Here is a 72,089-nt window from a genome sequence, read left to right on the forward strand (position 1 = left end):
AGTGCTGGGATTAAAGGCGTGCGCCACCACGCCCGGCTTCGTTTTTAAATTCTTATGGTAGCTCCTCCTTCTCCCTTCTTTCTCTTTTCTTTTTTCCTCCTTCTCTTTCTCCTCTTTCTCTTCCTCTTCTTCTTTGACATAAGGTGTCACTATGCAGAGGTGGATGCCCTAGAGCTAGGTTGGCTTACCCTTTATACCTGCCCCTTCTGAGGGCTGGGATTAAAGACATGCATCGACACCATGCCTGGCTTGTTATATATATATATAAATATATATAAATATATTTATATATATATTATATATATACATGACTTGTTTTAGTAACACTAAGAAGCATTTGACTTCAGTGGTAAGTAACGTAAATAGGAAGAAGTTTCTGTAACTCACCCAGTTCATGGTTCCCACGAAACCACGGTGAATTGGACAGTCACAGTCTCAGTGCAGGTTGCTGGGAGCTTCTCTACGCTCTCCTGCTCACCGGTTGTCGGCACCCTGAGGATGCCTATGCTTCTTACTGAGAGCTGTCTAACCAGCTGTGAAGTGGTTGTTTAGCCAAGGAGCTTGTCCATAGAACAGTTCTTAGGCAAACGTGGTAGTGGAGTTTGTCGGGACTCTTGGATTTTCAATTCAGAATGAAATAGATGTGCAACACTATCCTATGGACTGGTTATCCAACACAATTTTTTTAAAAAACTAAATTAAACCCACAAGCTGTCTTTCTAACTGTATATATTTTTGTATTCTTCAAAATAAACATTTCAAAATAATTTTTGTGGATAAAAAGACTTCAAAGTAAATTAGCATTTGTTTTTAAAAGATTAAGTACCTCCATCTTACCAGGCTCTTCATGACTGAAGATCTGTGCCTTAGGTTTGGCACTGTCTTCTATGAGCTCTTCTGGGATGGGGTGGGGTAGGGGTGTGGACTCTGTCTAAACCCTCAAGTTCTTAAACTGTGGGTTGTGTGCCCCTAGTGGGTCATGTAGCTGACTGTGGGGGTTGGGGAAGCTTAACAACAGCAAAAGGTTTCTGAACGTGCAACAATCAAATATAAATCAAGGTCAAATGAGTAGCGAATGCAAAGGATTTGTGTAGGGGCTCACCTGGGCTGCACAGTGGGGTCTCACTGTAGCCCTGGTTCTGAACAAGTCATGTGCACTTTGTTCTTTATGTGCTATCTGGCCACATCAGGCTACTGATGCTGCCTGAAACACCTTGGCTCAGATATGAACTGCAGCGCTCCCTTATTGTACAGCTTTCTAGTCTTTGAAGAGATTATTTTTAATTATGTATACTTGTTAGGATCTGTGCATGAGTGCAAGTGCCCTCCAGAGGCCGGAGGACAGCATTGGCTGTCCCTGGAGTTGGAGTTTCAGGTAGATGTGAGCAGCCTGCTATGGGTGCTGGGAACAAAATTCAAGTCTTCTGCAAGAGCAGTAAGTGCTTTTAACCGCGGAGGCAGCTTTTCTGCTCCTAGACTTCTACTCTTCAAAGACATAATGGTTTAATTAAGGAAAAAAGATAATATCTTCCTGTTATTGTTTCTTAGCACATGTTAAACTTATACATCTTGGGATTGCATTGTGTTAGAATTTTTTATTTTAAAATTGCAGTTTGAGTTACTGACTTGCACTTCACTAAAAAAAAAAAATCACACAAAAAATTTGGCTGGTGATTGGGATAGAATTTCCAACTATTTTTGAAATGTTTCCAAATCTATTTTTTTTTTTTGCCACTTTGCACTAGGTATTTATATAAAATGATTCTCAGCATTGGTAATTATACAATCAAAATAGCAATCAACTACAAAAAAGTTGACAATGTTGTGTTTAGCAATATCAAATATTCAGCCAAGAATAAATAATTTTTACGTAGAGATGAACAAGGAAATCTATCTCATTTGCATGCAAGCTTGCTTTTGTCTTAAATGGGTAAGATTTTTGGTCTGCTTCTTTTCAAAATTCATTTTTTAGGTTAGGATACAAAGTAAGCATTCAAAGAAAGAAAACAAACTTTTTTTTTTTAACGACCAATGTTTGTTTTATACCACTATTATATCCTATATACCTCGGGTGGCATGAAAATTTCTCAGGTGTCGGGGCGGCAAGTTGAAAAAGTCTAATTAGCTGTATTCTAGACTGCTCATTTCGACATTTACTTCCCAAGCAATCTAGAGTGCCTTTTCGTGGCAGAAGCATGAATATGCGCTTTGTTTCGCACGGAGCTTCCTAGAGATTTAAATTCAAGCAGCACCATAGGACACAATAAAGGTTTTTACAGCACATCCATTTGTTTTGTTTGCTCTTCCCGTCCCTGGATACCCTGGCAATGGGCTGAATATCTGTCAGCAACTTGCTTGGCATTTTTTTCTTTTGGTACAGGCTCTCCTAAGTGATGCAGATAAAATTCGTCCTTAGCGCGAGAATGTGGCAAACAGATTTGGGTATGAGTTTGAAGTGAACCACACTGTAGATACAGCACGTGAACTCCACGCTGTAGGAACAGACATTTCGTTTCTACCCTTGTAGAGAAACTGCCTGGCACAGATTTCCCCTGGAACTCTTTTGCTTGTGAGCGAGGTGTGTGTTTCCTTTGGCTGGGCAGGAGGCAGCCTTGGAACGACAGGCAGAATGGAGCGCACGTTCGCTGAGGGCGGAAGGAATCCCCAGCAGATCAGAGGGACACGCCCTGCCGCTCTCCCAAAGGGCGGTCTCTCCTGGGATGCCTGGCTTTCAGGCAGCCTGCAAAAACCCTTCTCTTTTCCAGGGCAGACAAGACGCCCTCTGCGAGCCAAAAGCCGCGTCAGCGGCCCCACCCACTCGCCTCCAACGGACCTAGGTCGCCTTCCCGGTTCCCAGCAGCCACCGCGGAGGCGCCGCCCGCACAGGGCATGCTGGGAGTCGAGGTACCCGGTGCTTCATGACTCTCTTCCGTTCGGAATTCCATTTGGAACGCCGTGAGGTAGCGTCGTAGTCGGCGCTCCAGCCCCGCACTCGCAGATCTAGGGCCCCAAGAACTACACCCCCTTCCCGGGGCGCCGTGCACCGCGTCTCCCCGCAAAGAGCCCCGCTCCGCCCCCCCGACCCTGCTCTACGGAGATTGACAGCGGCGCGGCGCCGGGAGCTGCGGCCAAGTCGGAGGTGCGCAGGCGCACTAGCTCAGTGTTGACCCCTCCCACCCCCAAGTTAGGCCCGGAGGGCGGGGCCAGCACGAGGGCTCCAGGCCGCGGGGGCGCGCACGTAGGCACGTAGGGCTCGTCACGTGGGGCGCCGAGGATCGCAGTGCGCGTGGCCGCGGCGGCTGGTGTGGGGTTGAGTCAGTTGTGACACCCGGAGCTGCTGAGCGGACAGGCAGCCCTCGGGACCCCCGCGGCCCGGCAGCAGGCGCGGAACTTCGGGAATCGTGAGCCTGGCCCCGTCCTAGAGCTCCGCGGAGCCGGCGCCGCCACCGTCCCCTCGCCCCCGCCAGCGAACCGCCGCCGCGGGCGCGCCCCCGCTCTGCGCTGCGCTGTCTCCTATGGCGTCCGCCTCCGGGGCCATGGCGAAGCACGAGCAGATCCTGGTCCTCGACCCTCCTTCAGACCTCAAATTCAAAGGTAGGCTGGCTGGGACGCTCCGGAGCGGAGCTGAGGCTGGGGCTGGGGCTGGCGGGCGGTGGCTGGGTGGCCGGGCCGTGCTCCCCTCCCCCACGCCCGGGCCGAGTGTCGGAGCCGCGGCCCCGCTGCGTCCCTCGGCCCCGCGCCTCGCTGTCCGCCGCTGCCGGGCCGGGCAGGGCTGGGCTGCGCTGCGGAGGGGAGGGGAGGGAGCCGCTGGGCTCCGCGGAGGGCTCCGCCGGGCGCCGCCGCCATCTTGCGGCCCCGCGGGGGCGCCGTGGGAGTCCGCCCGCGCCTTGCCCGCCGGCCCGCATGGCGTCCTTGCCCCAGGGGCGGCCGCGGCGCGGTGCGGGAGGGCGGCTGGGAGCCGGAGCTCCCTAGTCTGCGGGCGCCAGTGGGCGCCGTTCGGCGGCTTTGGGCAGGCGCGGCCCGCCGCGGGCGAGGAGGCGTTCACGGTCGCGGCCTCGCCCGGAGTCTTCCCCGGTCAGGTGCGGGACTCTGGCTGAGCCGGGAGACCAGGCAGCAGTGTCTCTGGCTGGGACTGACCCCGCGTGTTGGCACGGCCCCCCAGGCGCGCGGCAGAAAGCTGTGCGTCAGCTGGGACACGCATGGTCGGAGGTTAATGGTAGTGGGTCCCTTGTGTCAGCTCGGATTGTCCCTAGGTACGGAGGACCCAGTCCTTGTGCTCCTAGTCCTTGAGTGCACACTGTCTTTACTGAAGAATTCTCAGCGTTTGTGACCCGCTTACGCTTGCGGTTTCCCTGCGTATCCCGAGAAAGCTGCTAAGGTGCCACACAGCTCTGGAACTGTTGACTTTGGAGCATTGACTGTGATAGACAGTGGCTTGGTGATCCTTGTTCAGATCCAAGGCAGTTTGCCTTCTCAGTGTGTAGGAAACGAAACGTTACACAGAACAATTTACTATATTTTAAGGAGTACCAAAAGAATGGAGCTAAAAAGAAAACGTGATCCTTATTATCTTTAAATGTAAAGTGCCCTCCCCCCTCCCAAAGTTAATACCTTGCGTTTTAATTTCAGGAACTGATGAAAACAATTTTCCTTAGGCGCATATCGATTCCAGTACTAAGAGAAAAAGTAAACCCATTAATATTAGTGTAAGAGTTAGTCCAAATGAAAATAGCTGAATTGCCCTTGTGGGAACAATTTAAAATAGTTCCAGACACTTAAAGATTTTATATCTTAAATAGTTTTAGGGCTTATAAACATTGGGTATTCTGCTAGTCACATGCCCTGCAGGTGTTTCAGTACATTCACAAGTTTCTCTTTACTAGACAAGAACTTGATTGTGATTTTTAAGGCAGCTCTGATATCTTTGGAATTGGGTCGTGAACCACACTTATAATCCCGGCATTCTGGAAGTCCAGAAACCATCCAAAGTTTGAAATCAACCCGGGCTACAAGGGAGACACTAGACAGTGTCTCAGAACTTCGGGTAGTTTGTATTTTCCTGCAGCAAATTTCTGTATTGCCTGATTGGTTTTTTGGGGTGGGGGTGGGCGGGGTTTGCTGAGTTCTTATAGTACTGTAGTAGCCATAGGTAATAGAAGCGATTTAATGAACATTTTTACGATATTTTGTGTGGTTTGCCTTTTCTCTTTTGACTGTAAGAGCAAGTTATCTGTACCACATAGACATGTGTGAAAAGTCTGAGACGGGTTTTAAAAACGATTGAAAATACTACATTGTGCAGTATCCATATAGACCACTTATTTTTGATGTTAAATAATAACTGTGTTTATACAACAGACTATGTGTTACCCAAAAAAATGATCCCAGTACTACTGAAAAGGGCAGGTAAGTGGTACTTAGAGGGAGTAGCATGTCTGTGGAAGCTTTTAAGGGAAAAAGGCTCCTTTCAAGTTGCCTAGGGAACGTTATGCAAAGGGAGTGGTTGGGTAAGTCCTGAGGGGAGAAGCTACAATGAGGTGAATAGACTTAAATGCCCAGTTGTTCAGAGACTTCAGGAAAGATGGGTGAGATGGAAAGATAGGGAGAGGATTGGAGGAGTTTGACATTTGGAGTTTGGTGCTTTCCTCCTTAACGTTACTTTGTTAGTCAAAGATAATTTGGTACAATGGTAGCCTCTGTATTTAAATGCCCACTTCTACACTAAGTAGGGGGATTTAGAATCCACAGTGTGCATGATCTTTTGGTTGACCATATCACAAATTATTTACCTGATCTTTACATGTGTTTAAGTGTAGGTTGTTTACACATTTCCTTTTGCAGAATTACTTGATGATCTGCTAGGTTTATTTGAATTATTTGGATTCACCATTGGTTTCTTCAGGAGTGACTCAGCCATTCTGAGATTGACAATTTTCTTTTAATATGAATAGTGACTTGATAAGTATCATTACTTTGCAGTTTTATTTCAGTCTTTTAGTCATAATTCTTAGTTTATAGATGCATATATGTATGTATATAATCTTTATAATTGTAGAATGAATTCTAAAGCAGACCTTTTAGTGCTTTAGTGCATAAAAAGATTTATTATTAAATTTTTTTGGTTGCTTAAATCAGCAATACTTCGACCAATAATTTAGATTTGAAATTGGATATTTCACAGAAAAAAAACTTTTTGTCCTTAAAGTCTAGTATGTTATAAAGTTAGTTTATTGTTTTGTGTAGCATTTTACTTTTTGTAGATGTTGACAGTATTGGAAGGAAGTTTAAAGAAGAAAGTTATGCAAAAAAAAGGAATTCCAAGTGTGTGTTTCCTCATGAAGGTCCTGGAAAAGAGGAAAATGGACTGAACTCCTTGTGTTGAGGTAGCTCTTGTGAGTACTGAGGAACACAGGGAGCTAGCTGTGCTGCCACTGTCAGCCAGAAGCCACACCCCTTCTGTCTGAGCATGGTCTCTTCTTCCATCCCAGGCTGCCTTTGGATTCCAGTACACCTATGAGGATCTTGAATTCTTTTTAAATACAATTTTTTAAAAAAGATTTATTTTTTGTGTAAGTCTTCTCTTGTATATACATGTGTACACTACTTGGGTCCTGAGTGCTTGTGGAGGCCAGAAGAGGGTGGCAGGCCCTTTGGAATTGGAGTGACAAGTGGCCATTAGTTACTATGTGGGTTCCTGGAATTGAACCTGCATCCTCAAGAAGTATTATCAACCACTGAGCCATCTCTTCAACCACTTTTTAAATTTTTTTTTAAATATTTTTTGACAATTGTGTGTGTGTGTTGCGTGCACACAGACACATTAACATGATCATCTTTTGTGTTCTCCATCTGACCCACTGCCTCATGTTTCCCTCCTACTTTTGTGTCTTCACTAAAAAGTTAATATTTTATTTATTTATATATGTGCGTCTTCATGTGGATGTGAGTGCAGATGCCCTTGGAGGCTGGAGGTGTAGGATTCCCTGAAGCTGGAGTTACAGATGGTTGTGGTGAGCCACCTGATGCGGATGCTGGGAGCTGAACACAGATCCTCTGAAAAGAGCAGCAGGTTAAACTGCTCAGCCATCTCCTCACGCTCCCCGTACTTTAAAAAAGTCCTCTCCTGAATCCAGTTAGTGCTAGCCTCGTGTGTGTTGGTATAGGAGCATGAGCAGCTCACTGGTACCACCTCCCTTACCCTAAAGAAGACTGACTTTCCTTTCTCAGTAACGGTCAGCTGAGATGATCATGTGCAGGGCTGTGTAGATTCCACAGCTGCTGTGAATTTAGAAGTGCAGTGGCCATGTCACGTCCCCAGAAGACAGCATGACATCTCTCTCATAGCACTCTTTTCTGTCCTCCTGCTCTTAGATTCTCTTCACCTCCTCTTTGACATTCTCTAAGCCTTGGGAGTGTGGCCCATTTAGGACTGAGCGCTCACTGTCACCAATCTTAGCACTTCTGAGTCCTGAATTAATTACTACTCATTACAAAAAGATGCTTCTCTGCTAAAGGTTGAGAGCAGCACTTATGGGTATAAATGTGAATGTTTAGAAGGCAGGTCAACAACATGAACCTGGAGTGAGACTACAGTGGTGGGTTCTACCCAGGGCCTAAGATTGCCCCAGCAGCAGTCTTTTAATCAGGTTTAAGAGGTATCAGTCCTTCTTGTGGATGAGATTCCAAATACAATTAAAAATTGATTAGTTACCCCCCCCCCCATTAGTCATGCCACTATTAGACCAATGGGCATAGCTTGCCTGGTAGGTTGGCATTGTCGCACACAGGGCCCAAGGTTGGGTAATTCTGTTATCTTCTCCCTAAGTGGCCTGCATAGCATCTTCAGGCACCGTGAAAGATTGTAGGGAGGAAGTTTCTCAATCAGTTCCAGATTGGTTTCTCTGTGTTCTGCGGTATCTAAGACCTTGAATTTTAGTTCTGCCTTCCTCTTCCTTCCAAGTGCTGGATTATAGATAAATACCCCACTTCCTGAACATCTTTGAATAGCAGCATATCATTAAGATAAGCACAAGCACTGAATGCTACAGTTTTTTTGGGGGGGGGGGAGTGGGCAAAATAGGAAATTTTACATCGTTTCAGAAGATGCTCTTATTCTACATAAACTACATCCTAATTCTGGGAAGATCATTTCACAAATGCCTTTAAATATAATCCTTAGCCAGTTCTTAAAAGTTAAGGTATTTGTTTGCCCATGGGGTAAGGTTTTATTTGTCGTTTTTGGTATGTGTATATTGCTATAGTAGACTGCTTTCTTTAATACCTGTGTCTGTATACACCTGGCTGTTGCTAGGTAACTGTTGGGTGGAGCCTACAGATATCCTGGTCTTTTGTTTTATTTTGCATTCCTCTTGGAAAACTAGTTCATGTTTGTAGTATTGTTACTTAGTAAATCCTGTGCATGGTGTTGCGTCTCACCTCAATGTTTTACATTCCTGGATGAAAGACACACAACACAGCCTTTATATTTTAGTATGCCTTAAGCAGCACAGTAGTTGGGCAACTGCTTAACCTCCGTGCTATTAGAACCTACCTCCCACTGATAATTCTGAGTTACTACTTACTAATTTCTATGTTCCATCTTGGTTGCTTCTGGGCCGTGCTCTACTGGCCCCTTTACATGGTAGCGCCGCCTCCCTGTCCTGCATTCCTCATGCATGGTGCCCTGCCCTCCTCTCCCCCGTGGTCCCATGCTTGGGAAACCTAAAACTCTGCCTCTTTCTCTTTTCACCAGCTATTGGCTGCTGGCATCTTTATTTACCAACCAGAATTACAGGTGCAGACAGTTTTGAGGGAAACGATAGCATCAGAATACAAGCAGCTAAAGTGTTTGCTGTTCTCCAGTTCCAAGTCACTGTAGTCACACTTCTGTCCTCACTACTTGATTGTCTCCTGCATTGATCATTTCCAGTGTATATGTAACTTTATCATTTACTACTACAGAAAGTAGTATTACTCTCTTGAAAAAACTTTAGACTTCAATATCACTCTCTTATGTCACCCCTCCCCCAAGTCCCTTAAATGTTACTGTTTCTGAGACCCTGACTCGGTTTCAACACCATTGTTCCTTATTCAGACTTACTAGGTTTTTTCCTTCCTCAAATCCATATTCCTGCTTCTGCACAGTGTTTGCAGATACCCAATTCTGTAAATCAAACACTCTCTGCTTTGGTTTTGGAGGTAGGTTTCACCATGTAACTCCGGCTGACAGAACTGTAAACCAGGCTGACCTCTCAAACTCGAAAAGATCCGCCTGCCTCGTCCTCCAGAGTGCAGGGGTTAAAGGCGTGCACGTGCTGCCACTGGCTAATCGAAAATATGTTATTATTATTATTATTGTTATTGTGTGTGTGGAGGGGGGAGGAGAGAGAGAGAGGAGTGCGTGTGTCTGCATGCTGTGTCAAGGTTGTTCAGGATTGTTTGTGAAGGTCAGAGGACACCCTGGATTCTAACTCAGGCTTGTGTTACAAGTGTCTTACCCACTGAGCCATTCACTGGCTCAAAGACTACACAGGTCTTACTGTACTATTTGGATTTGAATGTTCCTATCAAGTGACAGCTCAGAACCCACATAGTCCTAGCTCTCCCACTCCTTAACCTGAACATTCATATTTTATAATTAGCACGCATACTCATAATCTCTTTTTGCCTCTGTTGGTCTGACTTTTTAAATGCATCTTCTGCTGGTAAACTTGTTGTTTTTTAGATTACTTCAGTCATGAATTTGTCAGGAGTAAGTGTTGGAGCTACACTCGTGCACAGTTGTCTCTGGGGGGCAGTTCTAAAGGTTAGAATCTCAATTTCCAGATGGGTAAAATGTAGGGGGAGCAGTCCAGGAGTAAATTGAAGTTACCTAGTGCAGTGGTTCTTAACCTGTGGGTTGGGACTCTTAGCAGATCTTTCTCCAAAATATTATAAGTCATAACTGTAGCAAAACTACAGTTATGAAGTAGCCACAAAGATAATTTTATGGCTGGGGATCACCACATCATGATGAACTATATTAAACAGTGGTAGCCTTTAGGAAAGGTGAGAACCACTGACCTAGAAGATGAAAGGAGTACGTTAGTACACGATCCTGTGGTAGAAGGAAGGGAGCGCATGATGTTAACTGAAAGGTTTCCAGGCAGCAGTAGTAGAAGTGACCAGGGTATGTATAGTTCTGGCTTGGTAGGTCAAGTTAGAAGTTTTTCCTTTTTTCTTCTTCCTCCTCTTCCTCCTTCCCCTCCTCCTCCTCCTCTTCACTGAGGGATTAAATGGTGTGTGTATATGGTATTTCTTTTTTAATTGGGTGGAGGGACAGGTATAAAGGTATGCCAGGCTATTTTGTGTTTCATTAAGAAATACTTAATTGTAGCTATGCAGATTGGTATTAGAAGTGAGATAATTAGATGCTGCAGTGCTGCAACGATTGTGGCAAGAGGTGGGCATTGGTGTTGGAGATAATAGAAGGTCAAAGTAGACGTGTGCTGAGAGCAGGTGCGGCTTCCTAGATGGTGTTCGTGAAGTGGAGGGATGGTGGCCTTCACTGAGCTAAGAAACACAGATGTCTGGATGAGACTGATAACATTTTCTTTTGGGTATATGGAAGAAAGGTAGGAGGAAGACCATACTTCAGTGTGGCAGTATGCTTGAGGCTTGTAGATAACTAATGAGAATGTGCTATAAGTGTGTATGTGTGGATTGGTTGAACCTTTAGGAATTTCACCTGTAATAGCAATTCTTTTTAAAACAGAACTTGGATCTCTTTGCAATTGGGTTTTTCACCTGCCTGTTGCGCATACTTGTATTTTGAATTTTCATACTTCTAAAAAACAAGTGCTAAGGTATTTTGTAAAGAACTAATTAAGTAGATTGGTTTTTTGTTTTTGTACCTTTTGTATAGTCAGTGAGACAAAGAGTATGGGTGGGGCTTGACTTTGGGAGTTTTGTGACTAAGTATTAAGTCATTTAACTTGCTTTGGTGGCATTGGTGGGACAAGGTGGAAAGAGAATTCAGAGTTGGAGCTAGCTTGGGCTACATGAATGGAAGGGCTAGGGTGGGGTCAGGGGGATGAGACTAGGAAGATGGCTCAGGTGCTTGCCTGCCAGCGTGAGAACCTGAGTCTGGATTCCCAGCAACTGGGTTAAAAGGAAGGTGTGGGGCTCATGCTTGTAATCATAGCACTGCAAGCACTGCAGAGACAGATGAGGATCCCTGAGGGCTTTGCTGGCCAGTCATCCCATCCTGGTTGGTAAGGCCAATGAGAGACTGTCTCAAAGGACACCTAAGTTTATTCTTTGGCTTTCACATGCTTGCACATGTGTATCTGCAGGTGCACATACACAACTAAAAATATAAAAAATCACCTTAGAAGTTATTTTAATCAAATAGAAAAATATGCTGTAGTATTCCTTTCATTTATAAATTTTGATTTCTATGGTTTGTGATCAACTGTGGTCCCAAAATAGAAGGGGAGAAATTTCCAGACATAAACAGTCATAAGTTTAAATTTGTGTCTTTCTGAGCTAGATAGAGGCTTGCCAAGGACCTGACTGTTGGGCCAGTTATTTCCACACTGCAAAGCTGCCCACGAACCAGTTATTTGGACATTTTCTTACCAGATTGTTGGTATCACAATATTGTTTCCTTTAAGTGCAAAGTTCTCAGCTTAGTAGGGAAACAGAAACTAACTCTATGGTGTGATGTTGCAAAGATCTACAATAAGAAAGGGTCTCTCTGCATGACTGAGAAAGGGAAGGGATTGTCTTTGGATTTGCTATTGAACTTCAAATGATAAAAATGGATGGCCATGGTATGTGATACAGGCTTGGTTAGAATGGAAAAGGCATTAAATTATAGGACTTGATTCTGGTTTTGATTTTAAGTTTTGGGACATGGGAAAACTTAAGTTCTTCAGAATTTGGTATTTTTCCAAATTGTTAGCATTGGTAATTGTTAAAATTATGCTTTAGTGTATCATATTCTCCCCCCCCCCAACAGAATTTGTTATACATAGTTAAGATATTGGTTAGCTATTATTGTTGCTGTGACAGACAGGCAACCAAGGAAGAAAGGTTTCTTTCATTCCCTTTACCATTTCAGGGAGATAGAGTCCATTGTGGTGTGGAAGTTGGTGGCAGGAGTTTTAGGTCACACGGAATTCTCAGGAAGCAGGCTAGTGGTGAGCTCTGGTGTTTAACTGTCTTCCTCCTACCTAGTACTTCAGCCAGTGAAATGCTGTGACTCAGTTCATTGGATTTCCTATCTCAGTTAACCTGACCTGCCTTTTAGTGTGCACAGACTTAATTCTGCTAATTCTAGATCCTGTCATGTTGACAATAGTTAGTATCCATCACAGGTGTGTGTTATGGGATGTATGTAGTAATGAATGGCTGCATGATTGAAGCAAACTAGCTTGTTTCTTACCCCTCCTCTCTTGCCTTCCTCACCTTTCCCCAGTTGAAGTTTTGTCATGTAGCAAGAATCCAGACCCAGCACAGTTGAATGTTATGTGTATTATTAGGTCTCTAGACATGTTTCAATCCTGCATGTGTGCTCGTTTGTATTTTTTTTGACCTCTTTCTGTCCATCATCCCTCCCTTTTCAAGTTTTCTGTTGAAACTTTTTTGGGGGGTGGGGGTGGTGACCTAGAATTCAGAGATGTGCCTGCTTCTGCCTTCTAAGGGCAGAATTAAGGTGTGTACCACTGTGCCTGGGCTAAATAAAAATGCTTTGTCTGTGCAGAAATAGTTTGTGAAGGGACCCTGCTGCTGCTCAGGAATCTATATTTATTGGTCACTTCCTCATGTTTTCCTTGTTGGCTTTGTGTCTGTCTTTTGAGGGACACTCATGTGAAGGGTTATCTGCTTTTCTGCGGTGGATCTGGCTTTCCTAGGATTATAAAGAATTGTTTTGGAAGACAGCTAAACCTAAGGAAATATTATTTGCAAATACCTGCTTACTTCCTGGGTTTTCTGTAATGAATGTGACTCCTCAGGTCATTCAAAATTTTAACTTAGGAAAGTTTCCTACTGTTACTACATTGTATGCTTTTAAAAATGTGATTTAATAATTTAAACATTAATATCTTGATTTACTTATTTGTGTATTTTTGTTTGCCCTTTTGGAGTGGGGGGTATGCTGTAATCAAACCTGGACTTTATGCATAGGAGGCAAACATTCTGCTACTGAGATGGATCTTAAGTACTTGCCTAGTTACAAATAATATTCTATAACCTGTTTCATTTGTTACTTGAGTTTCAATTTCTAACAACAGAAAGGAAACATTTTCTTTGCATGTCATATTCTTATTTAAAATAAAACTCAACAGTAAGTCTTTAGCATCTAATCAGTCTTGAAATTTTCCCCGTTGTGCTTCTGGTTTTAGTTGTTTGTTTCAGTATGTGTGTTGTATTAGGTTGTTGTGTGCTGTGTATTGTCTTGATCTAAAGTAATGTTCCCCACCACTTTTCTCTGCTCCTTTAAGTCATGCCATTGATTTTTTGTGAAAAGACCATATCAGTTGTCCCAAAGTCTCATATCTAGATATCTTGATGTATTTTATGTAAGTTTTATCTTGATTAAAGGGGGTTGATTAGTCTTGGATTTCAGTACTTGGGGCAAAAAGTATTTCATAGATTACATTGTGTCACATCTGCTGTCCTGCTTGTGGTGATAAACTGATTGGTCATGACAGTCTTAATCTTTCATTGAAAAGGTATATAAATGTGATCCAGTTTTTATAATATATACAGTTGATATACTGAATATCCTTGAATAAACACAAGTTTATGCTAGTGTTCCCATTGCAGTGTTACTTCCAGTAAATTCATTGATCTTGGGAGAATGTCTTTGGTTTAGATAACACGTGTCATGCAGATTTACAATTTAAATTGTAGTTAAAGTCTAATCTGACCTGGCAAGAAGACTCGGTGGGTAAAGACACTTGTGCCTGACAATCTTGAGTTTAATCCCATGACCCACATAGAGGAAGAAAAGAACATACTTTTTCAGGTTGACCTGACCTTCACATTTGTACTGTGGCACCAATACACACGTGTCACATACACAGAAACAAAGTTTAAAAAAAAAGCAAAAACTTTAAAAACGTAAAACCTAATTTGTAACAAACTTTGCAAATGTTAAATCAAAACTGCACATAAATGTGACATGTTGTCATCAGTTGCAGGCTTCTTGTGAGAATTTTATTAGATGTATTTGATACTTATTTCTCTGAGAATTGACCCATTAAACAAGTAGGTTTAAGGTTCCTCCTCTTCAGATAGTGTGGATTGGTTCTTTAATGTGGTTGGATGTTTTGAGACAGGGTTTCACTGTGTAGCCTTGGCTGTCCTGGCTCTGTAGAGCAGGCTGACTTGGAGCTCTTACAGATCTACCTGCTTGTGCTTTCCAAGCACTGGGACTAAAGGTGTGTGCCACCACCAGTCCACCCCATCATCTGGCTGCTATTGGATCTTTTAATTTCTGGAAAAGTCTACACACACACACATACACGCACACATGCCCCCCCCCTTTTATTTGGTAGTAAGTTTGAGGCTATTCTGGGCTACATATGAAATTCTATGAAAAACAAATCAAAATTAAAACCAGTCTAACAACAACAAAAATCTAGAACAAAACAAAATAACAATCACAGAAAGAGTGTAATAGAATGTCTTAAAAAGCAATCCTAAATGTTTGAGGAGGAATAATTGCTGTCTACCATCTTTATTTACCATTGAGAAAGACACTGTTGGGATAATAAGTTGATTCTCTCACTTGCTTTTGGAGATGGGAGGGACCTAAGAGATCTTTTTGCATATAATGGTTAGATTAATTTGGGGGAATCACTGTGTATGGCTTTAAACTTTAAGCTGTTCAATTTTCTACATTATGTTGTTTTAACAAAGCTATAATATACTAATAACAGAAATCCCTCCTGCCTGTCTTTTCATTGAGAGCAATGAAAGGAATAATTGTTTTAATTAAACGTGCTTTCTTTTGTGAAGATGACAAACTTCTTATTGGACTTATATGCCCATAATAAGACTGCAGGTTTGGGAAAGTCGGGTAAAAGAAGTAAAAGACACGAATCTAGCTCATTGGTAGCGTTTAACAATGATTTTGACCTATTGAGTGGGCAGATATGGCATCCTCCCTCCTCAAGTGACTACACACTCACTGCCTCTCTATTAAGTGCATTTTGTTGAGTTTTTCAAATATACAAATATATTTGTAAAATGTTTACTTATATAATACATTATGGATGGATAAGTGCAGTAAGCAGCTTAAATAATTAAAGCTTTGAAATATTAGAGAGGCTTAAGTAAAATTATGAAGTCTTGGCTTAGCACTAATCTCAAACCAGTACTTTAGTGAAATTTTATAAAGGGCTATTTTTTAGTGTTTTAACTAAACCTTTTTGAATAGAAATAGAACTCATTTGGGACTGGAGAGGTGACTTAGCAAATAAGAGCAGTGGCTGCTTTGTTAGGGGTCCTGAGTTCAATTATCAGCATCCACATGGTGGCTCACAACCATCTATAACTAGTCCTGAGGGATCAAATGCCCTTTTCTGGTGTGCGGATGTACATGCAGACAAAACACCCATATACATAAAATATATAAATCCTAAAAAGACTCATTTTGTTTTTCCTGAAAATGGGGCTGTTGATTTGTACAACAGTATTTGTACAAGAATGCTTACCAGTAACTGATGTTAGACATTGTTGTAACTGCTGTAAGTACAGCAGTGCATGAAGTAGAATTAGTCCTCATGATAGCTCAGCACAGTATAGGACAGGTAAATAATTTAAGGTGGTTTCCTTGCTTTAAGAAATTTGTAGGGACTAGAGATGGCTCAGCAATTTAAAAGTGCTTGTTGCTCTCTCAGAGGACCTGTGTTCTATTTTTCCAGCAACACATGGCAGCTTTTAACAATCTGTAACTTCATTTCTAGGGGCTCTGACACCCTCTTCTTGCCTTCCCAAGAACCAGGCAAACACAGATGTACATGCAGTCAAAACACCCATACACATAAAATTAAAAAAAAAATATGTAGTGAACATGTTTAGCGCTTTCTTGGATGTAAAATACTTACATATTATTTATTTTAGGAAGTGTTTAACGTTGGACTTAGGGACCAAAGGAAGTAAATACATTATATAATGCTAATTTGATTGCTCTAACGCTCCAGGAATCTACATGTACTTATGGAAATAAGTACAGTTGAGGCTCTGGAGTCAGACCTGGTTTTACTTTTACTGTTTTTGGAGACAAGGTCTTTTTACACTGGCTGTCCTGAAACCACTGAGTTCAGTCTGACCCTGAACTCCAGATTCTGCCCTCAAAAGAACCACCATGCCAGCTTAGGAAACTATTTAGCTAGTTTAAGTTAATTTGGCAAAACCTGTGGAAAGATAGTAAATAGTAATGACTTTTATTTATGTATTTTAAGTAGGGAATATCCAGCCCTCCTCAGGATTTTCACCTTTATATTCAGATAAAAGTACAGTGAAGGTATAGTGTGGTCAGAGAGTAAAATTGTAAGACTAGAATGATTTATGAAGAAAAAGAGTTACATTTGAAATAAAACATGTCTACTTTTGCCTTTTATTATTTCTTGTTTAAAAAGGACTGTTAGCTATATTTCTGGTATATGGTAATTCAACAGATAATGTATTGAGTAGCAAAAGGTCTCAAAGCTTGTTAACTTCTTCAAATGAATTAAATGTTTAGGAGTTTATGGTGTAAGAGAATGAATGGGACAAGGCATATATACATGTAGTAGGAAAAATGGGAAATACATATGGATTATGTTTCATATGAATTGTATAGACAACCAGTTAATAAATTCCTTTAAAGATGAATTCTTTGGTATTGAAGCCACTATATAATAGTACTATGTAAGTACACAGAGTCTGTGCACCATAGTGAAGAACCAAGAAAGACTGTCAGCAATTGTGAAAAGATTGAAATTTTCACTTGCTACAATTTCATGGATGTTAGAACACTTAAAAACATTTGAATTGAAGTAAAAACCTTGTTATTCATGACAGACACTACAGGAACTTCAGTAATTGTGATGTTGTTCCAAGATGGATGAGAAAGGGCTTCAAATTGGAGCTAGCCACAGAGTGGCTTTGCATAGAGCAGAGAAACCCTGAGCTTAGAGAACGTTAATCTTTGATGGTGTGCTGCATGGAAATTCACCTGACCTTTGATTAAGAGTATGGGCAGTAACTGTACCTGATCTGGTCCTCAGGAAGGAGGCCTTATCTTGTAAGACTATTTTCTGCTTAACACATCCCTGAACGGAGAGGAATACAGGTAGAAATGGTAGACTCTTAAAGCCTTGGGCCCATAGTTAGATAGGAAACATCTGAAAGAGCACAGCATTGATTAAAAAGGCATTGGAGTGTGTAGGTGAGTGTTTTTTATGAAGAGTGTCATAATAAAGGACAAAAAGCAAGCTGCTTTCTACCCCTGCTTGATTCTCTTTGTAGCTGAGCTTAGCTTGACAATTGAAGAAATTTTATTGTCAGTAATTTATTTGTGAATGAATGAAGTTTTAAAACTTAGAATGGCTCTATTTTTAGAACCATAGTTGGGATTTCTTAAGTTCTTTTTTCTTTTAGACTTGTTTTGTGTTTATGAATGCTTTGCTAGTAAATATAAGCCCAGAGCTTGGGAGGCAGTGACAGGCAGATCTTTGAGTTCAAGACCAGCCTGGTGTACAGAGTGAGTTCCAGGACAGCCAAGGCTACACAGATGAATCTTGCCCCGCCCTGCTTCTGTTTCTTCCTTGGGGTAACCAGGCCCATTGTACACCAGGTTCTATTGGAGGAAACTTAGCCAGGTGTAGGTAGGTGCAATGCAAGATCTTGGTGATAGTGTGAGTAAAGAACACACCTGGGGACAGCCTGATTTATTTATTGCTGAGAACTGATTTATTTATTGCTTGGGGGAGAAAGGGTATTTATTCCCCTGAGGAGGTAGCCAAGGGTCCAGGGCAGGGGTGGATGGAAGATACTTTATCTGATATCTGCATATCAGGGGCTTGTAGGGGTGGTGGTGCTGCTGCTGCTTATAATGTCAAACAAGGGGCGAGGCCTGATGACTCTCAGGGTAATATATTTCTGCTAGGGTTGATGGTGAGGGGAGCTATCTTTATGGCTATCTTTAGGTTGGGAGTGGGGAGGAAGCCGACTCCTGCCGACCTCATATCTGAGGAATTCCAAGTAGAAGTTTCTCAACCACCCCTGTCCCCTCCCTGTAAGCCTGGACCCTGTCCTGACAAAACAGACATAGACTAGTGAACAGTGTGGCCAGACAGTACATTGTGGTTGGAATTAGTGGCAGAATAAAACCTCATAGAATGTTCAGGAAGAAAAGAGCTTGTTCAATCCTCTAAAAGTATGTCTTTCCTCGGCCAGAGACCTCTCATTTCCTTTCATTGAGGCCACATCTTAGATTTTATTGCTTCCCAGTAGAGTCAGTCACTCTGGGCAGTGGGGGACATTCAAGACCCAAGTTATAGCAGCTTGAGTTTAGTAGGATAGGAATAGTAGGATAGGAATATTATTCTGTGGGACTGCCCTAGTATTGCAGAATATTTACTATTCTGTATCCCTCACTCTTCCTGAGGGACCGTTCAGCTATAATGCCAAGGGAAAATATTTCATGTGTTTATGTAAAAGGTTATGTTTGCAGCTTATGTTTTGCACCTTTGTTTATATAACCTCTTTTTTCCTGAGATGTGAAAAATGTGTGTGTGTGTGTGCGGGGGGGGGGGGGGGGGGGTAGTAGGGTGATAACAGCTCCCATCACAGTCTTATTAGCTTTTATGAATTCAGTGTTAAGATTTGTGGATAATGCCTATGCATGCTTTTAGCTTTCATCAGATTCCCAAAGAATTCTGTGTCTTAAAAATGTGGACCAGATGTTTCTTTGAACCAAGCAGCAGTCTTTGTTAGCCATAAAATTTGGCTATATTATTCACTGTTACTAATACTCTTCAATCTGCCATTTTAACAAGAAACAGTGGGCTTGGACTCATGCTAGCTTAGAGGAATCCAGTGGAATAAACAATCTCCAATTTACTTTTTAGGTGTTTTATAGGATTTATGACATTCTTTTTCTCAAGGTTAGTGTCTGAGCATTTTGTTTTGGAGAGATTCTTTTTCCTTTTGATATATTATTTTATCTTTATATTTTTAAAAAAAGATTTATTATATGTAAGTACACTGTAGCTTCTCCAGATACCCCAGAAGAGGGCGTCAGATCTCATGATGGGTGGTTGTGAGCCACCATGTGGTTGCTGGGATTTGAACTCAGGACCTTCAGAAGAGCAGTCAGTGCTCTTAACCTCCGAGCCATCTCTCCAGCCCTATCTTTGCATTTTTATATTTGGAATATATAATCCTTGTTGGGTAATACGTTAAGTACTCTATAAAACATATATAGTTCTTAGGAGTTTGATTAAAATGTCATACAGTTATTTTTAAAATTGTGTAGGCTGATCGGAAGGGTCAGCTATAAAGACCTGCCACACACACTAAAGCTCTCAATTAGTCATGATTTATGGGCACTGACACCATTAAGGAAGGAGAGGAGTCCTTGTTTCACCTGTTTTCAATGTATTTATTTGTACCCTTATGCTGTGTGGATAGGAGGTAAAGTGGACAGGTTTTGGGGAGGGGAATCTTCCCTTTTATCTTGGTTAGTTGTATTATAGAGATGCTAAGTCATCTATTGATCAGAAACAAACAATTGGGTAGCAGCAAAGAGTATAAGATCACCTGCAGAACAAAGGAGTGGCATAAAATGAAACAGGCACTTCAAGTAAAAGCTTATTTCTCAAGGCTTGAACTAAGTTTTAAATTTCCCCACTTTTGTGAAATCGTTTTTTTTTTTTTCCCTCATGTTAGGCATTAGGCACATTTAGTCTGTCTTTAAAAAGTCTTTGTCTCAGACAGTTTACCAACACTCAAAGTTTATTGTACATAGTTGGTTGGTGAATTTTCTAAATCTAGATTGCAAAGTATGACTGTTGCAAAGTTTTAAAAAACATAGTCTTTGTTTATGACTCAAACAGGTTGGAAGGTGACCGGTTCAGGGAGCTTGCAGCCAAGCTTGAAAATAGTTGAATCCCTTGAACCCACATGGCAGGAGAGCATTGATCCTGATGATGCTGTGCGTGTAGACATACAGTCTTAAGTAACAAATAAGGGAATGAAAAAGGTTAGATAAAAATAGGCTTTTATAATGTCTTTTCCTTCAGGCTTCTTGACTTTTCCCCTCCCTTTTGGGTGCTGGTGGTTGAATGTGGGACTGTAGCCATGCTCCAGTAGTCTTCTTAGTGTTCTAGTTAAGATCATCAATATCACTCCTTTGACAAATAAAAAGCAAAAGCATAAAATAGATTTTTAAAAGGCCATTAAACAAGAAAACCATTACAAGACCATTAAAACAATTAAAATGCCTTCAAAATCAACAAGAAAGAAATTCTTGCAGTGAAACTTAGACTGTATAATCTGTTTTGGCTTTTCAGATAAAACCAAATAGGTTTATCTTCACATCTCACAGCCCATTTTAAAAACAAACAAAATAGATTAGAGCATATGACATATTACTCATAAGTACTTAATACACATACGTGAATGAATTGAGACAAGTGAGTACTGTCAGGTTTTAGTTTTGTAGTTGGCCTGTGAACGTAAAGATTAGCACTGGTGAAGACCACTGGGGAACTCGTGTCAGTCATGTGATGTGGTATGAACATGCTATATGAGTACAATTTGGCTGACAAGATGGCTCATTGGATGGAGATCCTTGTTGCTAAGCCTGAGGACTGGAGTTGGATTTTTGGACCCCACATAATGACAGGAGGGCACCAGTTCTAAAAAGTTGTCTTCTGATCTCCACATACGTACTGTGACATGTACATGTTCATATGTGCAACACAAACATGATAAATAAATGTAACCAAAATTAAAGAACTAAAATCATAGTTATTTTATGGATGAAATCATCAAAAGTTGAAAAAAAAAAAGACAATTTTTGTTTTCTTTAGGAAAGTGGGATTGAGATTATATTAACTTAATCTTGAATTAATGCTTTTGTTGTGACTCCAGTTAATTTCTCTCTGTCTGCCCCTTACCTTTCAGGCCCCTTCACAGATGTAGTCACTACAAATCTTAAATTGCAAAATCCATCGGATAGAAAAGTGTGTTTCAAAGTGAAGACTACAGCACCTCGCCGGTACTGTGTGCGGCCCAACAGTGGGATTATTGACCCGGGGTCAATTGTGACTGTTTCAGGTAGTACTCCATGTCCTGACCTTTGTAGGTTTGAATATTGACATTTCATGACTGTTGTATTTGATGTTTAGTGTTTTTATCTGTTTATTATTTGGCTTCAGTGTTTGTGTAAAGATGTTCCTTGGGTATCTTACTGTACAGACATTTTATTGAACCTTTCCTCCTCGAGACTTATATGGGAGTGTCTGATTGCCTAGGGTCAATTTGAAATGCTATGTATTCTGTATTTCCACAGCTTTCCGCTGTAGCTTGTGTTCTTATTTATCTTTGAAATGGCACTGTTTTGTGATTAAATCATGTTCTGTGTATCTACAGAAGTGTTTGAGTCTTAAACTTAAAAAAAATATGCCTGATTTGGGCCTACTTTTAAAATCAGATGAGTTTTTATCCTTTCAGTGTAAATGCCAACAGTGTCTTGTCCCTTGTTTATTGCTTACAGTAGTTCCTTCCACACACATCATGTATTCCTGCTGTGAGATCTACTGGTGCCATCCAAATGTTCTTTTCTTAGACAGCCTTTCCAAGGAGACAGTACTGCGTAACACGTGCCATAGGTGGCAGGTCTGACAGCATGTGTGGCTCCACGTGACTTTAACTTGTAGGAGAACCTTTCTGTACCCACACAGACTTACTCCTTTTTTTTTTTTTTTCTTTTTTTCAAACAATAGCTCTCAACTCCTGAACTTGTTAATTACAAAAGGCTCAGGAAAAATGGATTATGTCATTACAGATCATGGAGTTAGAAATGTGTGTATTAAAATTCTTGCTGACCTCTGATAACTTAGGTGACTCCTAAATTTTAAGATAACTACAGCTTTTATTTTCAAGCTTATAGAATATTAAAATAGTAAGTTATTTAAGGCTCAGTGAGACTATTTAGAAGTAGAACCTGACTAAATGTATCCCATATACATTCTTAGTAATTACTGATTTGTTTATGACCTCATCTTGGATTTATGTAACATAAATTTAGCACACTAGTTAACTGGAGCCTTAAAACTTGATACAGGCAACTTGGTCTGGAGACGTAAAAGTGAATGCTATTGGGATCTGGGAATAAAGTCTAAAGACCAAGGAGTTATGATTTCCTTTGTTTTCTTAAAATTAGATTTAAACAAATGAACACATTCTGAGTAATTGTTTAGAATCCAGTTTAAAAATAAGTTACATTAAAAGTGTCTTAAGTTATCTAAATTAAAATCAACACAATGAATTTAATAATAATTGAAAGTTAAGAGGCTGCTTGTGCATCTTGAGGATAATACATTTAAGTTTTTGAACCCATCTTGGTATGCATTAAGTTTGTGTGTTGGTGTGGTGGTATTAAATAGGACGTAAACTGTAGATGATAATGTGCTTTCTCTGTTTATTTAGTAATGCTGCAACCCTTTGATTATGATCCGAATGAAAAGAGTAAACATAAGTTCATGGTACAGACAATTTTTGCTCCACCAAACATTTCAGATATGGAAGCTGTGGTAAGTGTAGAAGTTGTACAGAAGTTATTTTTGGAGTTGTAGTTTAAACTTTGTTTAGCTCTCAACAATCCTTATTTCCTTGCCAAAAATTAAATATCAGAACAAAATTAAAATTTAAACAATTAAAAGGTTTTGTTTTTTGATATTTTTTTTTCCAAGGCATGATTCGGCTTGTTCTGGAACTTTGTAGACCAGGCTGGCTTTTGAACCTACAGAGATCCTCTTGCCCCTGCCTCTTCCATTGCTGGGGTTTAAGGTGTGCACCACTCACCATGCCTGAAATACTGTTCAGAGGCAGGCGGATTTCTGAGTTCGAGGCCAGCCTGGTCTACAAAGTGAGTGCCAGGACAGCCAGGGCTACACAGAGAAACCCTGTCTCGAAAAAAAACCAAAAAAAAAAAGAAAGAAACCAACCATTTAGAAATGCTAAAGTGGAGAAGAGAGTTGTGTGTATTGCTGATGCTGTTGTCACATTTTTCATCACTTTGTTTTATTGTGGTGTCAGAAGATAGCTTGGTGGGGCTGGCCTTCCATTCTATTGCATAGTATGGTTTCTAGGATGGAAGTCAGGCCACCAGTGTGGCTGCCGTGCTTTTCCCTGCCGAGCCTTTTCATGGGCCCGGTGTCCATGAAAGCTTTAATTAATGGTGATGGTAGGTCTGCAGTGACACTAGTACATGATTGTGGGCAGTCTGCAGTCAAAGCTTCAGTTGTCCCTGAAGGTTTCAGGTGAAGTCTTCTTGCCACAGTGCTCTCATCTCTTTTCATCTTTGAATTTTTGTTTTTTGGATTTTTTTGTTTGTTTGTTTGTTAAATTTCGGGGAATGCTTTCAAATTTTGACAACTGAAATCATGTCTCTTTTGTCTTTTCTTATTTTATTTTTATTTTTTATTTTTTTGAGACAGGGTTTCTTTCTCTGTGTAGGCGTGGCTGTCCTGGAACTTACTCTGTAGACCAGGCTGGCCTCAAACTCAGAAATCCACCTGCCTCTGCCTCCCAAGTGCTGGGATTAAAGACGTGCGCCACCACGCCCGGCTTCTTTTCTTTTTTTTTAAAAATAAGACATGCATACATAAATACAACTATAAAAATTAGAACTTCTTTTTGGGTAACTGTATCAACATTCTTGGAATAAAATATATTAATTTGTTTTATTTCTATTTTCTTTTTAGTGGAAAGAAGCAAAACCTGATGAATTAATGGATTCTAAATTGAGATGTGTGTTTGAAATGCCGAATGAAAATGATAAGCTGGTAAGTAAAAAGTATCAGATAATTATCAGCTTTTGATTTTGGACTTGGTATGGCTGGTCGTTTTATGAGATTTAAGTTTTAAAAAGCTTGATAATGCTATTTCCATTTTATGATATTTTGTTTGCCTACGAAGAAATAAATATAACACATTAGGTCCAAGTTTCAGTGCAGGAAGAATTTCTGGGAATGCTCTCATTTTGACAACTGAAATCATGTCTGTCTTTGTTTGTTTGTTTCTCTTTTTTTAAAAATAAGACATGCACATATAAATACAACTATAAAAATTAGAACTTCTTTTTGGGTAACTATCAACATTCTTGGAATAAAATATCACAGGGATAAGTTTTTTCCCCCCAATTTAACCTTTGTCAAATATTTTGCATATTTTTGATTTTTGATCAAAATCAACTTTATTTTTTAGTAAGTAGTTGCTTATTGATTAGCATTAAGGAACTACATGGGGGGGGGTAAAGGCTGAAGGATAGATATGTTTATAATAGCGGACTAGTGGCCTGAGGTCTATATGGTGGGTATAGTCACCTTATCTCAGTTGTCTTTCTGGTTTGTAAATTAAAAAAAAAATATATAAGGAATTTTATTTTGTGCATGTGGTTGCTTTGCCTTCATGTATGTCTGTGTGTATCTGGTACCCTTGGGGACCTGAGAGGGCATAGGTGTCTCTGGAACAGGAGTTACAGTTGCTTTTGAATTGCCATGAGTAGGTGCTGGGAATGGAACACCAGGTCTTGTGGAAGAGTAGCCATCTCTCCAAACCCAAGGATTTTTAATTTTTTTCTATGGTTTGTAGGAGGGACTATAAAACATTTTATGTGAGTTGAAATATATAAAGTAATGTGGGTAAATATAACTGATACAATTTGGTTATATAGTCTGATATAACTCTTGCTTTGGATCTGTTAACTTGTTTGCTCTATTCAGAAGTACTGTATATTTCTTAATAAGAAAGCTGAAATAAAAATGCTTTTGAATGTTAATTAGGTGTTGACACATCCTTTTAAAGTGAATCTGAGTCATAATTGCCAAGAGTAAAAAGTGTAGTGTTCATACTTTTATATATTAGTTTCCCTTTTGTGTTGGCTCCAAAGATGTTAATGGCCTTCATTGCTTCTTGTATTTAACAACAAAAAATAATACGTTTATCTGGGTTGACATTGCTGTGAAATCATCGTGGGATGTTATCTCAATAAGAATAGTTGTTGCTATTATTGCTACTACTACTTTTGGTTTTTGAGACAGGGTTTCTCTGTGTAACCCTGGGTGTCTTGGAACTTAGTCTGTAGACCAGGCTGGCCTCAAATTCAGAACTGCATTGCTTCTGTCTCCTGCCAGGCTTAGTTACTACATTATTAATCTTAGATTGGTTTACTAGTAGGCCTTTCAGGTTGGTTCTTCTTAGCACTTTATCCCAAGTAATCATTAATGACTGAAATTTAGTTTTTAACATTTTTTATTATATATGTTAGTTATTCATAATATTTTTCATTGTTATATTTTCATATATGTATATAGTCTATTTTGATCATGTTCATCTCCCAATGCCCTTCTTTTTCCTTCTGCCCACTCATGAATTCCTTTTTCTGACTGGCCCTACTGCTACTTAGAATCTTTTTTGGTTAAGGCTGTCACAGGCGAATTGTTCAGTTTTGTTTACATGGCTTTGTTGACCACACTAGTGACAGTGAAGAGAAATACTTCTCTCCATCAGCAGTAAGCAAGTATGGGTCTTCATGATGGGGCGGGGCGGGGGCTCCATGAGCTCCGTCCGCATCCTCCTGTGTAGACAGTTGCAGCTGCTATAGTTGAAGAGTGCCACATTTGTGCCATGCTGGGAAATCAGAGCTGCACATGTGCTCCCCTTCTTCAAGCATTTACAGTTTTTTCAGTTTCCGTACGTTTTTCCTGGAGCTGTGGAGGGGGTGCTGTCTGTGTCTTGTTTATGGTTTGACACCTGACAGTCATATTATCAGTATGTTGACTAGTTGTTAGGAGTGTCTGTAGTCACCACTGACTTAAGAATTTCCTTAAAAAATATATTAAGTGTATGTATATTTTGCCTTCATGTTTGTCTGTGTACTACGTGTGTAGTTGAGTACCAGAGTCCAGAAGAGGGGATTCAATCCCCTGGAACTGGATTTATAGGTAGTTGTGAGCTACCATGGGATGCTGGGGCTCTAACCTGGATCTATTGGAAGAACAGCCAGTGTTCTTAACCTCTGAGCCATCTCTCTACCCCATTTCCAACTTTGTTAATGTAATGTGGCCAGGAGTTTTTCTAGGCTCAGACTTAAATCATTTCTTAAATACTGGAAGTGTGGCATTGGCTGCTTATGTCTATTATCCCAGTACTTTGGAAGCAGGAGGATTGCCATGAGTTCCAGGTCAGCTTGTGCTACAGAGTAGCTAGGCCTTTTCTTATGAAAGCAAATAAGTCTTTGGGCTCTTCTGGTCAGAGAAGGCATTTCAGGATGATGGTGTGGGCAGTAGGTTGACAGTGACTTTTAATTAAGTCTGTAATAGATTGTTTTGTAGACCTCCTGAAGTATGTTTTGACATCAGTAAGACAATGTTTGTAATTCTCATGGTCTTTAGCCTTGCTGCTAAATTTTTGTTTTGTTTTGTCATTGTTTGGAAGACAGGGTCTGTCTCTGTCCGAGGATGGTCAACTCACTGTATGCATAGGCTGTCCTCAAACTTGTGGCAGTCCTCCTGTCTTAGCATTGTGAGTACTTGTACTTCTGGAGTTAGCCCTTAGGATAGTTGGTGGACATTTTTAAATGTCTTGACTTTCCATTTCAAGATTCACATGATGAGACATTGTGTGGATGTAGTTTTGTGCATAGGGGGCAAGTTTAGCATTCGACGCCACCCTGGGTTAGATGGCAGCCACCCCCTAAGCTTGTGAGATGGAGGCACACTGGCCTGTAATCCCAGCTACTCCAGAGGTGGGAACTGGAACAGTTACTTTGGAATGTTCTGAAAATTCACTATTCTCTCTTTAAGCTCATTTTTTTGCTGCTACGCACCTTTAGATTCTAGAAGAAATCTATGCAGAATTTCACCCTTTTTTTTTTTTTTTTTCCTAATTTTACCTTCAATTCTCCATTGTGAACTGACTGCCAGAATCAGTCTCATTAATAACTATCACCTTGAATAGTTACTGGGTTTTTATACCACAGTTACTTGAGAGCTTTGAGCTTTTTGCTATATTTAACTTAGAAAACTTAATGGAAAGCATTTCACAGTGGCTCTTGCAGCTCTTTGTACTTTTGTTTTTCACCGTGGTAGAGACAAGCCTAGGTGAGCGGATTTACTGTCAGGTTAACTATCCAGCCACGCCCTTACTCAGTCCCTGAGAGAGAGAATCAGGCATTGCATTTAAATGTGCTGCTGTTACCCTACACTTGCTGAAGGCTCTTGATCTTTTTCGGTATGTTATTTGTTGTTTTGTGTTCATGGCTTCTGGAAGCAGGGGAAACATGGTATTTGGTGATTTCTTAGAATTTTAGGAAGACTCTATAAATTAAAATAATTGAGGTTTTGGGATCATGTCACAAGGTAACAAGCAGTCTGCTTAAAAAGGTGTTTTGAGTTCATGTTTTTTTTTTTCTTTATGAAGTCATTTTTAAAAACAGTTCTGTTGTATTTGAGCTACCATTAGAGAACTACCATGGATATTTTTGTAAAATAGCTCTAAAATATATGAATTATAATCAGGGTGAACAAGGAAGTCCGGGAGGTTTAAACTTAGATATAAAGTTAATTTTTTCTAGACAGCAAAATAATCACATGTGTTGTCTCTCTGAGTGCCAGATATGGCAGGTGTTTGCCTGGGTACAACAAGAGTTGTCTACTGGGAGCGCTGATCTCTGGAGAGCCTTTCAGTTACTTAAGCATAAAATGTTGACTCTTGCTGAGCATGATGGCGCACGCCTTTAATCCCAGCACCCGGGAGGCAGAGGCAGGCGGATGCCAGCCTGGTCTACAAACTGAGTTCCAGGACAGCCAGGGTTATACAGAGAAACCCTGTTGACTGTTTCAAAAAGTAAAGTTCTGTAAGATTTAGTTATTGTTGGCTTTAGAATACGAAACACTCAGTGTCCAGTTACTGGTGGTTTTTATTTTATTTTGTTTTTCTGAGGAAGGGCTTCTTATGTAAAGTGGCCTTGAACTCACTGAAATCCTTCTGCCTTTCTAGTGTTGGCATTTTAAAGGTGTGTGCTGGAATTAAGTGTTTCTTAAGGATGGAATGAAGCTTTTTGTTAACCTACTCAGTATGAATTTGGTATAAACTGCTTGACATTTTCCAGATTAACATAACACCTGATAGTAATATATTTTCTGCAAAAACTAGTTTGCTTTAGTGACGACAGTGGAGCTGATTGGAGCAGGGGCTCAAGAACCCTCTTATAAAGGCATTTTATTTTTATATTTCAAAATACATGGTATTTTTGTTGAAACAATAGGGGATGTCTGTTGAATTTATTATTTTGTGCCCAACTTTTTGAATTATTAATTTCTAACTATTATGAGAATTTGAAAGGTAAGTAGGGAACTGTGGAATTATGGTAGGCTAGCCAGAATATTTTATGAATCTTTTTTGAGTTTTTTAGTGACTTGGTGTGTTTTGGGGTTAACAGGGTCCTGGGTATAAAAGAGGCTTACATGTATCATTACCATTTTTAATCCTAATGTGAAAATGTTCGTGTTAAGTGTTATCAAAGGTAAGAGAATATGAAATTGAATATTTTTCAGGAAATGACACGTATTAGTGTTTTTTAAGCCAGAGAAATAGGTATTCTTTAGGGCATTATGAATTTTGCATACATTTAATTAATACATTAATACATGCCTACTTTTGTGTAGAAATATTGGTGAGAAGCTAGTTCAGAAATGGATTGTTTGCTTTAGTGTTCTGATTCTGATGCACTACTACTTATGCTTATAGAATACATTATCAGTATTTCACAGGCTTAAGCTATTTCTTGTAGTCATTCCCGATATACAGGAGAAATCAGCTTGATATGAATCTGAGAATATTTTTCCCATGCTACCTCAGGGTAAAACTCCACCAGGGATTGCTTCAACTGTCACTTCATTGAGCAGCGTCAGCAGTGCAGTTGCAACACCTGCCAGTTATCACTTGAAGAATGATCCCAGGGAACTAAAAGAGGTGAAGCAGGTTTGTCATAGGAGCTAACAGCAGTAGGAGTCTACTAGTGTTAGTAAGTTAATGTAGATACCTACACAGATAAGTAATACTGAGTACTTAACAGTTAGAGTTCAGTGTTTATGAGACAGGGTCTCACGCAGTCCAGATTGACCTCAGCTCAGAATATAGCCAAGGATGACCTTGAATCCTTACCTTCCTGCCTGCCCTTGCGAATGCTGAGATCGTTCTCTGCTGGGGATAGGCCCAGGGCTTCTGTATTTAAGCCCTCTGCTGAGCTTCTCCAGCCATAGGAATAAAGTGTTAAACTGACTGTATTTAAAATTACAAGTAGAACTGAAAAGTCTGCACACAATTCTGTTCTAAAATAGTAACCAGCAGAATCCCAGTGTTGGGCTAGACATGAGTGTGAACAGAATTAAGTTGATGTTGTTTTTCCTGTGAATGAGATTTAGAGAAAAATGCTGAAAATTGAATCTTGTGTGAGTTAGCTTCGCAAATACATAGTAAGTAATAAAGATAGCAAGCACTGCTTATCCACAAGCATCCGTGCTTATAGGAAAGAAAAATAAAATTTATTTTGATGTTATTAAATATTATAACTGTCATTGTTAACTTGTAATGCCCTGGGGTTAAAAAAAAGGTGACTAAAAATGAGGTCATAATTTAACTGAGTATGTCTATACTTGGATACTAATAAGGCTAGGGTAACTGAGTTTGCTGGTGGAATGGGTTTTCTATAATTCTTTTTAGAATTTATTACTTACTGGAAAGTTCCAAAATGCTATAATTAGTAGTTAAGTGTTAAAGGTTTTTATAGTTAGACTTGGCTTAGAAGAGGGTATGCGTACTAACAAAGCTTTAAAATTTTTAAATTTTATTTTATGTGTGTGGGTGTTTCGCTTATATTTGTGTATGCACACCACATGTGCCTTGTACTAGTGGAGGTCAGAAGAGGGCGTTAGATCCTCTGGAATCTGAGTTAACAGATGGTTGTGAGCTGCCATGCAGGTGCTGGGAATCCTACTGGTGATGAGAGTGTCCTTTACTTCCCCTATTGGAGCTTCATGACGGGTCTTGTAGAAGAACATCCCGTGTTCTTCACCACTGTGCTATCTCTAGCTCCCTAATACGGCCTTAAAATACCTAGCATTAGGGAGGCAAGCAGAGCTCTGAGTTCAGGGCTAGCTTGGCCGGTGTAGCTAGTTTCAGGCTAGCTGGGTTACATAGTGAGAGCCTATCTCAAAAAAACAAGAAAACAAAACAAAAACAAGCAAGCAAACAAATCTTTTTTTAACTCTAAATGTCTAACTCTTGCTTGGCTTTATAATTTGGAATTACTTACTTTGATGACCATGGGCCTAGAGAAATCGTTTTGCTGTTAAGGTAGAAAGTAGAAAAAATTATGGAGCCTTGCTTTTTGAATATTTCAATTCAAAGATTAAAACTTTAATTCTGATAGCATAGACATGGTTTTTGCCTTTAGCTGCACACTGCCTTAATGTGTTGACCCCCCTTACTCACAGCAGTGGTAAGCATGGCCATTAGCTCCTGTCTTAGAGCTTCACTGAAAATAGTTACTCTGCTGTATGTATATAGGCTTCACTCTTCCTTTTGGTGTCTTAGTCCCTAACTCCTTTGCCCCTACAAAGTTCCTGAATGTGAAGTCCTATGGGACTACTGCACATAGACAGAAGAGTATAGGATAGTGGAAAGTGTATACCATACTGCTGTGGCTTATTGTAACTTGAGATGTTAAAGCATGATGTTACTCTTGTTGGTAAGAGTCACGGCATATTGAATCCGTTTATTTGGTTGATCCGTGGTCCTAAAAACAGTCTCTTTTTTCTGGATCAATCTGAAGTAACTTTAAAAAGAGCAAGCTGGCTTCCTGCAGGCAGACTCACTAGTGGAGGTTCCATCAGAAGTAGTCACATAGTCACCTGTTTAGTGTTCCCACAGAAGACAGACTCAGCCTTCTCTCTTGATCTTCAGCTAAGCCAGGTTGGTTGTTTATACATTAGAGATCTTTAAGTTAGTTTTTTCACCTGCTATGTATTGTGAATGAGATACAAATTCCAAATAGTAGCTGCCCATCAGACTTCTAATAAAAGTAAAATGTTGAGTGATTTTGATAGCCCTAGAGTGGAATATTTAATGAAATATTGTGCCACTTTAAATGTTGAAAGATAGATAAAGCAGAGTGCACACCTGGGTAGTTACATGAATGCTGGCTTTTTTATTTTAGAGTCCTGGGTGATTGAACCAAGGTCCTTGCACATGGTATAGAATGCATATGAAAATATCCAGGAGGATAATATGAATAGGAATTTGTTTGGTTAATGTTTTTTTGGGGGGGGTCTTTGTAGTCCTGGTTGTACTGGAATAGTCCTGGTTGTAATATATAGAACAGGCTGGCCTTGAATTCACAGAGATACTCCTGGCACATCTAGCATATGTTTTTTAAGAATTTATTTGTTTTATTTTAAAATCATTAACATTATTAGCTTCATATAATTTTGGAGTCAACATGGGGCTAACACTGATTTTTCTCTCAGTTTTTTTGCTCCTGTACTGGAGGTTGAGCCTAGGACCTTCTGCACGGGAGACAGATTAATTAGTACTTTCTGCTTAGTACTTTCTTCATTCTTAGGCAAAGTGTGAGGACTTTATTTGCCTGTTAAGTTTTCTCTCTTTACAGACAGAGGTGACATGTTCTTAATTGTGCAGGATAGGATTTAAAAAATCAGTTTGAAGTGAATTTAATTATTGTCAAGAGAAAACTCAGAAAATATTGTTAGCAAAATATGAAGTAAAGGTTTTTCTTTTAGAGATAGGTTTAGTTTGGACATTGGGGAGAGTTGATAAAGAACAAGTGTGTCAGCAGGAGAAACTCCGAATAAATTGAAGTAAGCAGCTCTGTAACTTTGAAGTATGCACCCTTCTCAGGTGTGAAACTTGCAAGTGGTTAAATGGGCTAGCAGGCCACGTGTATTAGAATACCTTGTTGCTTTGATAAAGTACTGGCCCAGGCAGCTTCAGGAGAACTTGATGATGGCTCACAGTTGGAGGGTACAGTCCAACCTGGTAGTGGTAGCATGGGCAGCTGTTTGGCAGGCTGCTCCTGCAGGCGGGAAGCAGTGATGAGTGCTGGTGTTCACCTTCTTGTGGCTTGCCCCACTTTCCTTAATACAGATGTGCCCAGAGGTTTGTTTACAGCCCTGGGTGATTCTAGATCTGTGGTTGACAGTGTTAACCATTGAAGCCCAACTGGCTGCCAGATTTGGGATGTCATAAAATTTACTTTGGGATGTCAAATATCTTGATTAGTGGTTATTACCTGGATTAAAGCTTGCCTTTTTAAATTTTGTGGTTAATAGCAAACCCAAGGTCTCCTGCTTGTTATCAAATGTTATATTGACTTAACCTCTCAAGCCTTCTAAAAATTTTTAACAGTTAAAAATCTAGATTGAAAAGGATGAGTTTATATTGATATTGTTACTGTATTTGGTGGCATAATGTTGGATTTTAAGGATACTGAAACAGTTTAGATCACAGGCTTAGAAAACAATGTTGGTGTTGCCACAGGTGTCCAAGTGCTTGTGGTGTTGGTAAGACCTTACAGTTTTGAAAGTTGTCTTAACCTGCCACTTAGATAGAATACCACAATGAATCACACTAATTAATTGAACAGTCTTACAGTTCAAATGATCCTCTGTGTTAAAGACCACAGATTGTATTACTTGTTTATTGTTTCCCTTTCAATGTTTGCATCTTTTAGTTGCTTTATTTCGTTAATAGACATTAGATTGTTTTTGACTGTATATCCTTAGGTAGTTAACCTTACTGGAGTGATTATGAGATAGATTGTCCTGTACTTTGCAATTCCTAAGACCTCATTTGACTGCAGTCAGACCATTAGAAATGACCCAGAGCTTCTCATTCAGCACATTTCCCTCACTGACTGCTTGTGGCCAAATAATAAATAATAAATAATAATAAATAATAAAGAGAAGCAGCGAACTTCCTTCCACTTGGAGTTGTGGAGTAAAGAATGTAGCTATAAGTTATGGTATCTTTTAAGTGGTATGTTAAGGTAAGTTCCAAGGGTGTGGGAGTAGAAGAAATAGGCTGCTCATTTTGATTAACTGCTGGTATTTATTGACATGCTCCAGTGAAGACTGTCTACAGATGATCATATTTGCTACTTAATAAATCTTATAATTAGTTGAAACTTGTCATATTTTCATGACATTTTTAGAAGAGAAATATATAGAACTTAGATTTTTATTAGTTAAAAACCCATAAATTTTTTGTTAAAGATTCCCAATATCTTTGAAACACAGAATGATATGGAACCTAGCAAAGCTGTTCCACTGAATGCATCCAAACAAGACGGACCCCTGCCAAAACCACATAGTGTTTCACTCAATGATACGGAAACAAGGAAACTGATGGAAGAGTGCAAGCGGCTCCAGGGAGAAATGATGAAGCTCTCAGAAGAAAACCGACACCTGAGAGTAAGTTTTTTGGGTTGAAAATGAGGTAATTGGAATGAAGGTATAAAGAATATGTTAGTATCTTTTAGCAATCTCTATGTTTATATTTAATCTTGTTGCCAGTTATTTTTTATTTATCTCGTTTGATTATTCTTATTACTTAGAGCTAATTAGTGTAGGATTAAAGAAACGATGTTCCTGAAAGCCTAGTAATGGAAATAAAATGGTCAGGTATATTTTAGTTGGTGTTAAGGGTTTTTTTGGTTTTTGTTTTTTTTCTGAGGAGCTGGAGAGATGGCTCAGTGGTTAAGAGTACTTACTGCTCTTCTAGAGGTCCTGAGTTCAATTCCCAGCAACCACATGGTGGTTCATGCGCATCTATAGTGGAATCCTATGCTCTCTTCTGGTGTGTCTGAAGACAGCAACAGTGTACTTAAATACATAAAATAAATCTTTTACAAAAAGATTTTTTTTGACACTTGATAGGATTATTTTCCATTGGAAAGTAAAGATATCCCAAGTTGAAAATGCACCCAATACATAGACTTTTGAATGTCCTATCCTAGCTATCACATTAGCACTGCTAATTAGCAGCAGAGTGCTAGGCATCTTCTGAGAGGGTCACAGCACATGTCACTACCCTGGGGAAGATGAAGATTCACTGCACATTCCTAATGCCAAAAACAGTAAATTAAACACTAGTGAGGCTGGCGATGCTGTGTAAGTGGTTGAGGAATGGTGTGAGGATAAAATAGTTTATTTTGAGGTAGTACAGATTCTCTAGTTTCTTAGGTTTTATAAACAGCATCTGATAAAAGCCAGCCATATAGTTAAGAGGTATCTATAATTTCCCCAGGACAATGTGACACATACTGTCATGACAATCACCTGCTTTGAGAGACTATTGCTTTACTAGAAGAAGCCAGGGCAAAGTCACATCTAAACTCAATCACAGGACTATCAGAAATGTGAACTCGGTGTAAGTAGGGAGCAGTTCATTCATTCTTTTACATGGAGCAGATAAGGTACTTAAACAAAAAGAAGCGATTGCCAGCAGGAGCCTCAGAGACGGACGGGTTCCTGTACGTACAGTCTATGCTCCATGGTGACCCTTTTATATATGTCCCTTGTGTTTGTTTTGCACATATTAAAGACTATGAAAATTATACTTCACCCTAAAATACACTGCCTTTCTGTAAATCTTGCAATATATTATCTATCTCAAAATAAATCCTTGTGTGTCTCCCATGTGAGTTTTCAAGTTTTACTGAGTCAGTAAACATGCAGTATAGGTGTGCTATTGATAGTTTCTGGCTGATGGCTGCAGCCAATCCACAATGCTGTAGGGCTCATTGGAAGTAAGCGTACATGTTTTATAGGCACACATTCCTCATTTTCAGTTGTTACTGAGCAGTAATATACATCACATATGAATGCACTAATTTTGATTGTTTTAGCAGACTTATAGAATTATTCAGCTTTATCACTTTAGTACAGTTTTAGAATTTTTCCTAATTCCACAGGTTCCCAAGGTAGATGGGAATTTATTTTTGTTCCTCTTCAAAGCCATACACATGTACTGAATTCCTTTATGAACTTTTAGCTCTGCTACTCACCTGTGTGTGCTGTTTAAAAATCTTTGTTTTGTGTCTTTTCCCTAGGATGAAGGCCTAAGGCTCAGAAAGGTAGCACATTCGGATAAACCTGGATCCACCTCAGCCGTGTCCTTCAGAGATAACGTCACCAGTCCTCTTCCTTCTCTTCTGGTTGTAATTGCAGCCATTTTCATTGGATTCTTTCTAGGGAAATTCATCTTGTAGAGTGAAGCATGCAGAGTGCTGTTTCTTTTTTTTTCTCTCGACCAGAAAAAGATTTGTTTACCTACCATTTCATTGGTAGTATGGCCCGCCCGCCCGCGGTGACCATGGCCCGCCCGCGGTGACCATTTTTTTTTTTGTGTGTGTACAGCGTCATATAGGCTTTGCCTTTAATGATCTCTTACGGTTAGAAAACACAATAAAAACAAACTGTTCGGCTACTGGACAAATTGTATATTATCAGATCATCACTAGCAGATGTCAGTTGCACATTCAGTCCTTTATGAAATTCATAAATAAAGAATTGTTCTTTCTTTGTGGTTTTAATAAGAGTTCAAGAATTGTTCAGTCTTGTAAATGTTATTTTAATAATCCCTTTAAATTTTATCTGTTGCTGTTACCTCTTGAAATATGATTTATTTAGATTGCTAATCCCACTCATTCAGGAAATGCCAAGAGGTTTTCTGTGGGGGAAATGGTGCCTCTTACTGTGTAAATTTTCTCCTTTACCTTTGCTAATATCATGGCAGAATTTTTCTTATCCCTTGTGAGGCAGTTTGTTGACTGAGTTTTTCATCCTTACAATCCTGTCCCATGGTATTTAACATAAAAAAAAATAAAACTGTTAACAGATTCTTGCTCGATAGCTTGTTTGTGTCTGTCGTGTCATCTGTGCTGGGTTGGGAGTAGGTCAGAGTGGGTGAGCCGGCACGCTTACTCTGCAGTGAACTTTATCGGACTTCATTGATTTGTTTGCTTGTTTGCTTTGGTTTTTCAAGATAGGGTTTCTCTGTTTAGCCCTGGCTGTCCTGGAACTCACTCTGTTGACCAGGCTGGCCCTGAACTCAGAGATCCGCCTGCCTCTGCCTTCTGAGTACTAGGATCAAAGGTGTGCGCCACTACCACCCACCCAGTGGGCTTTTTAATGTGTACTGTTCTCTTGTACGAAACCCTTTCCAGTCCTTGATTATTTGTAATTTAAAGTCCTGAGACTGGTTTAAGAAATGACAAGATTTCAAGCCGACACAGGTGTTTTGGAACATCTTAATTGAATTTCTGAAATGTAAAGGTGCTGTGAGATCCTCATGAGTGTTGTGTATGCCAGCTGCCTGGATTGTCTTCAGGTGGCTCCAGGTTTGTTTTTGTTTTTAATCTGTCTTTTCAAGGAAGGCTTAACTCCCCTGTATTCTAAATACTCAGTGTCCTGCTTTTTAATGTATTTAACAGCTGAAAATAATTGGTTTTTTTCTGTTTTAGAAATTAGTATTACTTTGCAAACCTTGGGTATTTACTTTTTGAGAAACAAACTAATGTTAGGTGTGTGAAAATAACAATACAAACACCCGTTACAAATGTACTGATGCTTCCCTGTAGCCTTAGGCCTTAATTTATATCACTTGTACTGAGATTGGAGGTGAATTTTGTGTCGTTAAGCCTGGGTGTTGGTTTTGTAAGAATCGGACTCTGTTGGCGAAGAGACTGGGCGGTAGGGCTTGATGTGCAGGGAGAGCGTCACAGGCCTGCACGGGTGTGCTGTCAGATATTTGGGTTATTATATGTAATATATTGTTATTCCCTACCACCCAAACGAGAAGTGGCGCTTAGTTATTGCTAGCTTGCTCCTGCAGGCAGTTGTGTGCATTATTGGTTGTGTGCATTATTTCCGCTACAGTTCCCTCCCTCCCCAAAGCTGAAAGTGCGTGAGAAAAAGCTTACATTTTAATCCCCCAAGTATGGAATCCGCAGCTCCTTTCTTGGTCTAAAGTTCTTTAGCAAATCACTCAATGGTGATAAGTTCAAGTTTGATATTTCTTACATTTTTTTTAATTTATTTCTAAGAAATTTTCAAAAAGAAAAATCCCACTTTATAGAAATGTCCCCCACAGTTCTGTTTCTCAGCCACTTTGTTTTGTAGGGGAGGATTCAGGCCTTACACAGGCTGAGGAAAACTTGATGAGTGGCTCACAGGCTGGCAGAGACAGTTAGAGCTTCCTGATTGTAGCTGTAAAAATTAAGGCATTTGATTTGGTAAACAGCTGAAATAAGAACCCAGTTCCTCTAAAGACTTCATTCAGTCCGTGGGCCACACCTGCTGTCCGTCTTCTCTGATATGCACGCATTCGTGTTCAGGCTGCAGTGTCCACCGTGCGGGCTGTAAATTGCAGGCATTTTACAAAGTACAGTATGTAGTGTTTTGAAAATACATACACATGGGCCTCTCTTGACTGCTTTTCTTAGGAGACTTCATGTTTTGTTCTTTTTAATTACTTTGAGAAACGTGATCAGATTATTTTCTTACCAAGTTCTTGGAAAGAGGTCAGTTCTGTTGACAGATAATATAGTCTTCATCCTTACATGTTAAGAGTTTTGCTTTGTGTGTGTTAGCAAGAAGGAAAAGACTATAGTTAACACTGAAGTCAGTCTGCAAGGCCTCACACTGAAGTCAGTCTAGCAAGGCCTCACACTGAAGTCAGTCTAGCAAGGCCTCACACTGAAGTCAGTCTAGCAAGGCCTCACACTGAAGTCAGTCTAGCAAGGCCTCATACTGAAGTCAGTCTAGCAAGGCCTCATACTGAAGTCAGTCTAGCAAGGCCTCATACTGAAGTCAGTCTGCAAGGCCTCACACTGAAGTCAGTCTGCAAGGCCTCACACTGAAGTCAGTCTAGCAAGGCCTCACACTGAAGTCAGTCTAGCAAGGCCTCACACTGAAGTCAGTCTGCAAGGCCTCACACTGAAGTCAGTCTAGCAAGGCCTCACACTGAAGTCAGTCTGCAAGGCCTCACACTGACACGAAGTGCACTGCTTCCCTCATTGTTTCTGTAACCAGTGTACCTTAGTTTTGCTCATTCTGTTTGTATTTGCAATCGTTGTGTAAGTTCACACATTCTGCTTCAACAGTACTCAAAAGTTTCCTTTGTGTGTGGGGGATTTTCTTAGTGTTGGTATTAGTGTGGGATTACTTTTGCCTGCTGTCTTTGAAAATACTTTGAGAGCAGGGTTTTTTTTTTTTCATTTATTTATATTTTATTAGATATTTTCTTTATATACATTTCAAATGCTATCCCAAAAGTTCCCTATACCCTCCCTCCACCCTGCTCCCCCACCCACCCATTCCCCCTGGCGTCCCCCTGTACTGGTAAAGTCCCACTTCCCCTGTAAAATTTGCAATACCAAGGGGCCTCTCTTCCCGGTGGTGGCTGACTAGGCCATCTTGTGCTACATATGCAGCTAGAGATACGAGCTCTGGGGGTACTGGTTAGTCCATATTGTTGTTCCACCTATAGGGTTGCAGACCCCTCCAGCTCCTTGGGTGCTTTCTCTAGCTGCTTGAGAGCAGGTTTTAACAAGGTCCAAAGCAACAATAAATTTGACCTTTTAATAAGGTTTAAAATGCAAGCTCCAATGTTGACAATTGCTACTTTCGAAACATTCACACAATAGGGGGAGGAGTGGCTTTTGTTGTTCTAAAGTAGGACAAAACCAGAAGCTAAATAAATGGACTTTATTTTGTAGCTTCAGGAGAAGTTAAAATATGTGAATAAATAAAAATGTGTCATATTTGTTTTTACATTAAAAGCAAACGTTGGTGGAACAGTCTTTTGCTTAGTATTCAGCGGGCTGTGGGAGCAGCTGAGGTCTTGGGTTGTATTTGATACTGTGTGGGGAGAAGCTACACCTGGAGCATTCTGTCACTAACAGTGGCGTTCTGGGAATGTCTAGTCATCCAGAGCTTGGTGCTATGAAGTTTGAATATTGATCTATTGGCATCACTTGTCAATAAAAAGCTGATGGCCAGTAAACAGACTGGGTTAGGAGGTGGGGCAATTGGCTGGCAGAGAGAATAGGGGTGGGGCGGGGAGGGACGACTTTGGAATATAGTTAGATGCAGAAGATTTTCACCTGGACTTAGAGGAAGTCAGGCACACGAAACTGAGGAGAGGTAACTGGGTAAGGTGGCAGACACAGAATAGTATAAAAATAGGTTAATAAACGTTGTGAACTAGATAAGCAACAAGCTTAGCTACGTGCCTAGGCATTCATTTATCAGTGAGTCTGTTGTTTGGGAACTAGGGTGCAGATGGAAAAACCAGCAGTTACATTGATCCTTAAGAACAGGACTTGAAAATATCTTAATACATTCCTGGTTGCAGGAATGTGTATGTTTTTAAGCAGTTAAAAATGAATAAAACCAAGTATGCAGCCCAGCATGGGTTTCTCTTTGCATTTCACTGGCTTTGCTGCGACACTGACAAGAAAATCAAAGACTATATACAACCTTGTATAGTCTGTCCCAGCTTGAGCTATTTGTTTTCCTGGGAAAAGAATAATGTGAGAACAAATTTTGCTTAAGGATGTGGACATTTTTTTCCTAAGATTTGTTTACTTTATTTCATGTATATGAGTACACTGTAGCTGTACAGATGGTTGTGAGCCCTCACTGTAGCTGTCTTTAGAGGAGAGGGTGCCAGATCTCATTATGGGCGGTTGTGAGCCACCATGTGGTTGCTGGAATTTGAACTCAGGACCTTCAGAAGGGCAGTCAGTACTCTTATCCGCTGAGCCATCTCGCCAGCCCAGATGTGGGCATTTCATGATGCCACCACACTTGATTGGTCTGTAGGTCTTTTCTACTTAATTATACATCCCAATTAGATTTGTTTTAAGAATTGTTTCTTGGTTTCCCCTATGTGTAAGAAACTTCAAAGTTGTTCTTCTGAAAGGATGCTGTAAGTCACTTTAGATACTGTTTTTATACTTGAGCAGTTATCCTAAAGTCCCAGATTGCTAGTAGAGGATTTTAATTTGCAAATGTGAACTACCAGTGCAAAACAAAGCAAACAGCCTTGTGACGTTTCTGCTTGTCTTAGGGTCTCTATTCCTGCACTAACATCATGACCAAGAAGCAAGTTTGGAAATTCAGCTTACACTTCCACGTTCATCACTAAAGGAAGTCAGGACTGGAACTCTAGCAGGGCAGGAAGCAGGAGCTGATGCAGAGGCCACGAAGGGATGTTACTTACTGGCTTGCTTCTCCTGGCTTGCTCAGCTTGCTTTCTTATAGAACCCAAGACTACCAGCCCAGGGATGGCACTCCTGCCTTGATCACTAATTGAGGAAATGCCCCACAGCTGGATCTCACAGAGGCATTTCCTCAACTGAGGCTCCTTTCTCTGTGATAACTCCAGCTGTGTCAAGTTTACACACAAAACCAGCCAGTACAATTGACCCCTTGTCAACTTGACACACACACATCACTATCAAGCCTGAACCCTTTTTTATTCATCCCCAAGATCTAAATAACTTTAAATGTCCCACAGTCTTTACATATTAAAAGTTCAATCCCTTGAAAGTATTCAATATCTTTTAAAATCCAAAGTCTTTTTACAATTAAAAGTCTCTTTAACTGTGGGCTCTACTAAAATAGTTTACATTTAAGCTTAAGTTGTGATCATTTTGTGAGTTGTTTCCTTGCTTGGGTTTTGAAAGTGATTCACAGTGTAAACACCTTTCCGGTGCTTGTTCTCTGTGTGCGGTGCTCTCACCATACTGGCCCACAGTGAGAACTGCCCAGAATTCACTGTTGAGATGTAAGGAGGGAGCTGCTTCATGGGCAACAGGGGCCTGCTTTAGAGATTAATTTGCTAGGCTAATAAGGAAGCCTGACCTACATGCCAATCACATGGGATTTTCAAGGTGAAAAGTAAGCATGGTCATTGTATTCTACTTTAAAGGAGGTGGTGATAGTTCTTGTAATGCTGTTGGAAACTTTGGCCTTCAGTTTCAGGATCCATGGTCTCAGCTCCTAAAGAAAGCCAGAGTGTACATTTGTCCTTCCAAGATTTAATGATTTAAGTTGGGCCTAGTGGTGCAGGTCTGTAGTCCTGACTTCATAGGAAGCAGGAGGGGAAGGAACACGCCAAGCTCTGCCTGGATTACAACAGTGCATTCAAGGAGAACCCGTGCCCCAAATATAAGACCCACCCAAGGCGGTCACTGTTACCAGGATGTCTGGCATGCATGAGCTCCGTTGCTGCTTTTAAACCAAGTGATTGTGTGTGTGTGTGTGTGTGAGAGAGAGAGAGAGAGAGAGAGAGTTTGTAGTCAACATTCTTGAAACTGTTTAGTCCCTATCAAAAGAAAAGTCACACAGGCCATTAAGGACATTGTCAAAATGATCTATTTGTGGGACTACTTACTGCAATGTGCGCTAAAGGCAAAACCAGCTTCCTGTTCTGAGATGTTTCACATCGGAACAGTCGGGTTTCCTGAAGTTAGTCTCCGAGAAGTAGCAAGTCTATTTTGTGTGCTAATGTAATTCAAGGTACATTGCTAATTATATATATATAGTGCCGAAGATACAAATATATTAGACTTGGGGAAAACAGTTTCCTTGAAAAATTGTTAGGTTAAAAATTAACTCTTGAGAGTCAAAGTTTTTTGCCGCCCTCTCTTTGCCAAGTATTTTAGGGTTTGCCAACTCTTTGGTACTTGGTAATAAGGCAGAATTTATAAACTGTTGTTGGTAATGTTTGAATTTTATTAAACTTTGGTGAGCATGTATAGTAAAATGAGGAATTCTCATCCATCTGAAGGAAAGCAAATCTTCCCATTTGGGTCTTAAGGGGAATCATCAATGAGGGAGTATTAGGACGTTGCAGCTTCTTAGCAAGTTATATTTTCTAGTGAGGAAGTGCCGCAGTCAAAATCTTGGTTTGGGGTTGGTACCTGTTTCCATGTGTACTTGATTTAATTCCTAAGGAGCACACTAGATGGCAGCAGAGTGGAGTTACACTATATATATATATATATATATATATATATATATATATATATATATATAAATATGCTTGGCCTAGGGAGTTCCACTCCTAGGAGATGAGGCCTTGTTGGACGAAGTGTGTCACTGGGGGTGCGTTTTGAGACCTTCCTCCTAGATTCCTGGAAATCAGTCTTCTAAACAAGATGTAGAACTCTCAGCTCCTTCAGCTCCAGGTCTGCCAAGAAGCTGCCATGCTTCCTGCCGTGATGATAATGGACTGAACCTCCGAACCTGTAAGCCAACCCCAATAAAACGCTGTCGTTAGTAAGTTACTGTGGTTATGGTGTCTCATAACAGCAATTAAACCCTAACCAAGTCCCTCACTTGATTCAGCCCAGACTTTGCCCTCGAAATGTTTGGCATGTTTTTCTTTGTTGCCAAGGCTGGGACTGAAATGAACCAGTATCTAAAGGCCCTGCCACATCCTGTAGCCTATTGATTGGGCCCATGCCATCACTGTGTGATGGTGACACGTAAGGTCTGTTGGGTGTGGGATGTCCCCTCGCTTTCAGCACAGATGTTTGAATACCACCTTGGACATCTTAGCTTTTCACTTTCCCGAATATCTCTAGGAAGGCTGGTCAGGAGACTTGCTTTCCCCCACCCCCATAAGTGCTAGTACATGTCTGTATAAACGGAAGCCATGACTGCTCCAAGTGAGGGTTATGCAGAGGCTTTTATTGTAGCTATGAGGAGCGGACAGCCAGAGTCCAGAACAGAGAAAAAGTAGTAGACTGAATATGGCCCACAGATTGGGCCTGGCCAGGAGAGGAGAGATGGGAGGGCGAAAGGGAGAAGACAGAAGAGGACCAAGGAGCGGGTGCAAGAGAGGAAGACATCAGAGGGCCAAGTGAGTGTATAGCAGAGACAGCAGGGTCTTAGGAATGAGAAACCCGTGGGCTGGAGTTCAGTGTAGGGACAGAGCACATGCCAGCATGGCCTCTGAAATGTGTAACAGGTTCTGTACTAAGAGAGCCTGGAGACCAGACTGCTCTCTGATGGGCTAATAGCCACAACACATAGCCACTTGTCCCTTCTGCCAGTGGTGAGGAAAAAGCTCTGTGGTAGTCTGAGGAATGCTGGCTTTGGTCACTGGGAGTGGCGTTTCCTTTGGACTTCACAATGTCTATGTCATAGGCATTTGTCGTTTTGAAAAACAACTATAGAAAGGTGTCTGCACAAGCATGGATATGATTTTTAAAGCATGGCAATGTGGGCCCATTAGTGTATCTCCAGAGGGTTGGCATGGGGTGGAGGGGTTTTAGGTTGTACAAGATGAAATGGCCTAAAATCAGAAATTCCTAGAAAATTGAAGGTTTGAGGCATGATTCTCCCTACAATCTCTGTAAGTCCATTCTGTTAATGTATTATTTTTATCATCTGTTATTCATTTGTATAAGTGATGCCTGGTTTAGATATTGCATTCAGACCAGGCACTTCTCCCTGTGTTCATTAAGGGTGGGTCTGGGGGATATGGTAAGATTATTTCATATTGAAATAGGTCCATGTAGGAGGATTGTGCTGGGTTGTTTCGCGTCAACTTGACAAAACCGAGATTGACTGAGAGAATGGCTCCATAAGATTGGACTGTAGGGCATTATCTTAGTTATTGGTGTAGCAGGTCCCAGCCCATGGTGGGTGGTGTTACCCATGACTTGGTAGTCCTGGATTCTATAAGAAATCAGGTGGACAATCTGTGAGGGCAAGCCAGTAAGCAGCAGCCCTCCATGGCTTCTACATCAGCTTCTGCCTCCAGGTTTTAGTTGCTGCCTTGACTTCCCTCAGTGGTCTGTGATTCAGGATGTGTAGGTTGGATAAACACTCCTCAAATTGCTTTGGTCCATGGTGTCTGATCATAGCGATAGTAACACTTAGACAGGGATCCTGGGCTGGAGAGATGGCTCAGTGGTTAAGAGCACCGACTGCTCTTCCAAAGGTCCTGAGTTCAAATCCCAGCAACCACATGGTGGCTCACAGCCATCTGTAATGAGATCTGACTCCCTCTTCTGGTGCATCTGAAGACAGCTACAGTGTACTTAAATATAATAATAAATAAATCTTAAAAAAAAAAGACAGGGATCCTATTGTCAGAACGTGACAAAAAGGAAATTGTACGTAGTCATCAGAGCCATCAGAGCCCAGGATGCCCACTGATGGTAACACAAAAGCAGGTGTCTAGTGGGAGAGCTGCCAAGGCACTCTATTCTACAGTCTATGGGATGCCACGTTTGCACAGTATTTCAGGTCAGCCTGTCAAATTTTGAACAGCCAAGAGCTTGGAGTAGTTGTAAGCATAAGCTTACAGTGGTAGACTGGATTATTGGTCCCAAAACTGTTTGACCATTCTACTCCTGGCAAGGGAGGTGGGGTCAGGGTGGCTGGCAAGGGAGGTGGGGTCAGGGTGGCATGGAGGACTTGGCTTTCTAGGGGTGAAGGAGGACTAGGGAGAAGCAAAAAGGAACAAAGGGTTGATGGGGGAGAGGGATATTTGCCCCCAAAGAGACAAAGCACTACATCTAGATTGTCCCAAGGGAAAATGGTTGGTTCATAAAGGGAAAGGGGGAAATCTTGTATTGGGATGAGGTGTTTCATTTTGATTAGGCATGTTAATTAGGTGAGCCTAATTAATGGTTTTCAGCAAGGGGCAGAAGGGTAAAAGACCAAACCTGCTGACGTCATATTTGCCACACTCAGGCCTGCTGGGGACCTCTCAGATCAAGAATGACATACCTGAAGGTTGTGTCCTAGCAGTGCCAGTGGCTGAAAGCTTGAGTGTGGTCACAGGATGGTTTCAGTTTGGGGCATCAAGATTGAGCTATATAGCTGGCTTGCCATCCAGTTAGCATGAATGTTAGGATGCCAAGGGTAACTAGCACAGAACTTCAAATACTACGTCTGAGTGAGGGTATGGGAGGGAAGGAAGCCTGCTGCTGTGACGAGGCTGGAATGAAGGCAGGTTGCAGTTCTGGCTTTCTTGTTTTATTAGCTTTGACTTTGGGTAGTTATCTCTTAGTTCCAGCTGTAGAAAGGAACACCTCTTAGCTGGGTGGTGTTGTGTGCTCAGCATTCGAGAGCCCTGGGCTCAGCCTTCCAGAGAAGGCAGAGCTCTTAGAACAGAGCTGCTCACGATCTGTTGGCACTGGGAGGTGAACAGCTGTAGTGGGGAGTTGTGCAGTTTAGGTTAAAAATAAATGCCAGCAAAGTCACCTGAAATGGAGCGCCCGCAGAGAAACAGCAGGAATAACCATCCTGGAGTCGGAGGACAGGCCAACTTGAATTTGGATTTCAGCCATGCCCTTGACAAGTCATGAGCCCTTGAACAGCTTGAGAGACCATTCCAGGATTCAAGCTTTCTCATTTTAAAACGTGTGTGTGTGTGTGTGAGGGTGTCCATGTGCCGGGGCCCTTGTGTAGAGACCATTTGAGGTATCCCCTCAGTTATCCTGTTGCCCTGTGTCATGGAGATACAGCAGCTTTGGATTTGCAGACTGGTCCCTTTACACACTCCAGTAGTTCATAGATGGGGTAAATTGTTGGGAGCCGCTTCTATGAACCAGAGGGCGGGTGGGGAGAGAAAGTCTGCCTACCAGACAGAGTCAAGGCAGGTCAGAGTCTGTCGGCAGATTTCCCGGCCTGCCAAGTCATGGAACGATAAGAGGAGGTGCACTTGAGGCTCAAGGTGAGGGACTGAAGATCCTGTTGACCTTGGTGGAAGGAACAGGAGGGGAGAGGACTGGGTGAGTACAATTGTTTCAGTTTAGCTTGTGGCCTTGCTTCTCACGGGACTGGAGTCTAAGAAGGTCATGGGAAATTCACGCGGGGCTGGCGTGGTAATGACCTGTAGCCCTTCCATATCTGTCTCTCTCATCTTTTTCCTATCTTCCCTACAATCAGCTTCCCTCCTCACCTCAGAGGAACATTCATTTAACTTCATGTCAGTCAGGCTGCTACAGCAAATGCTGGGGTGGACCAACTCAGAATCCTGGATCTGGGCCTTCATGGGAGCCAAGTTGGTCCGCCAGTCAGCTCTCTGTCACTACACCAGATAGGTCACCTAATGCCAACAAGGGGCAGGGCCAGTTCTCCCACTCTCACATCCTCAGTCCGGCTCACACACATTCCCACCAGCCATTGAGAGGCAGCACAGCTCTTGGACATCAACATGGTCCCACACAGCAGCCCAGACCAGGGACGTCCTCATGGCCTTTTGTGGTAATCTGAGCCATGGACATTGACACAGACCCCTGCCATCGAATGGCCACAGATCCAGACATAGCTTTCAATGGCAGCACAGAGGGAGTTCACCATGGCCTCAGGTGGCAGGGCAGGCTACTCACATTAGGCTGCTTCTCTCCATCTTCTTCTCTCCAGTTCCACCTGTCTTCAATAATGCTCAAAGCACTCCGCATCTCCTCTCCCATCTCTACCACGAGCTTGCACGTTGTCATATTGACTCCTGCTGTGAGCAGGTCACAGGATGGTGGGCAGGCCTCCAGGTATCTTCTACCCACCTCTGCTGCGCGTAGTGGGTGGGCTTCACATTTTTTTTTTTAAATCATATAGAATTAACAAAACCCAAACCAAACAAATCTTAGTGGCAAAGGATGACATTGATCTAGAAAATGGAAAAATACTTGGAGAGACATTCTTTTGCATAAGCAATGCTGCCTGCCAGGAATGTGCACTTCCGATTTGTGATTCCTTTCCTGACTATGAAGGTTGCAGTAGATCACACTAGTCTCCTGTTACCAAGTTTCATTCCCCACTTAGTCAATCTAGTCTAAGAATATAAAATGGAAAGTTCTAGAATAAACTATAGGTTTAAGAACTGTGAAGTTGGGCTGGTAAGATGGCTCAGCGGGTAAGAACACTGACTGCTCTTCCAAAGGTCCTGAGTTCAAAGCCCAGCAACCACATGGTGGCTCACAACCACCCATCATGAGATCTGACGCCCTCTTCTGGTGCGTCTGAAGACAGCTACAGTGTACCTATTTATAATAATCAATAAATCTTTGGGCTGGAGCGAGCGGGGCCAACTGGGACGAGTGGGGCCCACCTGAGTGAGTAGAGGTCCTAAGTTCAAATCCCAATAACCAGATGAAGGCTCACAACTATCTGTACAGCTACTGTGTATACTCGTATACATAAAATAAATAAAATCTTTAAAAAAAAAAGAACTGTGAAGTTTTATGTAGAATGAGATCTTATTCCATTCACTCTGCTTACACTGGGATGTGAATCACCCTTTGGTCCATCCACGCTATACACACTATGTGCCCCTTTGAGGCAGTTAGTGGGCCTCTCAGCTATCAGATCACAAGTGCCTGTGTTCAGGCTTCCCTCATTTTACCTAACAATGGCCCAAGAACAGGAGCAGCACAAAGAGGGCATCAGTTTAGCCTGGCTTGCCTTACAGCCTTCTTCCTGATGGCAGTGTATCTATAAAATCATGTTTTCCACTTTCTATACGGTGTTAAAGAGAGCACCCACAATACAGTCATATATCAAATGTATAAGTTGATTTTGCTCAACTATATAGACTAAAGCTAGAACTTTGAGCACATTTAACCTAGGTGGGGCTAAGCTATGATATCCCCTCAATATGATGTGAACAAAACACATTTCAACTCACATTTTCAACTTTTGATCTATTTGTCGTAAGTCTGTTACAGGGGGTGAGCGTCTGCTTCAGTCCGGTTCAGCACTATTCTTGCTTTCAGGTGTCTGGTGGGGTCTTGGGGTGCATCTCCCATGGATAAGTATGTTTTCCTATAGGGAAGTTTGGAAATTAAAGAAAGGTATATAGTAGGAGAGTATTTTAATACTCTCTTTGCCCCAGATAGAATGACAACCTTTAAGGACCGGATGTGTGTGTGTGTGTGTACAATTACATCAGTGTAACTATGTTTTTAAATATTTATTTTACTATTTATGTGTATGTGTGTACCTGTGTGAGTGCAAGAGTCAGTCAGAGGGGACCCAATTCCTGGGAACTGGAGTTATAAACAGTTGTGAGCTGCCATGTGGGTGCTGGGAATCGAGCGTGGGTTCTCTGCAAGAGCAGCCAGTGCTCTTCACGGCTGAGCCATGTCTTCAGGTGTTCGGCAGGATAAATTATTACTAGTATACAAATCGGCATGCTTTGCTGGGTGTAATGGTGTATGCCATTTTAATCCTGGCACTCAGAAGGCAGACGCAGATGGATCTCTGTGAGTTCAAGGCCAGCCGGGTCTACACCGTGAGATCCCGTTTCAAAAAGCAAAAACAACAGCAACTCCCCACACATGTCCGATTATATAAGCAAGCTAACTTATAGTTAAGATAATTCACTTTTAGTCAAATAAGATTTATAAAAATAGCACTAGAATAGTATAAAATAGTAAAAAATATTTTGTTTTCCTTAAATATATAAATATTTGTATGAATTTGAGCATATTCCCAATGTATGGTACTTCTGTATGCATGGATGCACACATTCACACACGTGTATTTATACTTGTGCACACATACCTACATTTTACTTTTTTTTTTTTTTTTTTTTTGGTTTTTCAAGACAGGGTTTCTCTGTGTAGCCCTGACTGTCCTGGAACCCACTTTGTAGACCAGGCTGGTCTTGAACTCAGAATATCACATGGATGTGTTAGTCCTCACTAGTGGACTGTGCATATCGTGAAGGGGGCTGTTTCCTAGCATAAGCGCAGGGTCGTTATCAGCTTCCAGCTAAAGCTGTCGCACGCAGCATTTGCTGAAGCTGAGACAACACGTACCCTCCCAAACCGTTGTTCACCTCTGTAGCAGAGTTCTCCACTAGAGCAGAAGCCACAGGATGAATATGTAGTGCAGCGGAGATTTATTTCGATTGGCTTATATAACAAGGGCCTGATAGTCTTGCCAGTGGCCACACAGAAAACCTGACAAGTGATGGCTCTCTTCAGTCTGGTCGGAGGGCTGAAGAAACAAGGCTCAGATGACAGTGAAGGGTGGCAGCAGCAGCAGCAGCAGCAGCAGCAGAGTAGATGCACTCACAAGCAAGAACTGGAGGCAGGCAGGCAAAAGAACAGTTTTTGCTTCTTACCTCTATATCTTGCCTGTCACCAGAAAATGCTGTACATCAAGGAGAGGGTCTATCTTGTCCTCCCCACCCTTCAGTTCCCTGTCTGGAAACACCCTCACAGAACCAATCAAGTTGGCAACCCAGATCAACCTTTTTTTTTTTTCCTTTTTATCATTTTTTTATTAGATATCTTCTTCACTTACATTTCAAATGTTTTCCTGAAAGTTCCCTATACCCTCCCTCTGCCCTGCTCCCCTACCCATCTACTCCCACTTCTTGATCCTGGCATTCCCCTGTATTGGGGCATATAAAGTTTGCAATACCAAAGGGCCTCTCTTCCCAAAGATGGCCGACTAGGCCATTGTTTGTTACATATGCAGCTAGAGACATGAGCTCTTGGGGTACTGGTTAGTTCATATTGTTGTTCCTCCTATAGGGTTGCAGACCACTTCAGCTCTTGGGTACTTTCTCTAGCTTCTCCATTGGGGCCCTGTGTTCCATCTTATAAATGACTGTGAGCATCCACTTCTGTATTTGCCAGGCACTGGCGTAGCCTCACACGAGACAGCTGTATCAAGGGTCCTTTCAGGAAAATCTTGCTGGCGTATGCAATAGTGCCTGCGTTTGGTGGCTGATTATAGCCAGATCAACCTTTTGATGCCTACATTAACTGTAGGGCCAAATGATGCCGCTCACAGCCTTTTCCTTTCCGGTAGAGGAGCCAATGTGGGGGTCACTTTCTGTGTTCAGTGGTCACAGGTCTCATTTGAACAGTTCTTGATTCTTGTTTTTGGAACTATTTTCTTAAGAAAGGGTCTCCTTAGGTAGCTGAGGACAGCCTCAAGCTTGAAACCCTTCTGCCTCAGCTCCTTTCTTGTCAGGTTTCTGGGTTCAAGCCATGCCGCCACACCCAGCTGTCTCCATTGATGCTTTTGAATACAGCCACTGGCATCTTTTTATAGCATGCTTTTATTTGAGCTTAATTTTTTCCCCTCTTGTGTGTATGGTGTGTGTGTGGTTGGTGTGTGTATGTATGTGTTCACGTGTGTGTGTGTGTGTGTGTGTGTTTGTGTTTGTCCTGTGTGTGTGTAGACCTGAGGTTATACTGAGAGCACACGGTCCTCCTGATTCTCTGAGGCAGGGTCTCTCTTTGATGTTTCCTCAAGATCTGATTCAAGATTGGACTCTTACCTGGAAGACTAATTAAAAACACGACACTGTGTTGTTCTTGGGGTACTATGCCCATGGGCAACTGGGGCTCCCTCTCTTCTTACACTTAGGTTTAGACTAGAATTTGACTGTAGTGGGTCCTTGGGGTATCCCATGTGACACCATGTTTAAACGATGCCCGCACTGATCCCTCTGTTATGCTTGTTCTCAGCAGTCTTGGTAGGTGCTCTGACCCCTAGTCTATTCTTAGGACCGATTTTAGATCACAGTAGACCACAGGGCTTCTTTATTTTGTTCAGAGTGCACTCAGGCATTCTAATATTCATTCCATCCATGGAAAGTCCTTACAATGGCCTGCGAAGCTTCCTTGTCTGGCCCCTTCCCTCCACCTTGCTGCTTACTGGAGTCTCACGGGATGGTTGGCATAGATCTGCCTCAGGGCCGGAATGTAGATGATACATGCTGAAACTTTGTTTCAGGTACAATTTCTGTATCCTTTTATCTCAGCTCTAGGAGCAATCTCTGTAACTTCTTTTTTGCTTCCCCGCCCCCCACTCCTCCTTTTTATTTTTATTTATTTATTTATTTTTGTTTTTTGAGACAGGGTTTCTCTGTGTAGCCCTGGCTGTCCTGGAACTCACTTTGTAGACCAGACTGGCCTCGAACTCAGAAATCTGCCTACCTTTGCCTTTGCTGGGATTAAAGGCGTGTGCCACCACCACCCGGCCCAGTCCTCTCTTTTTGTAGCGAGAACAGCCTTTGCCTGCTTCTGATGCTCAGATTCAGTTCATTGGCATCCCTGTTCTCCCTCTGGAGCCAGGAGCTCAGTTCCAGAACCACAGGACATCCAGTTCTCTTAGGCAATGGGAAATCAAGGCTGGGAATACATCCCCTTTGACTGTAGCTAAGGGATGCTTTGGTGGGGCATTCTAGCTGAGCACAGATGTAGGCGACCAGACACTTGGCTTGGCTCTTACTGATTGTTAGGTCCTGAGTTCTGTGCCTTTCTGGAAAGGCACTGCTATGCCCTCTAGTCAATCTAAACAAAAGAAAACAAACCCATCCTCTAGAGCAACCCTTAGGCTTTGGGAGGGAAAGAGAGGGCCAGAGGGAACTGAAGGCAGAGAGTAGGGACAACATGAGTGGAGAAAGAGTTCACTTAGGGACTTGGTGGTGATAGTACCCAAGGGTCCTTCTGTCCCTACAGGGACTTGTTTAAGAGACACGAGGAGTGGGAAGGAAGCAAGATCCTTTCTTCAGTTAGTTCAGTTGTTAGAGAGCAGGCAACAGGGTCTGGGGCGGGAAGAAACAGCTCTCCAGGGAAGTCCCGAGAGCATCTCCATTTCTCAAGAAGTACCCTCCAAACCTCAGGCTTCTGTGTTGGAAGCTTGATGGAGCAGAGCTGGGGCAGTAGAGCAAATGGCTTGGCTCTGCAGGGTGAGTGGGGAAGCACTCAAGGCAACTGCTTTGAGCACCCAAGGCAACTGAGGTGCTGGCTGGCAGAAACCAGCTGTTATGTGTGTGAGGGTAGAGCTTTGTGAAAAGGAGCCAGATAGGTCTCGTTCCGTCCACCTGTGGCCCCAGCTTCAGTTAGCACCACTGGCTCAGAGTAATGCAGTCATGATATCAATGTTACCAGGGCAGAAATGAGGCTTTTGTTCATAACTTTGAAGTATTGGTCCTGAGAAGGGCTCTCCCCTCACAGTGACCCTCCTGATGGGCACCGGATGGGGGCATTTCTGAAATGCACGTCCTGTTTGCTGGGCCAATCAGCACACTGAGTGTGCGTCTGACCGTTCCTCTCTGTCCACAAATTGTTCACTGTTGAGCTAAGTCAAGTTTCCTTATAAAATGATTGTTAATTGAACCACATATTTTACCTATTCAGGATCACAACCATTATGGCGTTCTGGTATGTTTCGAAATTCTTTTTATACGTTCTAAATCTATGTCAGTAGACTTTTCCTCCTTCTCTGAGAGGACACATTCCAAGACCCCTAAGGGACATCTACAACCTCAGATACTACCAAATGTAATGTGTTTTCTTATGACAATGGTTAATGTGTAAATTAGGCACAGTAGGAGATTAAGAAAAATGGTCTGGAGAGATGGCTCAGCAGTTAGGAGTACTGACCGCTCTTCCAGAGGTCCTGAGTTCAATTTCCAGCAACCACATGGTGGCTCACAACCATTTGTAATGGGATCTGATGCTCTCTTCTGGTGTGACTAAAGATAGCTTACAACATACTCATATAAATAAAATAAATTAATAATCTTTGGACAAAAAGAATAACTAAAAGTAAACTAGTAGTTATAACAACCCAACAATGCACTATAATAATTGTGTGGATGTGGTACGGATCCCTCAAAATACCTTGTTCCGCTTTTCACCTTTTCCCTTAAAGGGGATTGATTATTTTGTAGCCTTTAAAAGGACATCTAACTTGCCAGCATTGCTATTTGAGCTGTGAGACCATTAGCAAGTAAAGATTACTGGAACATAGGCACTGGGATACTGGGACGTAAGGTTTGATAACTGAAACAGCTACTAAGTGACAGTGTCAGTAAGGAGCATATGCTCTATGGACACATGTAGAGAGAATAACTTGTATATTGTATGGATGCATCACCTGTCAATTTAAAAACCCGTGGCCTATAGGAAAGGGTAGACTAGAAGTTGGGACATCCGGGAGGCAGAGAGAATTCCGGGATAGAGCCAGGCACAAGGGTATCATGTGGGAAGAGGAGAGGAGATGGAGGTAGCACAGGTAACCAGCTATATGGCAGAATGTAGATTAGAATAAATGGGGTAACTTATGATCTAGTCAGAAAAGCCTAGCAACATGGCCAAGGCATTTATAAATATATTCCAAGTCTGAGTCTTATTTCTGGGAGGAAGAATGGAGACATAACTTCTACAGACAGGTATTTTGGACATATGCACTGTATGTAGGCACACATTTTACAGAAGGGTGACTCATAGCTTGGGTCGTGTTTACCGCTCTAGAGTTGGTGGAGCCTAGGAGAATGGGGTTCATAAACGAGGTGGACTGAAATCTCCTGCAATAGACAGCTTTATTCAGAGCACCGGGCAGTTTATCCTCTGAGGGTTAAGAAGAGCCATCTGACTAAACTGTACCGTCACAGCGGCAAGTCACACATGGCAGAAACAAGTTTTTTTTTCAAGAGGCACATAAACACGTAACAATAGCCAGTTGTAATGAATAAAGTAAACTTACTATATTCCTATGGGCAAATCTGGGAGGGGCTCAAAAGCACAACCCAAGAACAATTCCTTGCTTTTGAAGAAACTGAGGTCACAAGACTCTTGTCTTGTTTTCTTGGAGTTTTCTCACAAGCACTCAGAATTCCCCTGGCATGACTTCATTCGTGCACTGTGTTCTGGCAGGGTGAGACAGTGGAGCGTCACCAGACTTCATCCTGCCACTTGGAATGGGGCGTCTATGTGCCATCTGCCTGCCTCCAGGCATGGTGCTGTGCACGTTTGTGCTGCCAACCTGTTGTCAACTGTAATTGCTGGCTAAGGGGAGAAAAAAGCTTAGATAATGGGTTTTAAAAAAATAACAGTAAATATTTAAAACACAAATTATTTGTTTCTAGAAATTTCCATTTAGCATTCCCAGACTGTCATTGGCTGTGACTGATGTTTTAGGCAGAAGACATTACTGTAACTATATTTGGTTGTCTGACCCCCAGAGTCTTGCTAATTTTAGGCAAATGGCATTGCTAAATTTAAAGTATCCCCAGGAGGTAGTTGCCTTCATCCAATGACTCCTTGTTATGTTTTAGGTCAAAGTCAGGTTTGTGGAATTTTCTGTGAGGACAGTAAAGGTTTGGTGCTCAAAAACAACACCAACACCCCGCCCTCCAGGGCGTCTCATTATTACCTGGTGTTAAACTATGTGAAACTAAAACACACAGTTTTCATTTTCTACTTAAGGCAAAGCCACCCAAACCAATTGTTGTAAAACTTGGTCCTGCCACTAGATGGCACTATGATCCTATTTCTCGAAGCCAAACGAATTCCAGGGCTGCTTAAATTTTTTCTGCTGCCTAAATTTTTTCCCTTTTGCCTGAGAAATCTTTACAGACCTCCATAATACGAAGCATTTCCTGATAAGTCATAAGACATTTATGTTAACAATTCTTTGATATGTATATATAATCGTATCATTTACTACAGAGGAAAGCAAATTTGCACATTAGCGGGGCGGGAGGGGTGTGCTTGTTTATTTTTACAGCATACTCAAGTCTTGGCAGGATATTTGATACTGCAGGGTGTGGGGCATTGTCACCCTTTTCAGGATTTATTGGTGTTTTGACTTTATAATCCACCTCGAGTTGCCACTTTATATAAAAGTGTAGTGCAAATGGGAGAACTATGCTTAAGAATTGCAACTTCTGCTCCAATCACAACTAAAATTCATTTGACAACCGTTTAAATATGAAACTCAGCACAGCACCTCAGTGCACACACACTCACTCACACACACACACACACACACACACACACTCACACACACAGAGCATCATGGGGCTACTGGAAGTTGGGAAGGTGTGGAAGCCTGTTCTCTTCTTCCACTGTGTGGGTTCTGGAGACTGAGCGCATGTTGTTTTGGTAAAATGTCTTTACCTGGCATCTCGCCAGCCCTCAAACAGCAATTTTAAAAACCAAATGCTCTGCTCTAATAGTCAAATGCGATACTCATTTGATACGTACGGGATAAGGAACAATGACAGTGAGATACTAAAGTGTCCTGTGATTAAGTGACTATGTTTGTAGAAGAGCAGGATGTTGTATGGAGAGTAAAATGCCACCATAGCACACGGGAGTCTTGAAGTGAACCCAGGTGTCCCGGCTGTGTTGTGGGCTGTGGCGGTGGCTGTGGCAGTGTTTACGGTGCCAAGCAAGCTGTCGGTTCAGAGGTGACGTTGGCAAGCGCTGCCAGGGCTGCTCAGGTTCCTTACAACCTCCATCATGAATGAATGATTATCAATATGTGATAGGAACCCTGCCACAACACCTGTGCTAATTGTGTGGCTTCATGTGGAGCTGTGACTCGTTGTTGTTGTTGTTGTTTTAAAGATTTATTTATTTTGTTACATGAGCACACTGTAGCTGTCTTCAGACACACCAGAAGAGGGCATCGAATCCCCATTACAGATGGTTGTGAGCCACCATGTGGTTGCTGGGAATTGAACTCAGGACCTCTTGAATAGCAGTCAGTGCTCTTAACTGCAGAGCCATCTCTCCAGCTTGTGACCCACAGTTTATGAAGCTGAGCTAATGTGCAAATTCTTTAAAAACAACCTACATCTCTGTGATGGTTTGTATGTGCTTGGCCCAGGGAGTGGCACTATTAGGAGGTGTGGCCTTGTTAGAATAGGTGTGTCACTGTGGGCATGGGCTTAAGACCCTCTGGCTGCCTGGAAGTCAGTATTCTGCTAGCAGCCTTCAGATGAAGATGTAGACCTCTCAGCTTTTCCCGTGTGCCATGCCTGCCTGGATGCCGCCATGCTCCCACCTTGATAATGGACTGAACCTCTGAAACTGTAAGCCAGCCACAGTTAAATGTTATAGGACTTACTTTACTTGCTAGAGAGTTCAACTGCATGCTTAAGAGATGCTGCCGAAGGGGGAAACTGGTTCTGGAGAAGGAGGGAAAGGCGGTGCAGCCTCTGGGAGTGACAGTGCTGACAAGAAGTCTCAGGGTCCTGAAGGCGGTGGCAATGCAGTAAAGGTCAGACACACTCTATGTGAAAACCATGGGGGAATCATGGAAGCCATGGAAAAGTTAAAGTCTGGGATGAGAGTCAGTGAGGTGGCCACACAAAATAGTGAAGATAAACCCAGACAGGGGGTGACTCTGGTTGGATGACCAGAGGCTCCATGGTGGGGCCATTTCAGGAAGCAGCGTTTGCCTTGCCTATAAGTGGGATGGATAAGCCTGTAGTAACAGACCCACCTGTTAAGACAAAATTTGGATATCATATTATTATGGTTGAAGGCAGAAAATAAAATCACACGAAACACTGAAAAAAAAAAAGACTGCCTTAGTCATGGTTTTTGATCATGCTTTTATAATCAAAAGCATAGTTTCCGCCTCAAGCTGTATTCAGGCTGAAGGGGACGTTCCTCTAGATTGTAAGGATAGAAATGTCCACCCCACCCTGCTTCAAGTATTAGCTAGTCAAAGTAAAGTTTGTTTTTCTAACATAAAATTGGGCTAATTGTAGTGATAATGCAGGCAAATCCTTTTGATGAAATGATACAATATAATATCATTAATATAAATACTGACATTTATTTTGTTATAAGCATTAATTTTTCATAATGCTTTATAATTACACAGGGCGTTATGTGTTCATATTCCCCTGGTCTTTCTCCCAGATGTTGAATAATTGGTTCAATTGAGATGGTTAAATTCTCGATTTACATTTGTTCTTTGCCCCAGATCAACGTGTATATGTTGATCACTAGTTACTAACTGGAAGCTCTGGCTAAGGGAGAACAAGGTTTGGATGGGGGCTTATGGATAATAAGCAATTTAAGAAGGAAAACACCTACAATTCATATTGATAAAACATTCTGTATAATTGCCTTTGAATATTCTGTTTAGAACACTAATGAGAGTAACCTCAGTAGCTATTAATTTGGAAGCACAATTTGGCATCCAATATTCTGTGGCAGGTTGGCATGCTCCGTTGGCTTTGCCCTTATCTGTTGGAAAAGGCTCTTGCCTCCTGTGCACTGTGGCACATCCTATGAACCACACTACCCGGCAGCCAAAGGGTGATCAATTTGGACCAAAGTTGTGATTTTTGAGTGTCTAAATGGTACCTGATAAAAAGCCATTGGAGTCAGGTGGTGGCTATGGGGTGAGTGAAGGGTGTGGGCCTGCGTTAGTAAGTTACCACTAGGTGGCAGGCCAGGTAGGCATCAGACAGAGGGGGTGTCCCCTGGTGGAGACTAGATAGAGGGCTGTCTGCAAAGTCTACTCCCTCGATATGGCAGGAACTGTGCACCAGTGTGTGTGTGTGTGTGTGTGTGTGTGTGTGTGTGTGTGTGTGTGTCTATTGCAAGGGGAAAGGCGAATGGAAGAATGAGTGCCCAAACCCCAAACAAAAAGAGATCCCTAGCATAGCTGCAATGAAACTGAAGCCGCCACAAGGGCTGAGGCTGTCACCTGGGAGACAGGTCAGACCGAGCACCGCCAGGCTCAGTCACGATTGGCCCTAGGAGCCCATCGTCAAAATAGATGCTGGGCCCAAGCAAAGATGGACTTCATCTTTGACACAGGAGCAGCCATCTCCATGGTAACCCCTCCCACAGGGAAGCTCACCAAAGATGCATCGACATTGTTGGAGCCTCCAGGCCAGTAGGAAATACTGATTCTGTGAACCAACCATGGGATTGCTCTGTGGGAGACCACTCAATAAAACTAACTATCCCCCTTTGGGACCCTGTCTTCTCTCCTTCAGATGGTGCATGGACTAGGATAAAGCCAATTACTGTCAGTCCTTCAGCCATCACAGAGAAACGCAGCGGCACTGAGCCCTGTCCCAGGAAATTTGCAACAATTGGCATGCATAGCATATGGATGAGTCCCCTGGAAGGAACATCACTGTGGGGGAAAATACCGGTCCTTCTTAAGAAGCTGTGACCGTGTGGACTTAACTTTGCCAGTGGCATAGGACAGTGCACCCACGGAAGGACAAGGGGTCTCTACTTGTCAGGGACTAGCCTGGAAGTGGGACAAGAGATACTCTGAAACTAAAGATAACAAAGTTAGAACAGGGGTGGTCCTGTATCTTTGGGTTGGGATGTGTGAAGGCAGGGATGAAACAGACGGATGGACCCTCAAATGGTTAGAGCTTCCGCCAGTGCCTCTATGCCTGAGAGCGAGGTCAATTGGCTCCACCCATGGGCCTCTGCTCCATCCTGAGGGGGGAGGGGGGGGGAAGACTTATCCAGATTTGACTCTGGCGCCCTCTAGTGAAAACCCTTCAACTTGCAAGTGGCTTGGTGGAGTTAGAACTGGGAAATGGTTGGTTGCTAGATCTCTGTGAAGACCAGCCAGGTAATTTAACCCGTGTTGGGGTCACTAGCCCAACTCTAGAAAGCCAAACAGTATTGGACAGCCCTGCTGACTCCCGCCTGACGGGTCCACAGGACCAGGCAGGGGAAGCAGGGGAAAGCTGTACCTTGGTGACTTGAACCAAGGCCTAAATGCTTCGATTGTGCGGATGGGACCTGTTACCCAGTGGGGGTTTGCAGGATGGTATTCCTGACTCCAGACCTAGATATTCTCCTTGTACCAGAGGTAGACCAATATTAAGGCCCTCATCACAGGAAAGAGAGGAATCCCATCTTACTCTCAACGTTATTGGAGATGGCCCTCAATGGCGCTGCTGTCACAGGAGCGACTAAGCTCAGGATCCAACAGGTCCGGCATAGCCAGCTGTTCAATCAAATCGAAGAGGGCCTCAGGCTAGGCCAGCAGAGTACAGTCACCTTGCAGAACCAGACAGAAGCCTTACGAAATCGTAGCTGAAAGGTGACATATGTGTGTCTTCAGAGGAAAAGATTGCTGTTTCTGCACAAATCACTTAGGGATCGTAGAGAAAATACCACATGGCTGGTGGAAAGCAAGGTCCGAGGCACGACAAAAGGATCTTCCTGGAGTGGTGATACCTGGACCTCCGAGAGCCCATGGCTGCTTCCGCCCTCGCCCCTGGGTATGATCCTCCTGGCTGTCCTGTTGGGTCCATGCCTAACTTTTGCCACCAGAAACAGGAGAGCAACAGATCGACTCCATGCCCTCCACCGGCATCAGAGGTGCCTTGAGAAGGGTCACAAGGGATTCTGACAAAGGAGAGGAGAGAATGGGGCGGAGAGTCCTCAAACTGCCATGCGTTAAAACAAGGGAAATTCCCCAGGGCTCGAGTCCCACTGAGCTGTCCCCTCCTGCTTGTGGTTATCTCCAGAAACAGAAGGCACGGAGGAGGTGTGGTAAGTGACTTTTCACACTGCCCTGCCACCCCCGGACAGACGTGTTGGCTTGCTTCCATACTCCCACCTAATAAAGGATATTGGACCCAAGATTTGGGGCTGACACCACTACAGTGTGGTTTGGGGGCCACTGTAGTGAACTTTCTTTTCCCTAATGGAACACGGCTATGGCTTGGTGACTCAGTTTCCTAGAAATTTCTGCCACAATAACACCATCTGTCTTAGTGACAGTGCCTGTCGTGGTGATAAAATACGTTGACAAAAGCAACTCAAGGAATGCGGGGTTTATTCTGGCTCAAAGTTCCAGCGTCCAGCTCCTCGTGGAAGTCCCGGGGGCGGGAACTTGCAGCCGCTGGCCCTGTTACACCCACAGTCAGGGAGCAGGAACCCCAGCTGCTCGGCTTGGTTTCTTTTCATTCAAGACTCCAGCTCTGAGAGTATTATCTCCCAATTAGGCCAGTCCTCCCTACCTTAGTCAACCTACTCCATCGAATCCCTTGTAGGCACGTCCATAGCCTTGCGTGATTCTAGGTCCTGTCAAGTTGACAACCAACGTTATTGCTTTGTTACATTAAAAAAAAAGATTTATCTATCTTTAATGAGTACACTGTTGCTGTCTTAAGACACACCAGAAGAGGGCATCAGATCCTGTTACAGATGGTTGTGAGCCATCATGTGGTTGCTGGGAATTGAACTCAGGACCTCTGGAAGAGCAGTCTTTTTCAAGACAGGGTTTCTCTGTGTAGCCCTGGCTGTCCTGGAACTCACTTTGTAGACCAGGCTGGCCTCGAACTCAGAAATCCACCTGCCTCTGCCTCCCGAGTGCCATGTTCTTAACCTCTGAGCCACCTCTCCAGCCTGCTTTGTTACATTTTGAACATCAGCATTTGCTTTGCTCCCAGGCATCATCTCTTGTGTCTCTGGAGGTGGAGTTTTATAAATTGTTAATCTGCCTGGAGTGGATGCCCTGGTCCGTAGTGTGGAAGACGGGGTGTGAGAACTTTTCATGTTCTTTCCCTCTGTCCTACAGATGCTTTGTGCACCATTTCAAGATTCGAGGCAAACTTGGGGTCTGGCTTTGTGGGAGTGAGGAACATAATAAACCTATAAGCTTTGGGGGTTGTCTCACACCACGGTGTGGTCTCTTGTGACTAGGGATTGCTGGGAAATACTGAGTGAAGACATGGAGACCCCAATACCCCCTTTCTTTCTGTCATGGTTTCCACTGAAGCAGACACACATCAGGTGTAAACAAATGGACACACCTGTGTTCCAATAAATCTTATCAACAAAAATTGGCAGCAAGTGTGGCTTGTACTGTAGTTGGCTAATCTTTGCTCTTGACTAATACTTTGCTCCCTCAGACTTTCTTACAAATATTTTAAATAACGAAACCTGAAAGGCATTTCAAGTAAGAACAGAAATGTGCAAGACTGTCTGCCCTCACTCCTCAACACAGAGTTTAAGACCCTCCAGGAACTGCTGTCTTCTAGTTTTGGATAATTGTCTGCAGCTCCATCAGCATCTTCAGCACACTTTGGTCTAGGTTACCCAGGAAAATAAGAGACCCTGGGTTTTGAGTTCATTTTGGATCCCAACATTACTGATGTTTTGTAAGATGTGGACTCGGGACTTGGCTCTGGTAAAGAGAGGAGCTGTTGGTCTTTCTGCCCTCTGGGTGACTGGGCGAGCAATCTTGTCAGGGAGTAACTCCGGTCCAGCAGGTGGGCACAATTGAGATGGAGTTTTAGCTCTTTGAAGCCAGAAGATGGGAAGGTCATCTTGAAGGGAAGTTCCATGGACATAGGAAGCAAACAATACAAAAATAGCTTCAGCAAGTCCCTGAAACTGACCAGGTTCACCAAGTTCCTCCTTCTCCAATAGTAGGTAAATGGTAAAGGCTGCTGCCAGTCACTGCCAGATGAGTCAAGCTGCAAAGGTTGAGGTATGCCCAGCCCCCTGGAGGAAGCTCAGACCCACTGGATCTCCTGGAAAGACTGCACTCTGACCTGCTGAGCTGCCTGCCGGCTGTGCAGTGTGTTCCAGGACCCCAGCTGGTAAGCTCGTCTCCTGGGCTGGGTGGGTAGGTGTGGGTTGTGTCTCCCCAGGCAAAACCTGTCACACAACAAGAAGTCATTCCTGGAATTTCTCTTTCCCTTGAAAGTTCAAAAATTTAAAAAATTCAAATGTCGGGCTGAGGAGATGGCTCAGTGGTTAGGAGCACTGACTGCTCTCCTAAAGGTCTTGAGTTCAGTCCCTAGCAACCACATGATGGCTTATACCCATCTGTAATGGGATCCAATGTCCACTTCTGGTGTGTCTGAAGGTAGCTACAGTGTGCTCATATAAATAAAATAAATAAATCTTTAAAAAATTTCAAAAGTTAATACATTGCAGATTTAAATTTCTCTTTTTTTGGTAAATTCCATTGAAAAATTAATATTCAAAAATTTCTGCTTTTCAAATTCCTTTACAAAGGACTTAAATGGGCACAGTCTTAGGTTCTTTGCTGTGAAAAGACACCATGACTTTCCTTTTGTGTATTTAATAAACAATCAGTATTTATTTCATGCCAACAACAGCTCTAAGCATTGAAACATCATGACAGGGCTACAGTTACTTACCCATTCTGCAGGTGGGAAGACTGAGGTGCAGTTAAGTAACTTAGCTATGGTTCCACAGCCCAGTGGAGTAAGAAGTATGATGTTTAGGAGTTGCTGGCTCTGGCCTTTGCTCCATGCTATTCATAAAGCAAACCATGTGGCCAGCTGAGATGTAAGAGGTGTCTGTGTGTGTGTGTGTGTGTTAACTCCATTTCTCTATAGGAAGACCTGTGTAGTCACACTGGGAAGGGCAGGGATGACGGCCTGGAGAAGCAGGATGGTCCAGGAATCACCCTGCACACAGGGAGCATAGTGTTTGAAGTTGTTGCTGCTAAGTTTCATCTCAGTGTCAGTGGATATTTGCTGCTGAAGGAATGGGGTGTGGCTAAGCAGGGGAACACCAGGTGCTTAGGAAAAGGCCCCATCGTGGGTACCATTGTCAGACTTCCCACAGAATAAAACCACCCAAGAGGATAGACTCTGTGGAAATGTTCACAAGTGTTGAAGACCAAGAAGGCATTATGGCTCATTTCTTGGCTTCTAGCGTTTTTAAAGAGGAGAATAAAGGAATCCTTTTAGTTACTGGTTAAATGAGAGAGCAAGGAGGGGGCCAGCCAGAAGAGGTGCAGGGTCTTCTGACAGGGGACTACGAGCCACCATGTGGGCACTGGGAATCAAACCCGTGTCCTCTGCAAGAGCAGCCAGCGAGGGAGTGCCTCTCACCACTGTGTTCTCTCTCCTCCACCAGTGTCAGAGGGTTTATTTCACTTATGGTTCCTAGACTTTTTACAGACATGTAAAAGCATGCACACGTCTAACGCGGGCGCACACACACGCACACAAAACTGTCCAGAAGGCTAAAGAAGGATAATAGGAGAGGTGAAAAAAGGAGAGTAATAATGTCAGCAAGGAGAATGTATGTTCCTAACATACAGTGCATAGTTATATGAAAACTACACATGCATACACATGTGCATGTGCACACACGGCCACACACACATGCACATGCATACACATAGGCACACACACACACACACACACAAGGACACACATAAACACAGGTATATGCAGGCACACACATGCACATATGTATATGCAGGCACACATATGCACATGCATACACATAGGCACACACATCCACACAGGCACACACATACATCCACCCAGGCACACACACAAGCACACACATGAACACACACATACACATACATATACACACATACACATACATACACACATGTGTAGTAGCAGCAAGACTGTTCATCAGATGAAAGAACTTGGTGCACACGTCTGAGGGCCTGAGTTTAACCTCTGGGAGACGTGGTGGAAACCAAGACCTGAAACTTGTGGCACACAGTAAAAAATAAAAAAAATTGCAAATAGGCATTTGTTGGTGGAGGCACAAACACCGGGAATTGGAGGTAACCCTAACAACAGCCATTTGCCTCCAGAAGCCCAGATCCCAGCCTGGGTTAGGCTACCACATCCTATTAGAGTGTGGCAGACTATAAACTTGATTTTTTAAAAGTGTGGGTATGGCAGAGGTCACAACAAATATTGGGTTAAATAATATCAAATTTATGGTTCTTTAGTCTAATAATCTCTCTATATTCATGGAAACCAACCGCAAACATGGATCATTAAAAAAATTGTAAGTGGGGTAATTTGGTCAATAATTTAAAATGGATTTCATATTGCTCCAGGAAAAGGAAACCTAGAGGCGGGGCGTGGGTAGCTGGGAGTGTCCTTGAGGTCTTCCTTGGCTTCCCTGGCTGTTTTCTCCTCCCTTGCTGAGCCTCTCTGCTTTGGCATGAACTTCTTTGCTCTGCCCCATTCCGCCCTGAACACCACAATGCACTAGAACTTCATCAACCACAAGCCTGAGTAAACTCTGGTTGCAGAGACACAAACCCAACAGCAATGTAAACGGACCTAAAAGCACCAAATTGTTTATCTTGAACAAGATGGAAATTAGGCTGGGGAGGCAGGTCTGTTAATATATTGCTCGCTGCGTGAGTACCAGTTGTTTATTTTCTAGAGGACGTGAGGCCTGGAGGGAATGGATCCAATAAATGAGATAGACTAATGTCTCTCAAAGTAGCCAGCTTTATTCGGAGTTTCAGACTATTTGTACTCTTGAGGGTTAAGAGGAGTCACATGAGTGATTCACACAGGAGTCACATGCGTACACTCACAAGGACCAGCTGCATCTGGCAAAAACATGTTTTTCTATAGACGCACATAAACAAATGACAGTAGCCAGTTTTTTTTTTTTTTTTTTTTTTTAGGTTTTTCAAGACAGGGTTTCTCTGTGTAGCCCTGGCTGTCCTGACACTCACTCTGTAGACCAGGCTGGCCTCGAACTCAGAAATCTGCCTGCCTCTGCCTCTTGAGTGCTGGGATTAAAGGTGTGCGCCACCACACCTGTCGACAGTAGCCAGTTGTAAGGAATAATCGGGAGTACACTCACTCCTATCCGCTGTACCTGGGAGGGGCAGGGAAACGCATGCTAAGAACAACTCTGTGTTCGGAAGAAAACTAGGTCACAGACTCTTCTGTCTTGTTTCTTGGCGTTTTGTTTGGTTTTTCACAAGCACTTAGAATTCTCCTCACAAGGGTGCACTCTTGGACTATGTTCCAACATGCCACCACCTGAGAGTTTCAGAACCCACGCTCAGCAGCAGGATGGCACCGCCCTTGCAATCAAACCCTGGGGGAATGGAGACAGGCAGATCCTTGGAACATGGAGGTTGGCTTGCCTAAACTAAATTTCAAGCCCCAGCCCAGTGATATGTTCTCGGCTCATAAAATGGCATTAGAGGACACCTGAATAGAGGCACCTGAGGTTGACTTCTGTCCTCAGCGTGTATGGGTACACAGATGCACCTGCTCACACACGAACACTCTTGTACACACAGAAAACAAGGAGAAAACAAGTAATTCCTGGCCTCCTAATTACATTCAATCTATGACTGTAAAGTATACTTCAGTATATTTAAATATAGTTCCAGAAAGAGGAATCCTTTTCCTTAGTGCTTGGGAGGGGGGGGGTGCACATTTGATCCGTGCTCTGACAATCATCTCAAAGATGACAGGGATCAGGGCTGTGGCTGAAGGTCTGGGTGAAGGCTTTGTGTGGGACACTCCAAGGACATCTCTATTTGCCACCAAAAGCAGCACTGATTGAGTCTTCTCCCTGGAAACAAAGTACTTCTTATCCCAACACTTTACAAGATACTAGAACAGCTTGGACTCCAGGCCAATCAGCAGATTCCTAACACAATCCCCTCTTTCATTCCACACACACTCCCTAAGCCTGTTCTTGTAGGAACCATAAAAAAAAAAAAAAAAAAGGCCGAAGACCCAGTGTGGTGGCACACACCTTTACCACCAGCCCTGGGGAGGCAGAAACAGGTGGGTCTATGGGAGTTTGAAGCCAGCCTATATAGCAGGTTCTAGGGCAACCAGGGTGATGTAGAGAGACCCTGTCTCAAAAAACAAACCAACAAGTGGGAGACTTGTGGGGCTGGAGAAATGGCTCAGAAGTTAAGAACATCTGTTGCTCTGGTAAAGAGCCCTAGTTTGATTCCTCACATCCATGTCAGGTGGCTCACAACAGCCTGTACTTCAAGTTCTAGGGGGATCTGAAGTCTCGAGCCTCCTCAGGCATGTGCACGCACACACACACACACACACACACACACACACACACACCCCTCACCACCACCATCATCACCACCAATGGAAGAGCTGTGGTGGAAGAAGAGCAGCGTTGTTGGGCTGGTAGGGAGCTCCTGGTAGCTTTGGCCCTGGGGCAGACTTTCCACTTTGTGGCCATAGTTGGGGGCCATGGCCACAACAAAGTATTCTCTCTGTTCCACCAACAAGAAAAGTCTGGCCTTTTAGGATTCTGCCTCAAATTGTGTGGCGTGCTGGAGGAGATGAGGATCGTGCACTCAATGAGTAATTGAGGAAGATACAAAACAGCACGCACACACACACACACACACACACACACAAGCACACATGCACACATAGCACACAACACAAGTTGTACTCGTGTGTGACAAGAGCACACACACAAGTACACACACAAGTATACACAAGTACACACAAGAGCACACACACAAGCACACACAAGCACACATACAAGAACATACACAAGTATACACACACAAGGGCACACACACAAACACACACACAAGCATATACAAGTACACACACAAGAGCACACACACAAACACACAAGTATACACACAAGTACACACACACAAGAGCACACACAAGCACACAGAAGTACACACACATATGTACACACACATAAGAGCACACACAAGTACATACACAAGTACACACACACTAGAGCACACATACAAACACACACAGGCACACGCAGAACACATACATACAAAAGCACACACATAAAAACTATACACACGAAAGCACACAAACACAAGCACACATGTGCACACACACAGACACACACACAAGCATACACAAGTACACACACAAGAGCACACACACAAACACACACAAGCACACACAGAACACATACATACAAAAGCACACACATAAAAACTATACACAGGAAAGCACACAAACACAAGCACACACGTGCACACACACACAGACACACAGTCACAACCTATGTTCATGTGCAGACTAACAGATACAAGTCTTAGAAACTATGTAAAAGCAGTAGCAAACATGATTCTCCCACCATCATTAATAACAAAACAGTGGAAATGGCAGTTTGGGATTGAGGCGTTCTTTATTAATGAAATTAGCTTTTTAAGGAATAAGGAAAAAAAACCCGGGAAGTATGGAAAAATGGAAGCTGATAAAGAGATGGTTCAGTAGATTAAAGAGCACTGGCTGCTCTTCCAGAGGAGCGGGATCTGACTCACGGTGTCCTCACGGCGACTCCCAAGCATCTGTAACTCTCGTCCCTCAGGATCGGACGCTCTTTCTGACCACCAAGGTCACCAGGCTCACACAAGCTGTGCAGACACAGATGCAAGCAAAAACACTCATACACATAAAATGATAAGATAAAATTTAAAAATTGTAAAAAGAAAAGAAGGGATCAGAATTAAGGCACAATGTGAAAGAAAGGGCTAGAAGGTTTAATACTTCCGAACAAGTGGTCAGTAGTGTATGTAGTACATTCAAGGCTCCAGTCCAGGCACCGAAACCAAGGTTAAACAAAAACAAACAGAAAAACAGAGAAATGAAAATAGAACAATTTAAAAAAGGATGTAAGAATATGTAGACACACATGTCTGTGCACTTAGTTTGTTTGTATGCCTATGTATACACACATAAAAATTAATAGGTACGTAAAGATATATAGACACATACATCTATGCACACAGTGTATTCGTATGCATATGTGTACACACGTATCTACCTGAAAGCCAACTAATATATTTTTTTAAATTCCTGAAGTAGCTTGCTTGCTTGCTTTCTTTCTTTCTTTCTTTCTTTTTTTTTTTTTTTTTTAATATTCTTACTAGGGGCTGGAGAGATGGCTCAGAGGTTGGGAACACTGACTGCTCTTCCAGAGGTCCTGAGTTCAATTCCCAGCAGCCACATGGTGGCTTACAACCAATTGTAATGGGATCTGATGCCCTCTTCTGGTGTGTCTGAAGACAGCTACGGAGTACACATATACATAAAAATAAATAATTCCTTATAAAATATTCTTACTAACATTCTTTTGCTTGAAATCATTTTGTAGAAAAAGTAGGGGGTTTCCTTACACCATTTTCTTTCTTAAAAAAAAAAAGAGACTCTGTACATGGTGGTACACGCCTTTGATCACAGAACTTGAGAGGCAGAGGCAGTTACGTCTTTGTGAATCTGAGGTCAACTGCCCTACATAGTGAGTTCCAGGACAGTTAGTAATACACGGTGAGGCCCTGCCTGAATTTTTTTTTTTAATTTAGAATTAAAAAAAATGTTTTGTTTATGTGTAGGTGTGTGCCTGAGTATGTATGTGTACCATGTGCTCTCAGAGGTCAGGGCCAGGCATTGGATTTGAACCTGGGTCCTCTGCACGAGCTGCTGAGCCAACTCTCCAGGCCTCTTGTGACATTTTCAAGCCCACTTCCTTTTGACCTTTCTTCCTTGCTCCCCCTCCCCCCACATGCATTCTAGTGTCCCTGCCTCCTTGCCTTAGAAGCTCCCCACATTGTCCCTTCTCATATTGTTTCATATCCTAGAAACTACGCTCACTGCTACGTAACACATACAAACGTACCCGCCAGGCATAGGATACAGAGCGTGTTCTATTTGTCTTTCCGAGCCTGGATTATCTCAGTTATATATTTTAGTTATCCGTTCACTGTGGTGCCAATTTTACCATTCGAGTTTGTGTCCGAACGAACTCCCGTGATGTTTATATTCAGCTTTTGAGTGCTGGGATTATATTTCAGTTCCTTACTGGAGTTCTCTGGGTGTGATAGATTAGTTGATTTGGTTGAAAGCTTGTTGCTATAGCCTGCTGGCAAGCTGTTGAGGCAAGGACAGGCACTTTGCTATCTGTGCCCGAGGCACAGAGCTGGTCACCAAGCAGCTTTGGCACGCTTCTGTCGTTTTAGCCTTGAAAAGGCCTCTATTTCTCATAGCAGGAAAACACCTCAGTTCCTCTTGGCTGGACAGCAGTGAACAAGCCTTACCTGCCCAACCCGTATTCCTCTCTGAGCATGTGCTTGACCCGACGGGATGACACAGCTTTAGTCAGGCAGAGAGTTTTTGCAGAACGAGAGGAGGAAAGAGATGTCCCATGAGGCTGCCCTTCGAAGGGCCCGGTGCACAATTGGTATTAGACGGCTGTTTACACGGAAAGGCAGGGAGTAAGGGAGCCAGGGAGGGAAGGACTGGTACCTCTAATGAGCAGCAGGGGGTTGGCTGATGTGATCCCGAAAGCTCTCCCAGACCTGCTCTCCTCTGTGGGTGGACCAGCCATTTCTCTGGGATCTCATGCTGGGTCAGGGATTGAGGAGGCTAACTGAGGGGGCGGGTGGTTCAGGGACCTCTGCTCTTTACTCCTCGGCGCACCCAGGCTCTCAATGGCCTCTTCCACACTTTCCACCCCCTTTCGTCTTTGAGCCCCCCCTCGACCCCCCCCCCCGCCCTCCTTCTTTCCATCTCTCTAATGATACTTCTTTAAGAAAGGTGTCTGTTTTCAGTTCCTGTTCTGCCTGAAATTCCGAAGAAATTCCGAAGTCTGTTTGCCAATCTTCTCTTAGCCAAGATCATGCGTGTTCTGAGAAAGTTTAGCGGCCCTCTTGCTGGGAGTCTGGGGAGGACATCACGGCCCCGGGGCTGAGCAGCCCTGCAGGAAGATGTCCTTGATGGTGGAGTTGGAATTTCCAAGCTAGTTCTCTCTTGGTATGGTCCTCTCCTATCTGCACTCCAGTGACCTTCTGCTAGGGATTCTGAGAGTGGCATGGATTCTGAGAGTGGCATGTACCTTGGCCAAGCTGGGACCACCCAGGGGAACTCTCTCTGGGCATATTTCCAGCTACCAGAGTCTCTCCCACCCTATGGTTATTGAACATTTTAAGAAATGTTCCATAGAATGCCAGGGCCAAGAAGCGGGAGTGGGTGAGTAGGGAAGCAGGGCGGAGGGAGGGTATAGGGAACTTTTGGGATAGCATTTGAAATGTATATAAAGAAAATACATAATAAAAAATAAATAAATTAAAAAAAAAAGAAAAAAATGTTCCATAGTTTCCTGGGACCTACTTGACTTTGAAGGACAAGGGTGAAAACATTTTCCCTTTTAATTCCTCTGGCCTCTTTAATATAGGCCTCTAACTATGGTTTATTGAGCATAGGTGTGAGCTCATGTATGTGAATGTGCACAATCTCTGTGCTGATAAATATTCTTTTTAAATATATATATTTATTTATTTATTATATGTAAGTACACTGTAGCTGTCTTCAGACACTCCAGAAGACTACATCAGATTTTGTTATGGATGGTTGTGAGCCACCATGTGGTTGCTGGGATTTGAACTCAGGACCTTTGGAAGAGCAGTCGGTGTTCTTAACTGCTGAGCCATCTCACCAGCCCTGCTGATGAATATTCTTTACTTCAATTCTCACTGTCCTTTCTGTACTTCATTATGCTGTCTTTAAGCTACTGAGTCCTGTAGCAGCCTGCTTGAAGGAGCCCCTCCTGCCATATCACCTCTATCTTCTGATACCTGGTACCCTTAGTTCTCTCCCTTGGGTCCCCTCAGCCTTTCCTCAGAGCCCATCTCCGCACCTTTCTTCACCTGCTGACCCACAGAACGCTGACCCACAGAACCCACAGAATCCACAGTTACCACAGCTGCCTAGGACCCAAAGATGACAACAGCAACCAAGAAAGGAACCCACTGAACAAGGACAAGAATGGGTATTGCAGATAGTACAACTCCAGATGCCTACATCCCAGGGCAAAAGTATCAACATGAATGGCAAGACACTGCGCCTACACTGGAACCCAGGAGCCTATTGCAGTAGGTCTTGACAAACGAAATACAGCGGAACCAAAAGGCACGGGCTTCAAAACAGCAATTATGAACACATAAGCCTTTAACGGGATGTGGACAGATTGCTTAATAATAACCATGAAAACACAAGCAGTTGAATAAAATAATAAAGAAAAACCAGTTTAAGTCATGAAATTAGAAATAAAATCAATAAAGAAAACAAAAACTGAAAAAAAATTCCTGGAAATAAAAAAACCCGATAGGATGCTAAACAAAAGCCACAGAGGCCAGCCTTATGAACAGGTTACAAAACACGGAAGAAAGAAGATTAGGTTCTGAAGACAAGGTACGAGAAATGAGTACCTCAGTCCGAGAAAGTGCTAAATCTAAACACATCCAGGCACAAACCATCCAGGAAATCTGGAGCATGGTGAAAAGACAAATCTACAATGAATGAGGAAAGAGAATGTAGAAGAACCCAAGTCAAAGATACAGAAAGTATTTTTAACAAAACTGTAAAAGAAAGTTTCTACAACCTAAAAGAGGATGTGGTGGTTTGTAGATGCTTGGGCCAGGGAGTGGCACTATTATGGCCTTGTTGGAGTAGGTGTGACACTGTGGGTGTGAGTTTTAATGCCCTGGTCCTAGCTGCCTGGAAGTCAGTATTCTGCTAGCAGCCTTCAGATGAAGATGTAGAACTCTCAGCTCCTCCTGCACCAGGCCTGCCTGGATGCTGCCATGCTCCCACCTTGATGATGATGGACTGAACCTCTGAACCTATAAGCCAGCCCCAATTAAATGTTGTCCTTATAAGAATTGCCTTGGTCATGGTGTCTGTTCACAGCAGTTAAACCCTAAGACAGAGGAGTGCCTATTAAGGTATAAGAAGCATACAGAACACCAAATAGCCAGGACTATAAAAGAAATTCCCTATAGCACACGATGATCAAAACACAATGTACAGAACAAGAAAAATATATTAAAAGCTGTAAGGGAAAAGGACCTAGTATCACATAAAGGTAGACTCATTAGAATAATATCCGACTTCCCAATGGAGACTCTAAAAGCCACAAGGGTCTGGATGAGTGTTGTACAAACTCTGAGAGACTACAGATGCCAGCTAATATGATACCCAGCTAAACTATCCCACTAGAGGGAGAAATAAAGACATTCCTCAATAAGGACAAATTTAAGCAATTTCAACCAACCAATTTAGATCTAAAAGTCACTAGAAGGAAAATTCAGTGAAGAGGTTAACCACACAGGAATAAATAATCCCAGAGCAGCAAATCAAAAGGGGGAAAGCCCACACCATACCAACAAAATAACAGGGATCAAGAAATGATGCTCATGGGTAACTTTCAA

The 72,089-nt window shown here is 42.4% G+C and overlaps 1 protein-coding gene and 1 pseudogene across 3 annotated transcripts; both read left to right on the forward strand.

Annotated features, from left to right (window-relative positions):
- The first annotated feature begins 3,250 nt into the window (after positions 1–3,250).
- On the forward strand, positions 3,251–36,203 carry Vapa (VAMP associated protein A). Of its 3 annotated transcripts, none has more exons than XM_021186222.3 (7): positions 3,251–3,594; positions 21,169–21,321; positions 22,696–22,799; positions 23,973–24,053; positions 29,131–29,253; positions 33,588–33,761; positions 35,402–36,203. In XM_021186222.3, the coding sequence occupies exons 1-7, from the start codon at positions 3,516–3,518 to the stop codon at positions 35,558–35,560; spliced, it is 873 nt and encodes a 290-aa protein (XP_021041881.1). In that variant the 5' UTR covers positions 3,251–3,515; the 3' UTR covers positions 35,561–36,203. The 3 variants fall into 3 exon arrangements, with proteins under 3 accessions (XP_021041881.1, XP_021041882.1, XP_021041883.1); XM_021186223.3 differs by having other exon boundaries at positions 29,131–29,244; XM_021186224.3 differs by lacking the exon at positions 29,131–29,253 and having other exon boundaries at positions 3,257–3,594.
- Positions 36,204–56,246: 20,043 nt separating this feature from the next.
- Positions 56,247–56,641, forward strand: LOC115029715 (peptidyl-prolyl cis-trans isomerase NIMA-interacting 4 pseudogene; annotated as a pseudogene).
- Positions 56,642–72,089: the final 15,448 nt, after the last annotated feature.

This window comes from Mus caroli, unplaced genomic scaffold (assembly GCF_978045245.1).
Source record: "Mus caroli unplaced genomic scaffold, Mus_caroli_1 scaffold_18, whole genome shotgun sequence".
NCBI classification, from domain to species: Eukaryota; Metazoa; Chordata; class Mammalia; order Rodentia; family Muridae; genus Mus; species Mus caroli.

What these genes read in the sequence shown, in the direction of transcription:
- Vapa (XM_021186222.3), top strand. Translation starts at nt 3,516, where the DNA reads ATGGCGTCCGCCTCCGGGGCCATGGCGAAGCACGAGCAGATCCTGGTC. An exon ending in AACTAAAAGAGGTGAAGCAG is followed by an intron (nt 29,254 to 33,587) that starts GTTTGTCATAGG and finishes TTTGAAACACAG; the next exon opens with AATGATATGGAACCTAGCAA. An exon ending in AAGAAAACCGACACCTGAGA is followed by an intron (nt 33,762 to 35,401) that starts GTAAGTTTTTTG and finishes TCTTTTCCCTAG; the next exon opens with GATGAAGGCCTAAGGCTCAG.